The 72089-nt window shown below is 31.8% G+C and overlaps 2 protein-coding genes and 1 long non-coding RNA gene across 4 annotated transcripts in view; 1 reads left to right on the forward strand and 2 right to left on the reverse strand.

Moving 5' to 3' along the window:
• Nucleotides 1–2284: 2284 nt before the first annotated feature.
• On the forward strand, nt 2285–34513 carry LOC143047678 (TPR repeat-containing protein DDB_G0287407-like). 2 transcript variants are annotated; one of them, XM_076220881.1, is made up of 23 exons: nt 2285–2403; nt 8078–8280; nt 9240–9308; nt 10238–10347; nt 11222–11355; nt 11867–11997; nt 13305–13400; nt 15865–16020; nt 16350–16480; nt 16968–17079; nt 17701–17808; nt 18271–18444; nt 20728–20915; nt 21382–21551; nt 22233–22404; nt 23756–23876; nt 24411–24539; nt 25691–25809; nt 26522–26654; nt 27045–27161; nt 28223–28366; nt 29061–29141; nt 29433–34513. In XM_076220881.1, exons 2-23 carry the CDS (start codon nt 8128–8130, stop codon nt 30228–30230), a joined length of 3546 nt encoding a protein of 1181 aa, XP_076076996.1. In that variant the 5' UTR covers nt 2285–2403; nt 8078–8127; the 3' UTR covers nt 30231–34513. The 2 variants fall into 2 exon arrangements, with proteins under 2 accessions (XP_076076996.1, XP_076077005.1); XM_076220890.1 differs by having other exon boundaries at nt 2397–2534.
• A 4151-nt stretch (nt 34514–38664) lies between these two features.
• Nucleotides 38665–58380, reverse strand: LOC143047690 (uncharacterized). The gene is made up of 7 exons (XM_076220899.1): nt 57801–58380; nt 56943–57049; nt 50496–51755; nt 46858–46891; nt 42774–43057; nt 40718–40760; nt 38665–39177 (listed from the first exon to the last, which is right to left on the reverse strand). The coding sequence occupies exons 1-7, from the start codon at nt 58018–58020 to the stop codon at nt 38891–38893; spliced, it is 2235 nt and encodes a 744-aa protein (XP_076077014.1). The 5' UTR covers nt 58021–58380; the 3' UTR covers nt 38665–38890.
• Nucleotides 58381–64963: 6583 nt separating this feature from the next.
• Nucleotides 64964–72089, reverse strand: part of LOC143052082 (uncharacterized) — a 17206-nt gene continuing 10080 nt past the window's right edge. The window contains exon 4 of the long non-coding RNA XR_012970985.1: nt 64964–65059. This is a non-coding gene — a long non-coding RNA (uncharacterized LOC143052082). The remainder of the gene's footprint in view (nt 65060–72089) is intronic.

Raw genomic sequence — 72089 nt, forward strand, 5'->3', positions numbered from 1 at the left:
CAGCTATACCTCATCACAGTGTCCCATATAATGGACAACCTAGATGAACGGAATATTTGACATGACAATGGTTTTTAGAGAGATCCTGTGAAATTTAGTTTCTCGTAACAACACAAAACAAAGCAAACAACTAAACCAAGAAGAAAACAAGTTGGTAATGGAATATTAGACTTCTCGAATGTGTTTGTTGAGTCCCTCACATCAGATTATCTAAATTGATCATACTATTTATTCGGCATAGAGTAAAAAAGCTGTCCAAATAACTCAACCATAACAATTAAGACAAGTGGACCAAATCAACTCACTCCACAAATACTGAAGGATCTTCCTCGTAAAATACATCGTGTTGATCATGTTAGTACAAACCCGGTAATAGATCGTAGGTAGGTCACATACGGGGGAAAAGAAGATAGTAACTTCTTAATATGGTTTTCATCCAAAAAAACGCAAGTAAAACCATAACAAAATTCAAGCAACTGCAAAAGGTGAAAACACATTAAAACAAGAATGTGTCCATAGTACACGCATTATCATTTTCTAAGTTTAGTGGACCGATACATAGGCTCAAAACTCTTATTTGGCATGAAAATTAGAAAGATCTTATCATAGGGAACAAGTGTACTAAGTTTGAAGTTGATTGGACTTCAATTCAATCAAAAACCACCTTGTCTAAAAACTTTAACCTGAAGCGGGACATACGAACAAACGAACGGACAGACCGAAAGAATGTATGCCCGGGCATTAAATATAGTCTTAAACCTAAACGGAATATGACACATTGTGAGGATGAGGTGAATCCTCTTGGTGTAACCATAGTTTTTAAACTAAATTCGAATACACATATCTCTAACATTTGTAAAAAGAGCAGCACGACAACTAAACGTATAAAAAAAGTTAGTTCTCATCTAACCCTAGATCATATGAGAATGAAAAGAGGGAATGTGTCAAAGAGACATATAACAACGAAGGCCTTCAATGGGTAATATTCAACACATATTCAGCGAGTTGACCCCATACTCCAGATGACCCCTACATCTTTAGTTACCCATTGGATGGTGGCCTGGGGTTATTTGTCACTCTTTGGTCGGGTTGTTGTCTCTTTGGGGGTTCCGATCCCGGATCCCGCTTATTGTTTTGTCAGATTCCCGTATCTTGCTTACACTATGTACGTAAGTAATTCTCATTTTTTTTTTGCATTTCCCGGGTCCCGCTAGACCTCATTTCCCGTTTTCACGACACAATAGTTTGACTTTCACGTACGTGTCACGATTACAAAAAATCGGCAATCCCGCTTCACGCTTAGACCCCAATGAGACCAACTCTTTGGCACAGTCCCAGTTTCCATCGCATTTGATTCACCTGACCTTGACCTCATTTTATGTATCAGTGATCAAGGTTAATTTTGCGTTGTCAAGTCGGACAACTACCTCATTTTCATGGTTCATTGAATAATGTTAAGTGTTTGTAGTTTGGTCTATTTCTCAGATACTATAAGCAAACTTTAAAGGGCCACTATATTTTGTGTAGAAAATTAATGAATGGTTAGTGACTCTAGTAGGTTTCATATGACAATGGTTCATTGCAAGGTCAATGATGATTTTTCAAGGTTTTGTCAGTTTATCAGATATAGGCTATTAAAGTTAGATTTGGTGTATGGGATGAATGTAAGATTGTAAGATTGTACGGTGTCTATAGATATAAAAACTGAAGATGTGCAATCTCATTAAAATCCGATGTTCTGATACGCTACACCACTCCGTTCAGAACATCGGATTTTAAAGAGATTGGAAAATGTGTCATTTATCTTTGTAAATGTTGTATGAATGAATGTATTAAAGGTGTTTAATGGCCCATGTATAGTGGGCAGGGCTCATATGACCATGACTTCATTTACTCATATTCATTTGGTCAATGTTAAGCTTTTTGAAGTTAAGTCTGATGTCCAGGTACTACAAAACAAAATGACCACTATAGTTAAAGATATATCTACATATATGTGTAAATATCTTTGATTTAATGCAGTCAGTGGCGGTGGGTTCGTCGTAAAGGACTTGTAAGGAGTGGACGTGGCTCATCTGACCTTAAACTCATTTTCATGGATCATTCAAAGATTGTTGATTCTTATGTGATACTTTAAAGCTTATTTGAGCTTTAGAAACCATATCAATAAGAGACTTTCAACATAAATTCCAGCACAAGTAAAATTGCTTGTTTAAATTTACCGCTTTAAAAACTTTTAATTATACCCAAAGGGAGGTAAGTCTAATGTTGATGGAATTCTCTAGTCAAGAAGGCTAGAATCCTAAAAAATCTGATTTGGTCGCCCGACAAATATAACTTGCTTATTTGCTTGAGAATTATTTATGTAAATCATGCTTGATGTTGTGAATTTCTTTAGTAATAGTAAGTTAAGTCATTAGTCCTTATAGCATCATGGTATCATGCGAACATTTTGACGACAGGAAAGGTACATTGTAAGCCCAACTGCCGATCTGGTTTGTTCTTGAACTGTACAAGGGACATGTGTGTTCAAAGTGAGTGATAAGATCGACATGCTATTTACATCACTGGATCGATGCCACTGCTGGTGGACGTTTCGTCCCCGAGGGTATCACCAGCCCAGTAATCAGCACTTCGGTCTTGACATGAATATCAATTATGTGGTCATTTTTATAAATTTTCTGTTACAAAATTTTGAATTTTTCGAAAAACTAAGGATTTTCTTATCCCAGGAATAGATTACCTTAGCCGTATATTGCACAACCTTTTGGAATTTCGGGTCCTCAATGCTCTTCAACTTTGTACTTGTTTTGCTTTTATACAACTATTTTGATCTGAGCGTCACTGATGAGTCTTATGTAGACGAAACACACGTCTGGCGTATTAAGTTATAATCCTGCTACCTTTGATAACTATTAACTATCTTAATATGAAAACAAGGAAAAGAAATATCTTGAGAATCTTTTTTATTAGTGAATCATTGTACAATTATCGACAATTAGCCTTTAGATCTATGTCATTAGACTTGCTACAATTCCCTTTCTATTATTTCTCTCTTACTAATTTATATGTATACTGATAAAAACCAGCCTACTGATTGCCCTTGGGGCTCTTGCAGATGTCAGTATAATTGTAATCTCCTAGTTATAGCAGTAAAATTATTAAAGGGGCAAAAAATAATAATAATTAGGAAGGGACATGTAGCAAGTCTACTATGTCATGTACAATATTTATACATATTACAGTAATGGTATACAGAAAATTAAGTTAAATTAATAAAATTAAGCATTTTCCTATCTTAATACACGTTATCGCTATTTGGAAATATGTCCTGCTTGACCAGAGAATGGGTCTCGCTTGAAATTTTACTCATACATAGTGTTTTATCTAAAGCAATTTAGCATGCACTATGCCATGCCCTTTTTCTTCTGCAAAATTTGAGCTTTCGAGACGCGACAGCCATACTTCCATGACGGCCATAGGATGTGCAGGCCTCGACAATAACGCTTGTCCGATTGTCCGGTACCAGAGGGAAAAAAGGTCGGACAAGTAAAAGCTGAATCAAGCTTGTCCGTTGGGACAAGTGCATTATTCTGCAGAAAATAAATTTAATCCAATTTTGTTGAACAAAGTAATTATAAACAAAATACAAGAAAACAAGTATTAATTTGACATGTTTATGTATTCTGTTTATTCAAGTGCAAAACCTTTTTCTTCGACATGTTTAATTGCAATCGATAATTCTTAACCGGTTCTTTGTCAAGTACTTTTTAACAGGTAAAAGGTATACTATTCTCGGAAACCAGTCTTACTAATCCGAATCAATGATGCGCTTTGTAGATAAGGTAATTTTACAGGACAGTAAGTTCGTCACCTCGAAAGATTCAGCTCCAAGTTTAATAGACAGTTTGGCACCGTAGGAGACATATTTAGTAGACATGATTGATAGACAGTTTGACAAGGCAGGAGACATTTCGGGACCAAGACAAATCAGTACCTCATTTTGCTACCTTATTCTGTTCCTTATAATAAATACCATACCTGTAATTTTTTCACAAAAATATTTATTTTTAATAGAAATTTTTTGGACAAGTAACAATTTCATTCGGACAAGTAACTTTGGGTATGTACTTGTCCTACAGGACAAGTTGAAAAAAAAGTTATTGTAGAGGCCTGATGTGTCGGCCATACCACAACATCGTCCACGGGACATATCGACCACACATTGTGAGACGTATCGTCCACACTTTAATTATTTTTTTTTATTGAGATTATAACATAAGATATAAAATGTAATAATAAAATAAGTATTTATTCATATTAATAACTTAAATATGATATTTTAGTATTTTTTTCTGCACAAGAGATCTACTGTGCACCTTTATTTATTCTTGTAAGAGTTATCTTTGCTTGATCATCATCACTCGTATTTACATCTTGTTTGGGCCATATTACATGTATGTAAGTATATTATTGGTTTCTTTATTATCAGTTATAAACAATTTCTGAAGAATAATTTTTATCGTAATGTGATATAAAGGCATCTTATTTTATATGAAGTTTAATATTTAGGAATGTTGACTGTCGCTGTCGATGAAGATATATAAAAAAAAACATGGACAATACGTCTTTCAAAGTATGGCCGTTTCATCTTTTCAGGGTATGGCCGTTTCATCGTTTCGGGGGTATGGCCGTTTCATCATATGGACGTCATGGCAGTATGGCCGTTACGTCCTGCATCACTCTTTGACGCCATGTGACCTGTAACATTATATAGATCGAGAGAGGGTCAAGGTGCTGTGTTTTTTGCTGATATAAGGGCGGGAAGCATTGACTAAAGTTGGTTGCATGTCATTTTAATCACTACATCGAGAATGGAAAGGGAACATCAGATCATTCTATCTTATTGGCAAAATAAGTTTGCGATACTTTAGAAAGATGCCTGAAGAAAATTTGTAATCCATTTTTGCATTAAAATGGTCATATAATTTCCAAATTACGACCTAAACATCTTTTATTTTCGTAAATTTTCTTCATCTTGGGAAACGGACCAGCTATGAATGAATTCCGAATTCTTACAATAATGACTGGACGCATGACTGGCACAACTTTTAATTTATTTATTAGAATAGAACAACCATGGGACTCTTATTCTTATGTTTTATTATTATGTCCCAGCTTAACTTTGTTTAATTTATATATAATATCTTTTTAATGAGAAACACTGAATTTCATAAACATTTTAACAGAGAAGGGCATAGATGTGATTAAATTAAACAACTTTGAATTTGAATTGTTACTTTAATTGTTTACCAAGTATGAATTGAACAATATATAAAAAAAAAGATACATGTACACCAATGTACATATAGCCGTTTTTATTATGTAAAAACTCAACATTGTAGGGCCTCGGGCAAATGAGCACTTCTCTTTCAAATCTCACCTCCCCTCCCTATGAGTTTCAAAAAGAGAAGTCAGTAGTGTGAGCCCTGAATATGTAAACAACTATTTTATTTATGTGCCCTTTATTATATAGTGGACTCTCAAAGTGCCTTTTTAAAAAAAAATGACCATGCCCTTATTCAGTTCTAGATAAAACAATTTACAACCCTCACTTTTCCATTGTGGCATCAGATATTCTTTTATGACGTCAAAATTCTATGATGTCCATTAATGGGGGACAAATAGCGATAAGGTGTATTGCATTAATTAAGCAAAACAAATTTTTACAACTACAGAAAACATTTGTAAGAAGATATCAGCGGTCTATTGTAAATTAATATATCATGCAATGTTTCTGTCGTTGAATAAAATGGCAAACGAAGTAACAGGTAACTGATGGTAACTGGTCGTGAAGATGTCCTACCTCCTGACTAACCCTTTTATATAGGTCAATTTACAGTAAATGGTATCTATAACAGATTTTTAACCGGACTTTTGTGACAAAAATGTCGGTTATTGATTTGGGGATGTACGGCAGTGGGCCGGGCAGGCGGGCGGCAACCAAATGTTGTCTGTGCATTAACTCATGAACCGTTTAACCAAAGCTTTTAAAATTTTAATATGTTGTTACTGACAACAAAATGGAGGTCAAGTTCAATAATGACCATTTTGACTTTTACGGTTCTGGAGTTATGGTTCTTGAAAGATTGAAAAATGGCGTTTCCACTCCTGTCCGTGCATTAACTCATGAACCGTTCAACCAAAGCTTTTAAAAATTTTTTAATATGTTGTTACTGACAACAAAATGGAGGTCAAGTTCAATAATGACCATTTTGACTTTTACGGTTCTGGAGTTATGGTTCTTGAAAGATTGAAAAATGGCGTTTTCAGTCCTGTCCGTGCATTAACTCATGAACCGTTCAACCAAAGCTATGATACAATGATTTGGAGTTTCCTTATTTACAAAGTTTTTCGTTAAAACTTACATTGAAAGGTTTACAGAGATTAAATCCTTATTTACCAAGGAAAGCGCTTCCTATAACTCCTTTTATTTTAAAACAAATTTATGAGTTTATGGATTTAAATGACACCCAGGATAAGACTTTCTGGAGTTTGTTTTTGTTAGCCTTTTTTATGATGAGTAGAAAATCTAATCTTGTTCCAAATTCAGAAAAAGAATTTGATGAAAATAAGCAATTATGTAGAGGGGATATTATTATTGAGAATGATGTTTTAATAATTATTTTGAAATGGTCTAAAACAATTCAGTTTGGACAAAGAAAGTTGAGAATTCCCATTTCTAGTATTCGGGGAGTATTTTATGTCCGGTTAATGCATACAAGAATATGATCAAAGCTATTCCTGCGGTTAAAAAGGATCCTGCATTTTGTAAAGTTAAAAGGGGGCGCATTCTACCCATTACTTATAAAGAGTATCAAAATAAGCTTCGATATTTAATACAAAAAACAGGTCGTAACTCTTTATTTTACTTTACTCATAGTTTTAGAAGAGGGGGTGCAACATTAGCTTTTGATGCTGAGGTTTCTACGGAATTAATTCAACTTCGATAATGACCATTTTGACTTTTTACGGTTCTGGAGTTTATGGTTTTTGAAAAATGGCATTTCCAGTCCTGCCCGTGCATTAACTCATGAACCGTTCAACCAAAGCTTTTAAAATTGTTACTGACAACAAAATGGAGGTCAAGTTTAAAAATGACCATTTTGACTTTTACGGTTCTGGAGTTATGGTTCTTGAAAGATTGAAAAATTGTGTTACCAGTCATGTTGTTGCATTTACTCATGAACCGTTCAACCAAAGCTTTTCAAATTTTAATATGTTGTTACTGATGACAAAGTGGAGGTCAAGTTTGATATTGATGATTTTCACTTTAACCGTGCATCATTTATGGTTCTTGTAATATTGAAAAATGCCAGGACACGGATAAATATTAATAAATCCGGTTTGCTGTCGCTCTGACAGCCTCTTGTTAATAAATTAGAATTATGCATACAACTTACATGACTTAGGCTTGATGAACTGTAATGGTATTCATGGTCTTTAAAAATCTCTTATTTCTTAAATATAGATGAATTAATTTTCTTTAAATAGATAAACATTTGTATAGTTGGGTGAAAAAACTATCTTACTGTCATTTCATGGCTGTATTTTTTCATAGAAATAGCTGTGCTACATTTGTAAATTTGAAATATTTTATTTTAGTCTCAGCCAAAATTGTACCTTCTCTTTGGAATGAAAAATTCTAGGTAACCACTCTAAATAAAACGTGTATCAGAGATTTAAGTTATAATTGTGGCAGCTTAAATTTTGGAAGTCAATATACAAGAAAAAGAGAAATTTAGTAGTCCACATCATGAGGGGCCATTTACAAGTGAGACCCTACTAATTTTAAACCCTGTTTATAATAGATGAGATACATGATCAAAAAGACATTTCTCCTTTTTGACAACAATGGACAAAATACACCTACTTCAGGCATGTAAATAAATACTTTTGATCTTTAATGGGAATATTCTTAGCACATCCATACATGCATTCTTGTTTCTCAATAGTTAACATTTATAAATGTTTTTATTTTTATTTTAAAATTATGCAACATTAATTGCTTTTCTAGATGTTAGAATTGATGCAAATGTGAATAAACAGCAGTAAGGAGCCATTACTATGGCAACTGGAGGCATTCCAGCTCCTGGACGTTCAAAGAAATTACCTGAAGTCCCAGTTAGAAAAGGAGGAAAACAAAAGAAACCTGTTAAAGTTTTCATCACAACATACTCTGATGAATTTTATACTGAGAGAGACATAGTAAGAAAAGAGGTATGCAAGTTTATTACAAACACAAGATATTATATTAGACACAACTACATTTTAACAAGCAACTTCATTTTGTGTAAGACAAGAGGTTTCGTTATGTATACCTTTATCAGTTTAAAATTATTTACCTGAATATGCAAAAATTATTAGACAGAAGTAAAACAAATGTATAATGTCTTCTTCTGTTAACAATTTGAAGCAGTACAATATTTATAAAGCATGCATACCAATACAATACATTCATGAATATACTGTACATCTATATTAAATTATGACATGATTTGAAAAAAATGATTTGTGATGATGTAACATAGAACAATATAGAATGCTTTTTATTACATAAATAATCTATCACACTTGGGTCCCTGTTGATTAAGATATTTATCTACTGGAGATGGTTGGAATTTGAAATTTAACTATGAGAATGGATACATATTATTATCAATGTGGTAAAAAGGTACAATCAGTTACCCTGATGATTTGTTGAAAAATGCCAAGTGCAATGGTCTAACTAAATATTGACAGGATTTAAAATGCAACAAATTTGATAAATGTGTAGTGAATTTAAAATATCAAACAGGTCAAAACTAGTTTAAAATAAGACATGTGAAAATAGTTTACACAAAATTTAATGGAAAGTTATCTAGTGACCAGATGAGAAGGGGAATCAGACCTTTATCAGGACTCTGGGATCGGGTGTTTTTAAGCTCAGGATTTCGGGATTGACCCTTTCAGGATACAGGAATTCTTTTTTCAAATTTCAGGTTGTCGGGATTTAGATTTATTTAAATTCGGGAACTCAGGATTTCGTGTTTTTAAGCCCGGGATTTTGGGATCAGGACCCCTCCTACCCCCCTCAGATGATATTAGAGATAATTAATTAGTTTATTTCTAAAAGCATTAACAGTTCATTAAAAAAACCACCATGCTTAGAATAATAATAACATATATATTACTTCTAGGTGCTGCCTGAATTAAAGTCATGGTGTGAATCAAAACATCTAACAGTTGAGGAACAGTTTGTGAAATGGGTATGGATAATAAATACGGTGAAACTAAAAAGGGAAGGAAATTAAAAGAGTATTGTTGTATTAATTTTGAAAATGAAAATGTTTAATCATAAAGTTATCATGCACATAAACATGTGGAGGATTGAACTAGTTTTAAAGTATTCAAAATTTCAGACATCAAATACACAGTTTAAAACCTGTACAAGTAAAGCAATAACACTTGAAGTTGTTACAGAATACTAACTGATAGCAATCTTAGAGCACTTATTTGATATTGTAGACATCATGCTTACACTCTATGATTGGCCATAGTATTTCAAAGTAGATGGCAAAAAAGCGTCATGAACACAATAAAAAACCAACTTGAATTCTGACATGAAACATTTAAGTCATTTTAGAACTATTATTTTGACACCTTTTATTCAGTATTTGAATACTTACATTTTGGCAATTGTTTAAGACCGTATCTTTCTACAAGTAAAACTTATATCAGGCTAGGTAATGTAATGAAAACTATTTCATCCATGTTAATATGAAAGTAAGAAGATGAGGTATTATTGCCAATAAGACAACTCTCCAACAGAAACCAAATGACATAGAATTAAACAACTACAGGTCACAGCATGGTCTTCAACAGTGATCAAAACCCATAGAATTTAACAACTACAGGTCACAGCATGGTCTTCAACAGTGATCAAAACCCATATATCACATAGACAGTAGGCTATATAAAGTCCTGAAATGACAAATATAAAACAATTCAAAGGACGAAAATAATGGTTTGATTTATGTACAAAACAATGAACGAAAAACAATTATGATAATTAGCACTGAACAACAACCATGTGCACTGAACTTGGTACAGGCATATACATAATGTTGCTAAGTGAAACAAGCTCTGTGAAGCGAAACCCTGAGCATGTTTATATTTGTAAAAGTTTTCTTTTTAGGGATCTAAACATCCAGACAGACGAGATGTTACTGAATTAGAGAAAATCCAGACTTGTATAGAAACATGTTACTTCCAAGATGTAATGCCTATTTTTATCAATATAACAAGGTAAGCAAACTAAAGCAATTATAATAACTAATTTTTGTAGCTTAATATTTACATAAAATGAGAGATTGTTTCAGGTTTTGTTAGTTTTTGTTACATCATTTTGTTTTACCTAAATATTAGTATATATCTTGGATATTGTAATGAAAAGGTTTCATCAATATTGGAGCAGATATTTTTATGCCCCACCTACGATAGTAGAGAGGCATTATGTTTTCTGCTCTGTGCCTCTGTTTCGTCCCTCCGTCCGTGCGTCCATTCGCTTCAGGTTAAAGTTTTTGGTCAAGGTATTTTTTGATAAAGTTGAAGTCCAATCAATTTGAAACTAAGTACACATGTTCCCCATGATATGATCTTTCTAATTTTAATGCCAAATTATAGTTTTGACCCCAATTTCATGGTCCACTGAACATAGAAAATGATAGTGCGAAGTTCAGGTTAAAGTTTTTGGTCAAGGTAGTTTTTGATGAAGTTAAAGTTACATCAACTTGAAACTTAGTACACACGTTCCCTATGATATGATCTTTCTAATTTTAATTCCAAATTAAAGTTTTGACCGCAATTTCACGGTCCACTGAACATAGAAAATGATAGTACGAGTGGGCAATCCGTGTACTATGGACACATTCTTGTTTCTTAATATTTTAAGTAGCATCTAATTATTAAATATTAATGAATTGATAGCAGACACATTTATTTTATTATTTCTTGTCTTGTCTTTGCATTATATAATGTATATATCAATCCAAAATTGATTTATATTGAATGAACATTATCTTTATCAACATGATATTGCTGTTGAGTGTTGAATCGTTAAACAATGTATACATGTATTACTGATTTGATATTATGTTTTTATTTTGTTTTTAAATATCAGTGAGTCAGTTGGATGGGTGCCAATGTGGGATGAATGCCCTGATGAAGTTGTAGAAAATTACATTGAAGCCTATGGATTAGTTGTAGAAGATTTAGAAGTTATGAATGGTGCCTTTAGGCAAGACAATCAGAACTGTAAGTTTTTGATAGCTTAAGTTTTTTTTTTTATTCTGTGTGTTATTCATGTGAACCATGATGTTACTATATAATTAGTGTAGGTCACAGTAGAGACAGTACACTTACATCTCTGAAATATTAAAAATTACACAGTATGAATAAAAACATATTTTATAGAGTATTTCAATGAAAAGATGAATCTATGACATGTATACATAGATATTTTTTCTGTCAATCATAATACATGTAAATAAACTAGTTCCATGTCAGATTGTCCAATTAGATACATATATGCACACAATTGCTTGATCTGTGATATTGTCTTTTCAAATGGCACTTGATGTGTCAATGACATTTTGTATAGTTAGAATATTGTAGAAATAAAACCAATTACTGTTAAAATTAAAAAAATCAATTATTGTTTTATTGAGAGCATACAATTTATTTCTTTCCTAACATGAATGATAAATAAAGAATAATGTTTATGTAAAGCTTAAATTATTCCATTTTTTATTTTATTCACAAATAGCTTTGTTTATGATGAGAAATGATGACTTTCTGAAAAACCTTCCTATAGATGACCAAAAATATTTTCTAAAGAAAACTCCAGCAAGTGAAACGGTCATCAAAATTGGAGATAAAATTTCACAAAAGTTTCCTGTAAGTAATAACTATATCATTTATGTAAGAGAACTAAAAAAATCTTAGTGCTTTTAAGCACTGAAGGGTAAAGATTGATTTGATTTTTGATTGGGAAGTAAAATTAAATATTTACATTGTATAAAGCATTGGTTGTAGTTGATTCAATAACAATTATGAGCAATTTTAAAGATTACTTAAACAATGACATCATTCATATTTTTTTAGAACAGAGGTCTTAGATTCCTACACCAAACATAAGTTATGTGATTTTCTTCACAAGTATATAAATCATTTTGTGACTTGAATATCTGGGCATATATTACATTGATAAATTTCTGGAAATGTTCATGGCTAAGATGTTTAGGGTGATATGATTAATGAACTATACCGTGTGTATCTCAAAAGTGGTGACAAACCTTGGAGGATTTTAATAGATACATGTATCAAGTCAGTATTGTAGGGTTTCATACAATTTTAACCCCAAAATTTTTTCAACACTGAAAACTTGAATGAGTGGTGGCTTAACATTAATTGGCAAATATTTCGTTTTTATTTTATTCATGAGTATGTTATATTTTTATTGCATAGTTAAAAGAAGAATTGTGAACGGAATCTTAATTATTAATTTAATGACTTTTGCATTGAAACAAAAAATGGTTGGTTGGTACCTTTTTAAGTCCCCATCCTCCCCCAAACAGTCAACACGCTTTTGTGATTTTGCATACATTAAATGCACATACCCATCATTAATCCATGCTTTCAATCTTTTCTGTGACTATGGTAATAAAATTGAGAATGGAAATGGGGAATGTGCCAAAGAGACAACAACCCGACCATAGAAAAAAACAACAGGAGAAGGTCACAAACAGGTCTTCAATGTAGCGAGAAATTCCCGCACCCGGAGGCGTCCTTCAACTGGCCCCTAAACAAATATATACTAGTTCAGTGATAATGAACGCCATACTAATTTCCAAATTGTACACAAGAAACTAAAATTAAAATAATACAAGACTAACAAAGGCCAGAGGCTCCTGACTTGGGACAGGCGCAAAAATGCTTAAATACATATATGTAATTTTGAAGAATTAATTGGAATATGAATAACAAATGAGTGTTGATTTCTACATAGGGTTACTAAGCCAGAAAGGACTTTTCTGTTTAGCCATTTCAATTTAGATAAGACATGCCATAATGGATATGTTTATTTCCTGATAACTTTGAAATCCCTCGTGTGTTTATTATTCAGCTTCTTAATTGTTTATTTGTTATTTGTTCTTGTTACTTGTTTGATGCCCTCTCAGATTTTTATTATTATGTATTTTCAGATAAACAGAGTAGTAAAATATAACTGTGAGGAATACAAAGGTTTAAGTTCAAAGAATAAACCCAAATTAAAACTAAGTGATTCTTTCAAACAAAAGGTAACAGATTTGTGCATTTAGTATATGGAATGTATTTTTTTGTGTCAATTTGTTATGTTTTTTCGTCATTATTAAAATGGTTAAAAGAAATGTTATGTCAATGTCAGTGAGTAGTCATTTACACAGGGTTCTGGAAAGGGCAGGGGACCTTTTAATGAAAGCTGGTTATTTAATGACAGAGGGCATACATATAGTATTAATATATAGGACAGGTATTAAACAGCTTAAGACAATTAAAACTATCTTCTAAAATGAAGATTTATTACTTATGGCACTAGTTCAACCAAAACATAGCCATTTGATTACAGTGATTAGCAAGATCCCATGTTAGGATTGATTGATTTTTAAAATTTTACACCACTTTAATCACACAAAGCAATCACATAGCAGCCAGATTTTATTGACAGAGGATGTTTATCCATAGCTTATCAACTTCTTGAATTCCTGTTACTTGCAGGGAGCATATTTTTTTAAGAAAAGCTCAAAGTTCAATTTGCGGATTTAAGATGATTCCTTTTTATAGGATAATTGATTTTTATGCCTTACCTAGGGGCATTATGTTTTTTAGGTCTGTGCTTCCATTTGTTTATTTGTCTGTCCATACGTCCATCCATTTGTCTGTCTGTTGTTTCATCTGTCCTGCTTCAGGTTAAAGTTCATGGACAAGGTAGTTTTTGATGAAGTTGTAGTTCAATCAACTTGAGACTTAGTACAAATGTTCCCTATGATATGATCTTTCTAATTATAATGCCAAATTAGGGTTTTGACCCAAATTTCGCAGTCCACTGAACATAGAAAACGATAGTGCAGGTTGGGGATCCCTGTACTATGGATTAATTCTGTTTAAGAATTGTTCTATACAAGTTTATATTTTTAGCTCACCTGGCCTAAAAGGCCAAGTGAGCTTTTCTCATCACTTGGCGTCCTTCGTCTGTCGTCGTCGTTAACTTTTACTAAAATCTTCTCCTATGAAACTCCTGGGCCAAATTTAATCAAACTTAGCCACAATCATCATTGGGGTATCTAGTTTAAAAAATGTGTGGCGTGACCCCGCCAACCAAGATGGCCGCCATGGCTAAAAATAGAACATAGGGGTAAAATGTAGATTTTGGCTTATAATACTGAAACCGAAGCATTTAGAGCAAATCTGACATGGGTTAATTTGTTTATCAAGTCAAGATCTAGCTGCCATGAAATTTTCAGACAAATTGGACAATCGGTTGTTGGGTTGCTGTCCCTGAATTGGCAATTTTAAAGATTTGCAGTTTTTGGTTAATATCTTGAATATTATTATAGATAGAGATAAACTGTAAACAGCAATAATGATCAGCAAAGTAAGATCTACAAATAAGTCAAACATGACCGAAATGGTCAGTTGACCTCTTAAGGAGTTATTGCCCTTTATAGTCATTTTTTACCAATTTTTCGTAAATTTTTGTAATCTTTTACAAAAATCTTCTCCTCTGATACTACTGGGCCAAATTTAACCATACTTGGCCACAATCATCATTGATGTATTTAGTTTAAAAAATGTGTGGCGTGACCCGGCCAACCAACCAAGATGGCTGCCATGGCTAAAAATAGAACATAGGGGTAAAATGTAGATTTTGGCTGATAACTCTGAAACCGAAGCATTTAGAGCAAATCTGACAGAGGTTAATTGTTTATGAAGTTAAGATCTATCTGACCTGAAATTTTTGACGAATCAGACAACGGGTTGTTGATTTGCTGCCCCTGAATTGGTAATTTTTAAAGAAATTTTGCTGTTTTTGGTTATTATCTTGAATATTATTGTAGATAGAGATAAACTGTAAAAGCAATAATGTTCAGCAAAGTAAGATCTACAAATAAATCAATATGACAAAAATGTAAGGAGTTAAAGCCCTCTACAGTCAATTTTTAATAATTTTCATAAATTTTGTAAATTTTTGTAAATTTTTAACAAAATATTTTCCTCTGTAACTAATGGGCCAAGTTCATTAAAGATGAAGATAATTGTAAGTAGCAAGATTGTTCAGTAAAGTAAGATCTACAAACACATCACCATCACCAGAACACAATTTTATCATTAATCCATCTGTGTCTTTTGTTGAATATTCACATAGACCCAAGGTGAGCGACACAGGCTCTTAACCCTTTCCTCCATAATGACGCTTTTTGACACCACCCCCTTTACTCCATAATGACGCCTTTCGACGCCTGTGTAGTACCTAAGTTGATACGCTTCGACTTCAAAATGTCTGCATCAAACTTAAAAAAAATTGTATCCAATATGAAAAGGATATTCATGAGAATATCTGATTTGAATTTCATTGATGAAATAATTGTTTTCACAATGCATTAATACTTTAAACCTGATGATTATTTTTGCATTGTAAAAATCTTATGCGAATCAAGTATTTAAAAATCCATGGAGGAAAGGGTTTAGTTTGTGGTTGAACGGACATTTTTTTGTTTGTTTCAGATTTTAGAATTTTGTAAACAAAGAATTGGATGTGATTACTGTGGTGATCAGGTGACATCTTACAGTCCTGTTGACAATACAGTATCTCAGGAACATCTGACATACATGAAGAATAAAAGTTCCACGGTCATAGGAAGAGATGATATTATTAAAGTGGTCAGTATTATTTTTCCCTGATAACTGTTAGTATATAGTTCAAAATAGACCAACTAAAGAAAGTATTATTCTTATACATCCCAGGTGAATTTGAAAAAAAAGATCAATGACAATGTACTAATTGGAAAAATAGCAGTCTGAATTTGATGTAATATAGTAATTCAAAATCATTCTTAGGTAGACCTTATGGGTAAAACAGAACCAATATGAAATCAAATTCCCAATTTCATAATGAAAAAACATGACAAACCAAAATACTTATGAATATTTTAAGTGTAAATAGGTATAAACATATGTAAATCTCTGTAACTGTGGTCTATCTTTTTTAGATTGAAGATTACATATTCAAAGAAGAAAAGGATGTTCCATTATTTGTTATAGGGGAGGCAGGTATAGGAAAGTCTTCTGTGATGTGTAAAGCAGCTTATACTATTTACAAAAATCTTGGACATATACCCTGGTAATTGATTCTTGTAATACATACTGTAATCCAACTTGTTTTCATGGAAATTTTATTTCGTGTTCAGTCTTTTTTATACAACTTTGCAGCTGATTAATTTCAGGATGTCCAAATTTACTTGATGTATTTGAATAAGATTAGATCCAAGTTTTTACAAGTTCACAACAATTTATATTCACAATATTTTTCTATATGCAAAAGTCACAAAAAATTTTCAACTCCTTTAACCTGGATAGATGTTTTATACCACCAATATAGTATTACATGTTCTAAACATATATATCGTGTGCATGAGACAGTAAAATGTGTCATTCTATGTTTATTTATAAGTGTCCTTATTTACTATACTTTTTCCACAAATCTAATTTTGAATCTATACTATATCATAGAAAAAAGCCATTGAAAATAAGTATTGGGACTACTTGTGTAAAATAATTTTCTCATTGTCAAGCACAGCCCTTTATCTTGTTTTATGTCATATTTTCAGCCCTGGAGGTAAATCTTGGACTTTGTTTTTCCATTTTGTTGGTGCTATTCCTGGTTCTTGTTGTTTAGAGACTATGTTAAAGAGACTGTTAAAAGAAGCAGACTTAGTTAACGTAAGCATTTATTTTTTAAAATTGAGAAAGGAAATGGGAAATGTGTCAAAGCGACAACAACCCGACCATAGAGCAGACAACAGCCGAAGTCCACCAATGGGTCATCAATGAAGCGAGAAACTCCCGCACCCGTATGTGTCCTTCAGCTGGCCCCTTAAAAAATATGTATACTAGTACAGTGATAATGGACGTCATACTTAACTCCAAATTATAAACAAGAAACTAAAATTAAAAATCATACAAGACTGACAAAGGCCAGAGACTCCTGACTTAGGACAGGCGCAAAATTGTGGCAGGGTTAAACATGTTTATGAGATCTCAACCCTCCTCCATACATCTAGCCAATGTAGAAAAGTAAATGCATAACAATACGCACATTAAAATTCAGTTCAAGAGAAGTCAGATTTAACTCTTTTTTGTTTATATACAATTTTTATAATGGAATAGGTAGCTTTAAGACATATTACCATTGTTTATGTTCAATAGTGATTCTTTTTAACTACATGTATCAGTCTGTTAATCTTTGTTATTTTCATTTCATTTTAATTACCTGAAATATCTTGTATGCAGTTCATTGTTTGAGTGACCAGTTTCATCAATTATTTCTTTTTTTTGTTTCAGGACTCCAGCATTCCAAGAGGTGTGGAGGCAACTGCCCAGTCTTGTTGTAGTATGTTAGCTAACCCCAGTATTAAGCCTATTATTATATTTATAGACGGTTTGAATCAGGTGAGATATTTTTAAACATCAAGTGTATTTTCTCACAGGAATGTTTATATGTTGGACATTTTCACAGACTTTATGCTCTTAAATTTCTTTTGTTTTTCAATTACATGTAAATACCAGGTAAAATGATAAGCAGGGCCTAATAACCAAGGCTGCTTAATTTTGAACTATCCCTTAAATTATAGCTGAAAATTTCATAGTCCTGATGTTAATCATTCATATTGTGGCAGATTGCTGAAAAACAGGTCACACTTACTTGACTTTCCCAAGATATTTTTATGTTACGTGGATCATTGATAATGTATATTTATTGTGATACTAAGGTTAAACCTTTATCATAAATACTTTCAACATAATTTGTAATAATTTCAAGACATGTCAGCAGGTGCCCTCTTGTTTAGATAAAACATGTCAGCAGGTGCCCTCTTGTTAAGATAAAACATTCCATTTTCTCTTTTGATATAGTTTTCTGATGATCAAGCTTCAAAAGTAATGAGTTGGTTACCAAGGAAACTAGCTCCACATGTTAGATGTATATTTTCCTCTGTTACGGACTCACATCAGTACAAAACAGTGATTAGTAGAGAATCAAAGCCTATAGAGTTACCGTTAGAACCTCTAGACAGACAGTCTCGTAGTGTAAGTAATATATTCATCAATTGTTTACGGTTAGAACCCCTTGACAGACAGTCTGGCAGTGTAAGGTAAGCTTAAGTTTACAAAAGGGTAAAATATCAGCTTAAAGGGCCAACTCATGGTAAAATCAATATAAATTCAACCCTATATGAAGTTATTCTATTCTAAAAGAACAAAGAAAAAAATTTGTTTGGATTGAAGTGCTCTATGTGAAGAGAAATATTTGGTGTTCCTGTAATTGCACACAATATTAATATTGATGTTAACAGCAAAGAAAATTGAATAGAAACATTTTTTAAAACTATATAGAATGACATGATAAGACTGATTTGGATAAATGTAATGTAATTACTGATCTTAGTTTCATTCAAGAAGATATGGACATTATACAAATTCTACAATTCTTAGTTTGTTTTCATGTTTTGACTACTTTCTGTTTCCAATTCTTGTATTTGACCAATATTCTTACATTCTTACGTCATTGTTCAATGACATCATTTACACCATCTGACGTGAAGTAAATCATTCATCAAAAGTACTCGACATGGGAGTAGAATTGGAACAACCCAAACAAATCATGATGTTGGTTGTTTACCAGCTGATATACATATATATTTGTATTTTACCACAGACTCAGAGTGTCTGAAGAACGTCATATTAGAATGAGGCTTATTAGGGCCCCGCCTTTAGGCGGGTCGCCCTATAGTGATCAGTCCGTAACACTTTAACTTTGTGTCCGCTCCATATCTAGAGAACCATTATGATTTCATACTTTATACTTTACATGTTTATTAACCACCACCAGAGGGCGTGTCATGATGTATGTACAACTACCTAGGTCAAAGGTCAAGGTAAAAAAACTTTGGTTTCAGTTGACAACCCTGTGTCCTGTGGTGAAGATCGTGTCCGCTCTATATCTTGAGAACCGTTATGATTTCAAAGTTTATACTTGACATGTATATGAACCAACACCAAAGGGTGTGTCATAATTTATGTGCAACTTCCTAGGTTAAAGGTCAAGGTCAAAAACTTTGGTTTCAGTTGACAACCCCATGTCCTCTGGTAAAGATCGTGTCCGCTCTATATCTTGAGAACCGTTATCATTTCAAAGTTTATACTTGACATGTTTATAAACCAACACCAAAGGGTGTGTCATAATTTATTTACAACTTCCTAGGTCAAAGGTCAAGGTCAAAAACTTTGATTTCAGTTGACAAACCCATGTCCTATGGTAAAGATATAATTTTTTAATGCACATTATTCACAGCGGGGCCCACAGAGATGTCTCCCATCTCAATGATATCTAGTTTTTTTATGAAATTGGTGACCCAAGTCAAATGTATCTGCATAACTACTCATGAAACACTCTTTACAGCCTTCAGAGTTCTGTATTAAAGATTGTTATTATTTTGAAAACTTTTTAATCACTAAAAATAGAAATAAGAAGGGTAGACTACAGGGAAAAATTCTTATCTTGTAAATCATAAAAGATGAAGAAATCTGACATGATCTTTCAGTATTTCAAGATTACTTACTTAAGTTACTATCTATTTGTACCAAAATTATCAGACAAATGGAATGTGTTGCTCTGAAATATAGCATTGCAAATTAGCTTTAGTTTTCACATTAATACATTTAGCATAAAACATAGAGTGGGGTGCTCATTTTCGCCACATCTTTCCATGTTTTCTACAGTTTATGTTCAGGTCTAAATGTTTTTGAAGTATACTGATATTTCTATATGAAGATAACTTCAAATGCAAAATATACTTAAGCTTGAAAACCGGTTTGTTTTAAGAAAATCATCTGAAAAGTTAGATTAAAGGGTGTTTGAAATTGCCGGATGTTTTGTCAATGGGGGACACATATTCGCCGTTTTTACACATCTATTTAAAACCAAATAACCGCAGCTTTTAACAATTTTTATCAAATCAATTGCATTATAGATGAATAGCAGACATTTCAAAGGTATAAAGAATTCAAAATTAGGGCATTCAGTCAAATATTTACTTAGAAATACTTCTTTGAAATCGTATTTTTTATTCAGGAAATTGTCCGAAAATCGTTGTCCGTTTTTCGGTCATTTTCGGTAGGAGTCGCAATTTTGTCTCAGTTTAAAAAAATATTATATTTGTTATACGGGTACATTTCTTCCATTTCAGCCATCCTTTGAAGTTTTTACACCTCAAAATCCTTAAACGGCGAAATTGTGTCCCCGGCGAAAATGAGCACCCCACTCTACAGGTTAGGTCAGTAAATTTATTATGATAACTGTTTCTCTTTCAGATTTTAGCAAAAGGTTGGTGCAAGAAATTTGACCAAGAATTAACGGGTACACAGTTGGATGCATTACTGTCAAAATCCTCCTCAGAAAACCTTTTGTGGTTGTCATTAGCTTGTGAAGAGATCAAATTGGTCTGTGACCTGGACCAAATCGATAAAAAAATTAATGACCTGCCAGAAGGTTTACCAAAGTAAGTAAACAAAACTATTGAATGATTTTAATTAAAGAAATCGATAGATAGTAAGAGAGAAAAAAATGATGAACTAGGTCATTACAGAGAGACAAGGAAAAAAGGAAGATGATAATTTAGAAACTGACAACAAAGAAATCACACTATTGGGTTACTTGAACTACTATATTATGTGTAGATGACCTCTGATGTTCCAGGAGAGTGAGATGTACCATTCCTACATGTAGTTACTTTTGTTTAAAATCAAGATATAGAACTTGAAAATGAAAATTATTCAATATTGCAAGATACTGAATATTTCTTTGACCATCTGTGATACAAATACAATAAAGTGCAAAAGATGCAAAATTTATATTTATCAATTAGATTTTTAGCAATTAGATTTTTAGCAATTTTTCAGAGTAAATCATTTCAAAGAACCAGTTAATGCAGTATCTGATGTAGACTTTTCTCCTTATAATTTCAGTTTATTTGAATACATGTTAATGAGACTGGAGAATGAATCAGGTAGTAACCTTGTCATAGGTACTCTATGTCTTTTGGAAGCTTCATTTGCTGGATTATATGAGCTTGAATTGAGACAGATATTAGGTCATGAAAACACATTGATGCCTCCATCACCATTTGATGAAAAAGGTATAGAAGATTTAATAACATCCATAAGTACTAATGTATTTAGTTATATCCAAAACATGTAGATGAAACATGATATTCATGCTTTTTTTTGTCATTTTGAGAATTGTTTAATTGTTATGGCCTTATAACAATGAAAGGGGTATCCATGCCTTTCAGCATTTGCCAGTCAAATGTTACAGCAATAAACTAGTCATGTGTTATAGCCTAAACCAGTCATACATTACACTCTAGACTATTCATAATTTACCAGTCATATGTTACAGCAATAAACTAGTCATGTGTTATAGCCTAAACCAGTCATACATTACACTCAAGACTATTCATAATTTACCAGTCATATGTTACAGCAATAAACTATTCATGTGTTATAGCCTAAACCAGTCATACATTACACTCTAGACTATTCATGTGTTATAGCCTAAACCAGTCATACATTACACTCTAGACTATTCATAATTTACAACATAAGCCATGAAATCAGATGGAATTGAATTAAGGCTCGAAAATAGTTTGATCTACAATAAAATTGTTATCCACAATTGTTCTTCACTAGAGAACTGAATAACCATTTCAAATTTTACTTAATTATATACATAATAGGATGAAAAGAATTAAAACTAATTGAAGTAATTTTAAGCTGACTACCAACTTAGATTGCTATTCTACTGATTGGTATTTTAGATGAAAAAGAATCATCTGAGAAAGAAGTTATTAAAGTTATGGATCCGGTTTCTTCAAGAAAATGGAATGCTATTATGAAAACATTACAGCCTTACTTACGCTATAATGGTGAAAGTAAAGAGGGCAGATTGGATTTCTATCATAGAGCACTCAGTAAAGCTGTTCGGAGAAGGTAACCTAAATATATTGTCATGCTAGTATTGATTGACTTTGGAAAATTATTATAGAATTCTTAACAGTGTGGACACCTGGTTTATAAATGTTATCTTGTCTGTCACAAAAATACAATATGTCAAGGGCCTTTTAATACTTCTTTACTAACATAAACTTTGTGATGTTACTGAATTGTTTTAAAATTGCTATTGAAATTATAACATAGGACCACAAGATTTGCAGGTTATTTTTAAGTTTTTGAGGTTTGAACAGATTTTGATAAAAGTTATCTATATTATTTCAGGCTTTCTCCTCTTCTGTGAGAAATCCAATATAATTTGCTATCTTATAATATATTCTTACTCTAAATGCTAACTAATGAATTTGTAGGAAATATTTGAGCGACTTCTACTAAGGCTTTGGTGTAGATAGTTGTGAGTGATCTATGCATATTGATTTTTGTTGATGACTAAGTGATCATTTCATTATATTTTTACATCTCTAATATTCTTTGTGATTGTTGTAATATACAATTGTTTCTGTAGGTATTTTGTGATTGTTGTTATACACAATTGTTTCTGTAGGTATTTTGTGATTGTTGTTATACACAATTGTTTCTGTAGGTATTTTGTGATTGTTGTTATACACAATTGTTTCTGTAGGTATTTTGTGATTGTTGTAATACACAATTGTTTCTGTAGGTATTTTGTGATTGTTGTAATACACAATTGTTTCTGTAGGTATTTTGTGATTGTTGTAATACACAATTGTTTCTGTAGGTATTTTGTGATTGTTATTATACACAATTGTTTCTGTAGGTATTTTGTGATTGTTGTTATACACAATTGTTTCTGTAGGTATTTTGTGATTGTTGTAATATACAATTGTTTCTGTAGGTTTTTTGTGATTGTTGTGATATACAATTGTTTCTGTAGGTATTTTGTGATTGTTGTAATATACAATTGTTTCTGTAGGTATTTTGTGATTGTTGTAATATACAATTGTTTCTGTAGGTATTTTGTGATTGTTGTAATGTTGTAATATACAATTGTTTCTGTAGGTATTTTGTGATTGTTGTAATATACAATTGTTTCTGTAGGTATTTTGTGATTGTTGTAATATACAATTGTTTCTGTAGGTATTTTGTGATTGTTGTAATATACAATTGTTTCTGTAGGTAATTTGTGATTGTTGTAATATACAATTGTTTCTGTAGGTATTGTGATTGTTGTAATATACAATTGTTTCTGTAGGTATTTTGTGATTGTTGTAATATACAATTGTTTCTGTAGGTATTTTGTGATTATTGTAATATACAATTGTTTCTGTAGGTATTTTGTGATTGTTGTAATATACAATTGTTTCTGTAGGTATTTTGTGAAGTCTGAAGATAAAGGAGCAGCAGAAGAGCATTCAGAGGAATACTATTGGTGGCATAAAAAGTTGGCCGAATCATTTGAACATTCACAAAATGATGAAAGATTTGTTGAGGTATGTGACTTTTTAAATTAATCTTAAAGAGCTTAATCAAGAGCAGTTATAAACTATTGACTCAAATGTTAAAATACATTTTGAATTTAAAAAGCAAGAAAGAAAAAACCTGGCAACTTTTAACATACATCAGTTGCTATAGTAATAACCCATACACTTTATCGCTATTTGATTACAATTACTAGACATCACACAGGTTCCTGTAAAATTTTGATGTCATAATACAAAATATCTGACACCACATGAGAAAAATGATTGTTGTATGATGTCAATATTTCAAGCAGGAAAGATTCTCAGATCAGCCAGGAATATCAATAAGGTTTATTGTAGGAGGAATTTACAACCAAAAATCTTGTTTTTCATCTACATATAAATCAGCCTTGAATACCCCAGGCAACTTCATTACCTGTTTTACGATGGCATTCAGCCTTCGTTAAATCATCTTCCGCCAGTCATAAGTTATCATGTTCAATTTCTGTAGTACTTTTTCTTTACCTTATTTACTTTAAAGTGATTGGCCTTTGATAATTTCAGGAATACTTGTACCAATTAGTGTGTACAGATGATACTTACAGACTGACTGAATGTCTATGTGATTGGAGAGTATTTGATAAACTTTACCATGAAGAGTATAGCTCTAAACTGCTGGAATATTGGAGAAAGGTAGGGAATAACCTACACTGTAATTTGTATACTGTTAAGTTTTTAGAATATTGTTGAAAGTTGGATACAAAATTTTGCCATTGAAACAGTTTATCTATTGACAAATATTAGGTTGATGCTTTACTGATTGTTCAATGAATTTTACAAATAAAGATATTAGGTCTAAATTGTTACAATATTGGAGAAAAATAGATGGTTCTTAGTTTTCTTTACAATAAACAATACAGTTCAAGTTTCATTGAATATTTTTTTGATAGACATAGGGATATGTCTTACCAATAAGAAGATAGCACCATCTGTTTAAATATATGTAGTAATTGTTTCAATATTTATAGATTATCGTTGATCATCTCAATGAGATTGATTTTTTTGCTTGAGCCGGTACGGCAAACGAGTTGAGATGACCAATGATAATCTGTTTATCGCTATTTTACCTATGACAACATTGTCAATTTCATGTCAAGTTCATTAGCAACGCTAGTAGTTTCTAGCCATAATTTTCCATCTCAAACAAGTAGTATGATATGAAAAATTATCACAAACATAGATCGACGGAAAAGTGCTCAAAATAGGGATAAATAATTATATGTGGTGAACCAACACCTGATTTGGTAGTTATCAAGTAGGATTAAAATCTGCTGGATACATTAAGGTATTCACAATAATCTTTCTTCAATTTAATAGACTATTTAACATTGAATTAATGTGTTATATCATTCTATGTATTTGGCCCAAAAACTTTACTCTTGTTGGCAAAATAATTTTACCTTAAAAAACAAATAAGTTTGCAGAAATAAAGAAAACAGTTAATTATGCAAGAAAAGTTTAGGAACATTTTTCACCTAAATTGCTCCAGTATTTAACAAACATCATTTGTGAATTTTTTTCCAGTAGTAAATGGTTCTCCAAGTTTTTCTCATTTCACCAGATGCTATTTTCCAGTTTGTGAATTCAAATTTGTAAGATTAATTTCAAATCTCAGTATTTTATGAACTGATAGAGTCTTAGATAAATAATGATGTTAATAAAAAAATAAGTGCTAGCACTTAACCATGCAACAGTAAAGTTTCTATTATTACTATATTAATAGCCAAATGCTTATATTACTAATGTTTTGCAAAAGTTAGTAAAGTAAATATTTATGTTTATAGGTAGGAAGTACTCATGTTATGATAAATAAATATGGTGAAGCATTACACGGACTAGAAGCCCATTCAGCACATAAAGAGGAAGCTGTATCTATACGCTATGAAAAAGTCTGCAGGGTCATGTATGTTACTTTATCTAGTTTGAAAGTCTTTTGGATTAACTGTACTTTTAAAGAAAACTATTTGAAAATCCCAACAGCAACCAAACAAATTGAAATGATAATGAGAGATACCTATAATGTCAAATGATGTACTTTGAAAATCCTAAGGATTAAAAATATTGCACTTTTCCTGTTTTTGTGTTTTAAAAGGTAATTTTATACTCAACAATAGACAAAGTATGGTTTACCATTAATGTTTGAAGAGGTTTTCTGGTACTTTGCATTGCAAATGGCAGTATGTTCAGCACAACAGCATGTGTTACTTCTTGTTTAATAATGATGTTAAATATATGATGTGATATATTTTATCTAGGCTAAGCATAATTTTATTGAATAAAAACTAATTTATTGTGAGAAATTAACTAGATTATTACGCAGCCAGCAATATATCAATACTGCCAGAAATGAATACTGCAATTAAACATTTAAAACAACTTGTAAGTATGATATTGAAGCAGCAGTTCCTCAGTGAAACCAAGGGCAGAAGGATTCTACAGGAATGTACATGACTTGGTATATTCTCTTTAATATACGAATACACTAAAAAAGTAAGAAAAAAATCTCAAAAATAAATTCTACAAAATGGACTAGAAAGGACTAATGTCACAAAACTAATATTTGTAAAACAAGCTGGTTAACAGTAACTAGATCTTTATTTGTGTATTACCAATAGAGTGCAGTGTGGGAAATACCATGATGCATTAGACCTGTTAAAAACAGCCATGAAGATTGAAGAGAAGGAACTTGGAGCTCGTCCACATAGAATGGTGGAGCTTTATGCCCTAATGGCTGAAATTTATGATGAGGTAATTTGCAAACGTTTATCACCAGAATCCTAAGACTGATGTTAGTCAGATATGAAATGGGTTTCTGTCATGATTATTTACTAACATTGTTATTTTAAAATGGTTTTAATCATTTCTGTCTGAATGTTCTGGTGTCAATGAAAAAAAAAACCATCTGCAGAAAACTTCTCCATTGTACATATGGGAAAATGGAATTTTCTTTACATATACAAATCTGACATGTTCTGTAGTTTCACCTGTAATGATTTATTCACCTTTTATTGTTCTTTTAGTTAATATGGAATGCAGAATCAAAAACTCATATGTATTGTTATGTTCATTGATGATCAACACACAAATATTTAATGTGATAACGAATGGTTAGTCTATGTGATAATTTTTATTTTGCAGAAATTAAAGTTAAATGATTTTGTATCTCCAAGCCAGTTACCAGACCTAAGGAAGACTATTCACTATGGAAAGAAATCAATAGCCATAAGGAAAACTCTACCTGGCACTTACCATAAAGTAAGAAATAAACAGATTTTGATATTAAAAGAAGGAAATGTGGTTTGATAACCAATGATTCAACTTTTCCTTAAAAGGTCACTAGTTATGAGATATAAAGAAAATCTAAAGTTTGATTTTTTTGGTTCAATCATTAATGAAAGTAAAATAATGAAATAATTATTTGCTTTTAGCAGCCATTATGGTTCAATTTTCTCAAATTAAGCTAAGAAACATTGATGATGAATTATTTACTTGCAAGTTATTAATTCAACCTCATTGAATCCATAATCATGTGAACTTCCATATTAGCTTAGCTAGAGATGGATAACGCATGAATTGTCAGTGTAAAGTTATGAATAGGAAAGGAATATCAACATTAAAATATAAATCATTTGATTGACTGATTTGATCCACAAAAAATCATTCTTTTACAGGTAAAAACGATAATTAACGTATATTTTTAATCTAAAATATGAAATTAAATGTACCTAGAAAAATCCAGTTGCACAAGTTCAATTTCTATATCACCTTATATGACCATTAGAGGTCTTTAGAGGTCAACTCGATAGTTAATTAGATGTTCTCAAGACTAAAATACACACGAAACAAAGCTACATTTTATCAAGCCCATGCCCTGTAAATTGTTTATCTTAGTCTTTTTATAATTTGGATAAATGAATTCCATGGTGTAAATCAAATATTAGAATTTGAGTCAGATCGGTGAACATGAATTTGACAGCAAGTGCCTTTTTAAAACCAAAAGCTACAAATAAGAAGTTGGTGCATTTTTTTAATCCGGGCAGTTCCAGAACATATGCGTGGCTTGTGCAGCACTATTTCAAGACCTTGACCATTCATAAGATAAAAAGTTTTATTAACAAATGATTATTTTTTTTAAATTCTAAGGAAAATACAACCACCAATATTCAATTAATTTGAATGCCTCTCATTCCGTCAAAAGGATACATTTTGGAACAGCCCTCACAAGATTATTTAGTAAAGGACTTTAATTTTCAAAAGCCTTTCTTATAATATGCAATCTAGCATTAACTTATAAAGTTGGATAACTTCTGTTTCAGTTTAAGCTTGGGATGAGTTTAATGAAGCTAGCATTTAACTTAGAAAGTTGGGAAGCATGTGGTGGAGGACCAGAACTGACTGGAACCTCAGCTTTAGAGGAAGGCAATAGATATATAGACAAAGCACTCAAAATATTTCAGGAGGTATGACTATAAGATTTTTGCTTTGCTTACAATTGGCGAGATTGGTGTAAACAATATTTTACTACCGGTATGAAATTAAATACATCTTGTACAATATAAACTTACATACACCTTTATGATTCAGAAACAAGCAACACATGCTTATATTAATCTTTCTGTTAAACTTTCAAACATGCCAGGCTGATAATTAAAAAATCCAGACATGTCAAACAATTTATGAATAGGTATATGTTTTTTTTCTTACAAACTGGGTCAATAACCAATTTAATTTTCAAATTTCTCTGTTTTGATTTTTAGTTCACCACAACAAAGTAATAGGGACCTTGATAATAGTTTTGTATCCTTTTCATGCTGAAGTTTGAATTCCCTTTAGTGAAAGTGATAAAGTGTCTGAATACACATGAAATATTTGTCACTAGAAATAATGAATATGTAATCAGCAATCAAAAGATCATTCTCATAATTTTTTTATCAATTTTCTGGGTAAAACGTTTATAAGACAAGACTAGATTACCTATGGTTTAAATCATGTTTTAAAAAGACTTTAATATGATACTAGTGTTTAACATATCTCTCAAATTGACAATGAAAAACTGAATAAATAAGTTGTTGGATTTTTGGAAAGTGAAGGTAACTCTGACTGTAGAAACAGATTCACTTAATAATGAAATAAGAAAGTGTATATATTTTTCAGTTAAACGACATGGGACATTACGCAGAAGCTTTAATGACTAAAGGTGTTCTTGCTAAGAGAGGAAGTATGGAACAGTTAAAGGTAAACCTCTATAGAATAGAGCAATTATTTTTATACAACTCAATTTCTAGGCAGAATTTTACCATTTTTACATTCTTATCTTTTAACTACATGAATTTATATAAAAATAGATAAATCTCAGTAGTGATTTCTGAATAGTTAGCTCAGTGTGCAAGTATATGCAACTTGTCTTTGCTTGTATTTTTTACTTTTATACATAGAAATTTTAATTTTAGCCACTTTTCTATTTGTATCTAAGAAACAAACAATGAATTAATTACCTTTGGCAGTTCTTATTTTCCTCTTTTTCAGTTGTATAATGAAGCAATGGACTTGTGTATGCAAATGTATGGAGAATATCATATTCTGATGTCAAGACTTTATATAAACATAGGTATTGTTTATGAGGATAACTGTGATTATAAAAAAGCTTATGAATATTTCAAGAAATGGGCTAGAATAAGTGAGGAAATTCTAGGACCTGATCATCCAAAGACAAAGCGTGCTAGAGGTGTGCTCAGAGAAAGTAGATACCAAAATATTGCAAGGAATTTAGATGAATGGGAAAGAACTGGCCATGATTCCTCACCTGGGGAAGAAAATGTTGATGAAACAGAAAGACGAGATTTAGAAAACTTTTACGATGATTCTTCTGACCAGAATGATATCAATTTAGTGGTCAGTGACTGTAACCAGAATCTGGTTTCGGTTGGCAATTTGCCAAATAATGAACAAGATGCATTAAATAGTGAAGAGGAAGTGTCGAATGGTTATTTTGAGGAAGCATCTTCACATGATGGGAGTAGCAGTAGTAGTGACAATGAAAGTGAGAATTCCGATCATGAAAATTTGTATGATGATTGTTTAGATGAGTATGCTGAACAGTATGCAATGATTAACCCAATAGATGACAATTTAATGAATGAATTAAATATAAATATAGATGATAATGACGATGTAGATGATGAAATTGAACAAATTACTTCACGTGAAAATTATGATAATGAAGCAGAGACAGACAATAGATATGCAATTTATGCTGGAGATAACAATAGTGAAAATGAATCTGATAATTGTTCTAATACCAGACAGAGAGTAAACCAGTTATGATTATTAGTTTGTCTTAATAAAATTAAGGTGGACTATTTTAGTATCATCTGTATTTATTCCTATTTTCTCAACATACACATCCAAACACATGTAACAGGGTCATTTAATTTTGCATGTAAATGTGACTTGTACTTAATTTATTTTTACATTTAAATCCAATCAAAACCAAATTTTTCTTAAAATTTTGATTAAATGAGGTGAAGTTTTACATCAAAGTCTAAATGTGTTTTGTGTATATAGATGCACCAGGTAGGGATGTCAACATGCATATACAATTTATAAGTAAAATAGTCCCCTGGTTACTTTGTTTACTAGTAAATGTTACCTTCAAAGCATTAAGAGTCCTAAATCATTGAAAATTTAATCTTCATCAACCATAAAAAGTAGTAAGATGTATTTTGAAATAATGAGAATATTACAGGTTTCTCTGACCTATTTTTATAAACATCCCTGATTCTAATTATAATGTTGTTTATTTCTCAGGTATTGTAAAATGTTGGATTATTTTCTTTTGCATTGAAATATATTAACTACCCTGGCATCAATAAGTGCTATATGTGATAGTAGTGCTACATATTTAGAATATTCTATATTAATAATTTAAATTATTAATGATGACATCATGACTATGTAAACTTTTGTTAATGTTTGTGTCATTTTGGTCTTTTGTGGATAGTTGTCTCATTGGCAATCATACCACATCTTCTTTTTTATATTTGTAAATTTTAGATGATCTATCATGCTTTTAGTTTACATTGTTGTAGGCATATAGGGTTAAATCAGTGTCATTCTAAATGGCTGAACTAGAAAAATCTTGCCAGTGTTTAAATATGTAACAACATAAGGCTCCAGTTACAAAGGTTTTGTTAGGCAGGACCCTTTCAAACTTCTTCATAACAAAATTTAACAGAAAAGGAATTAAGATCAAATTCAAATACTTTCTTACTAATAAATCCTTCAATTTTCATGTATATTAACTGAACATTCTACGTATATTCCCCTTTAGAACATACACTGGGGTTAATTTCTCATGGCCTTTTTAAACTCATTGTTCTGTTAATATGATTCTTTTATGCACATTCTGACAACAATATGACATTACATTTGAGCATATCATTATATTTTCGATTGTGAAGTAAAAGTCTTATATGGTATGGTATTATTTGTTATGATTGTATGGTCAACTAGTATTGAATGGAAGTTAGAAAGAACCATGAGATGAATCACAACTTTGACATCTTTCTTATAAATAATTGTATGGTCCCTGCAGGTGCTTGATATTTATGGACTTTTCCTATGTATTTTCTGAGTTTTGTTTCCATACTTTGCCTCAATTTTTTTATTTTTTATAAATCTTTACATTACTATCACAATGATTATATATAATAAGTTGATTACCAAGGAAGCTTGAATAAATATGAAATATACAAATATAGCCAAAATAATGTGAAATTGTTGATATTTCTTCTTTAATTTTTGCAAAATTCCCCAATTTGAAAAGAAAGAAAATGAATATTTATGAATAACCTTGTCCTGCTGAATACAGTCCTTCCAGAATTTAATAATAAAAGTAAACTTCAGAAATATCATGGTTAAATGACTGATTTATTTGTTAACTTGTTGGGATTTCTAATATCAGTTTTATATGTGAACACTATATGTGAACACCTTTCTCTGCTTGGAATAACTTACTGTCTTTACCCATTCTATTTTTGATTCTTGGTATCTTAATATGGGACTTTGGCAGATAGCAGTCTTGTATATTTTTTAATCATAATTATTTATTGGAGTATTTATTAAAAATGTTGAGCCTTGGTAATGTTGGTATTAATATAAGTGTATTTTTATGGAAATCTCCACAAGCTAGTCAATTTTAAAAACCTGCATGATCTCGTGTTGACTTGTAATTATGTTTTATCTACTCTAAACAAAGTTGTATGTATTTGTATAATCCTATAAAAAATTACACCTCCCCTTTGATTTGATCTCACAGAAGTTAGGTATACTTCCCTCCTTTAAGAGTAGACTAGTCCAACAGATGAAAAATCTATCTGTCTGTAGGACTACTTTGAAAGGAGGGTAGTATACCTAACCTAATAATGACTTCACGGTTCAGCTAGCAAGCAAGGTAACCAAGCATAATTCCTTTACCTGCACACTCAATGCATTTTGCTGTAATATTATAGATCAGGGATGTTTTCAGATTTTTATACGACCCCAAAAAAATTTTGGGTTCGTATAATGATATGATGTCGTAGTCTGCGTCGTCGTCCGAAGACACTTTGGTTTCTGGATAATATCTTTAGTTTAAGTAAATAGATCTTAATGAAATTTTTTTCAGAAGGTTCAATACCACAAAAGGAAGGTTGGGATTTATTTTGGGGATGATGGTCCAAACCGTTTAGGAATTAGGGGCCCAAAAGGGGCCAAAACAAGCATTTTTCTAGTTTCAGGATAATAACTTGTTAACCAGTATTTGAATTGCTCTGAAAGTATACTGCAATGTTTAAAATCACAAGTAGGAGGTTTGGATTCATTTAAGGGGTTATGGGGCCAAAGTTTAGGAATTAAGGGCCAAAAAGGGGCCAAAACAAGCATTTTTCTAGTTTCCAGACAATACCTTGTGTGTAATTGCATGGATCTCTCTGAAATTGTACCACAATGTACCATATAACAAAGGGGAGGCTGGGAATAAGTTTTGGGTTAATTGCCCAAAATATGTAGGAATTAAGGGCCAAAAAGGGCCAAAAAGAAGCATGTTTCTAGTTTCCAAACAATCATGACAATGACTTGTGTTTAAGTGTATGGATCTCTCTGAAATCGTACTACAAGGTTCAATATTACAAAGGAAAGCATTGGATTGAGTTTAAGGGTTATTGCTCCAAGGGGGGTTTCAATAAATTGGGGGGATCTCAGTTTACCATTTTTTTAAGGGATAATTTTTTTTTTTCAACATTTTTCAAATTTCAAATTTTGAAAAGTTTCATTAAGAAATATTCAATTGCACAATAGTGTGCAATAGATGTGTTAGATCTTGAACCACATTAATTTTGTGGCAAAAACCTATATTATGTCAAAAATTTGATCACAATCAAAATTCAGACAGTATCAAGCTTGAATATTGTGACCAAATTTGCCCCAACTGTTCAGGGTTCGACCACTGGGGTCATATAAAGCTGCGCCCTGCAGAGCACCTGGTTGTTATGGTCAAAGGAATATAAAAGAAGACATAAAGATGGCAAGAGAAAAAAATCATTAAATGGAATATTATATGAAACTAATTTGATGTTCTATAAACTAGAACCAAATCTTTACATGATGCTAGGTAGTGGTGCTGTTGTCCTTTGTGTCTATTCTTCTGTGTTACATGTATATCAACAAACAAAATGAACTAATTTTATTGAAATTGATCATACCATTTAAAAGTGTAAAATAAGATATCACTAAATCGACAAGTAGGCAAGTTAGCATGAATTAATTCACCATGTACGTCAAAAAGGTCAGGCATTCACTCTAATAATAACAGGTATTATAAGTATCAATTCAACATGTATCCAAATTTCCTTTAAATATCCATTTTAATCACAATATATTTTGAAATCATACAAACTTTTAGTTTTATAAGTTATTCTTTTCATTATGAAGTGCCAAAGAATGTAAACTAATGTACCCAGTATTCCGTACTGATGTTAGTTATGTTATCCAATATATGTATTCTAGTAGAAGGACCTTCCTTGTGTTTATGCTTTAAGTCACATCCAGTCTTCTTTAAATATTACCATAAAGTTTTTTGCTCAATTTTGGATTGTTTTTGCAAGTTCAATTGCCATGGTCAAGGGGTTTATCTAAATATTTCATTTGTGCGGTTCCTATATAACAATAAGCAGTAAAAGTTTACAATAAAGACAACAAGAATTGATTTAAGCATTAGTATTCAATTGTCTGATAAAACTCTTTGTTTTTCAATTATTGAGTACTTTAAGTGCAAGTTTAATTGACATAACCATTCAAAGGCAATTGGTTGTTTCAAAATTTGGATTGTGTAAGGTTTTTTTTACATTATCAAAATTTCTTAAACAATTGGTCATAAAGCTGTAATTTTTATACAAAATGTTACCCATTGTTGCCATTACACTATTAGAGAAGTAGGATTATATTTGATGAGATAAAACCCTTGATTCCAATTTTTTTTTGTCCCTCTATGATACTAATACATTTATAAAACTGAAAGTGCTGAATGATGTATTACATGTATTTGTTTTTATTAAATGCTTATAAAGATAGATTGAAGTTTATTATAAATCTGGTGAACCAATGTTTAGTTTGTGTTGATGGAAGATACTTGGTAATTTATTTTATGGTAGGAGAGTAATAATCGATAACCAGTAAATTCAAAAAATAAAATAGGGGACATACCGATCACGATGCTATCAAATCTCTAGGCTTTTCAGGTGCTTCTTCAAATCAAAATATTCTCCTCTGTATTTGATGACTGGAGGGGTATAGTTTCTGGATGGAATCTGCTGCTATGCTAAGTAAACTCGCTACTATATAGTTCATCATTCCCAAACATACAAAGGATCATGCATGACCAGTTGGATGAATGGTTACATTAACTGTCTTTTAAAGTTTGATGCTACTGCTAGTGGATTTTTTATTCCCCGAGAGGATCAACAGCCGAGTAGTCAGCACTTCTGTGTTGACATGAATTATTATTGATATGGTCATACCGGAGCACATGAGATCCCTTCTGTTTTGGTCGGATTCGTGTTTCTTAATTTTTGGTTGTCTATGTTGTGTCTTGTGTACTATTACATGTCTGTTTGTCTTTTGTTTTAGCCATGGCGTTTTCAGTTTATTTGATCTATGAGTTTGAATGTACCGCTGGTATCATTTCCTCTTTCATAATTATAAATTAACGGTAAAAACAAGTCTTTTCTACCTCAGGAGTATATTACCTTTGCTGTATTTGGCAAAACATTTAGGAATTTTTGGTCCTCAATGCCGTCTACAACTTCGTACTTTATTTGACCCTTTTTAACTTTTGTTTTTATTCGAGCGTCACTGATGAGGCTTTTGTTAACGAAATGTGCGTCTGTCGTAAATACAAAATTTCAATCCTGGTTTCTACGAAGAGTGTATTAAATGAATTTTCCGAATTTTCCGATATTGTTTAAACAAAGCATTTCCTAGGCAAGAACGAGAAAAAAGAAGATATAAGGATAATATCTACCAAACCTATTATCAACTTGTCTTAACCTATTTAAGATATATACCCAGACAAGTATATATACAAACCAGCATCATCTTAGAGTAGTAAATATCTGTTTTGGACATGTTTCATGGTCCCTGCTTACAGTGTATAAATTTGCTTTGCCTGTGTCGGAGGTGACTTAATATAAATGAACATTAAATTTAACGAGATTCGTGCCTTTTGCTTTTCTTGTTTTGCCTTCTTTAGGAACTGGGTTGGAATTTGATTCTCAGTTTCTTATATTTTATTCATCATGACAGAATTGTATATTCTATGTGCAATTGGTAATATATTAAGTCGGGAGTTTTCCTTACACAATTTACTAAAACTTTACTTTATTCTTTATTAGATCAAATATTCTTATTAAGAATTTTGCCTGAATCTATAGAATTCAGTAAAACGGGGTATTACATCTTAATTTAAACGATGCTGTAAAGTATTATGTTGTATATGAATCCCGATCCTCTAAGTTGAGTTTTTATAACGTATTGACACTAAATCCGATGAATATGTTATGATTGATACTCTATTTAGAGTGGTAATTATTTATTTATCAATTCTTTGACTTTAAACACGGTTTCAGTAACAAGTAGTTCTCAAATTTCGATTGTATGTTTTTCTTTTTTCAAGTTAGGTGGGGTCTTTTTCTTTGTATCAATGTATAGAGTTAAACCATTTCCATATCATTTTCAGTTTGTTCTTGTGTTGTGGTGGTATTACATTCTCTGAAATTAGTTCTTACAAATCTTTCGATTTTTTTACCGTTCCATTGTTAAATTGAAATGGTGACATACGCTATAGAGATATTACTTTGGGATACCATACGGCATATTGTGTTTATAGGGAACAAAAAGATAAAACATGCTACACCGAGGAACAAGTGACCTGTTTGCTGGAGTTTCTTATTTATAATATATTTGTTGACTGGGGGTAGTTTTTTCAACAAATTCTCGGAATGCTTTTGGGAACAAACTAAGCCTCTCCTTGCCGATCTCTTTTTTTCATGTGAGTTCCTTCATCCACGTGTCAAAAACAAAAAGATCAAACAAAGCCTGTTCATTTAATGGTACATTCATATATATATTGATGATATTCTTTCCATTAACAGTTGATACTTTTCTGATTGGGTTCCATAAATATATCTTCCAGAACTATGACAAACGAGATTATTTCCCCCACCTTAGTAGCTATATGCAAACTTCACTTGCATATGGGATATATATTTCCTAACTGATTCGGTATTCCAGAGCTTGCAGCTGCTACTCAGACTTTGTAAAACGTCACCAGTGTCTGAGCAGAAGTTGACGAACCAGGGGTCTGTCAAAGAACGTCTTTTCCTTTTTCAAAAAAAAAAAATCTTCGAAAGGTACAAAGACCTTGTTGATAAATATTCCACACCTTCCGATATAATACACGATGGTCTTGAAATAGACAATAAAAGTCTATTAACTTGACATATCAACGATATAAGGATGAGACTATGCCGAGCTTTTTCCCGGCTACGGGCCGAATCCTAATACTGTTGATATGTCAAGTCAATACACTATTATTGTCTTTATACTACAATCTAGAAAAAAAAAACATTTATAGTTGTTGTTGATTGTGTTATTGTTATTTATTTATTTAAATATTGGTGAAAAATCCCCCTTTAAAAAGGCCTCATATTTCTCATTATTGCGCTATGGTAAATTATTGAATTTTGTCTTTCATTTTTGCTTATGTACTTGCCTATATGCCTTTTTTGTTTCTCTGTTGAATTATTTGGTTTTTGTTTTACAGTGATTAAGATTGTAACACGATGTCTACTGCTGTACCCCTATTTTTGACATTTTTACCTATTATGTCTACTTTTTTTGTTCACACATCGTTGTCAATATAAATGAATTTTATGTGACTGTCATACAATCGAGAGATTTAGCTAGTTATAAAACCAGGTTTAATCAACCATTTTCTAATTAAGAAAATGTCTGTACCATGTCAGGAATATAACGATTGTTATCCATTTGTTTGATGTGTTTGGGCTTTTGATTTTGTTATTTTCTTTATTCCAACAGATGTTCGATGCGACTTGTTATTCCTCTCATAACTTTGTTATACCGAACAAAAAAAAAATCAAAAAAAAATATGCATATACTAGTATATATAAGATGTATCAGAAGATATTTATTTCTAAATATTTGATCTTTAACAATAAAAAAATCCAGAGATCCGTTTCCAACAAATGTCCTACTTACTTAAAAAATATACCGTCAACCAAAGTACCCACGAATTCGGGGAAAACCACCTATACCATATATGTATTATGTTGACAAGTAGTTTTCTAAATACTAGTATATAATTTTTCATGTAGAATTTGAAAATTATTAATTGGTTATCAAAGGTATCAGGATTATAATTTAGTACGCCAGACGCGCGTTTCGTCTACATAAGACTCATCAGTGACGCTCATATCAAAATATTTATAAAGCCAATCTTAAACTATTGAAAACAGACTAGTCTTATAATAGTACTTTGATGCGGTTTTCTTGAAGAAGTACACTGATTCAAAAAAATATATAAAGGTTGACATCGTCAAAATGCTGACCTTATTAAGTTTTGACTGATTGATATTCCAAGAGACAGTCGGTGTATCAAATACAAATTACGCGCCCGTACTGACCGACTTATTTATGAAGCAGAGTTTATTCAAAACCTTCGGAAAGAAAAAAAACCCAACAGGTTATTAGACAAACGTGTTTATTTTACTTTCAGATATAAAAATATTGCCCTGTCACTAAATAAGCTACATTTAAGCGAAACAAGCATCTCATATATCAATGAGTGCCTGGGATTTAGGATACTACCGCAACTAAAAGGTCTCCTTCATATATTGATTGTATGCTCGATGTTGACACAGATGGAAGACCTTATACTGGGCGAGGTAATTTATAGGAAGATTGCACACAAGAAGAATTAGTTTTTATAGAAAATGGCCCTTTCTAACAAGATCATTTAAACTTTGATTCAGGTTCCCAATACGTTTAAGTTATGTTCGGTAACATTTTGTAAAAAATATTTTTATAATCAATAAATGACTTGATCGTGGGTAACGACTATTGCCTACAATTTTTATTTCTATAATTCAATCGTTTCGTATTTCGTTTTACCTTACAATTCGATAAAGTCCAAGCAACATAATAGTCAAACAAATCACTTTTATAGCATGAAAAATGTTCGAAGGTATGCTTTTAAAATATTTGCCGGGGTAATAATCTTTCAAACAATTGATTGGCAACTAGTTCATGTTTTCATGTAAATATTCTGACATATCATCAAGTGGACATTGTCTCACTGTAAACATGGATACACATTAATGTATTCAAAGTTCATAGAGAAGATAACTGTTCTTTGTGTCGTTTTCTATTCCTTAGAATGATATGTTCTTCAGGCAACCTATTTTCCCAATTCTATGTAAAGCCTTGATGAGGTCTTTTACTGTTGGTTTAGGAAATTTTGTTTGACTCCAAACTTGCAGTATGACTTTGTTCTGTTGCACTAATTTTCCTTTGTGTTCGTATTGAATTCCCTGGATCACAGTGCTGTCCAATCCGAGTTCTATACCAAGTTGCATACCACTATTTCCAATATAATGGTTAGACAATTTCTGCAATGTATAGTTCGATGGTACTGTGTTCGTCTTATTTTCTTGAATACCTAGAGAAGTAAGAATAAGCTGCAAAATTAACTTCACACAGATTTTTAAAAAATACGTTTGAATTGTAATATTTAACAAACAATCTGGTAGTCGCCCTGAGTTATAATTTCTACATTTTCTACGCAATATTTTTTAATTTTTAGGTTCCTTTACAATGAGGATTAATATGCTATGTTTTATTTAACTGTTCCGATTAAGCTCAATGTTTTTTTTTCCAAGTTTCAATCATTGGTTCTAATTTTTGGATTAAAACTGGATTAAAGATGCTACAAAGACGAGGAGACCTACCGCGTACTAGTATGTCTATGTTTGCAAATCATAGATTTCAGATTATTTATAATCAATTTCCCATTCTACAGTAGTCAAATGTCATAGCTTTAAACCTGGAATGTAAATGTTGCTTCGAATAGATAGAACTGGTCAAATATAGGCTATGTCATTGACAAATAAATACTGTTCACCCAAAGACTACTTGTTTTTTACTGGTTCCAACGTTTGCTCATCAATAAACTTGTTCTTTACGTTTGTTGATACTCTAATGCAATTTGCTATTTTCTTAAGTATAAAAATAGGATTGAAAATGATTAAAGTCACAAGGGTTTGTAACGCAAAACGACCAGGTGGTTCAACAGGAAATCAAAACAACAGTATGTCAGCATGTCTTGTTCACAACTTTGATGTCATACCTGGGCTAAAAGTGCTGATTTGGGTTTTATCAATTCTGATTTTTCCTGATAAAAGGGGAAGTAAAAATCAAATCAAAAGTTAATTTCTTCCTGTTACCACGGAAAGATGATATCAAATAGGGGGTAAGTGAGAATTGTATTTAAGATTTTCAAAGTTTCTACTAAATAAGTCTTTTAACGATTAGTCATTACTTACAGTCTGACCGACTTCTTATTCAGCATAATCTTTGCTCACTGTTCACTGACATTTGCCATTTCCTATGATGTTATGTACATCGTTTTTGGGATCATGTTTAAAAAACGTCATGAGGTCACTTTTTAGCAAATTGACGGGCTTATGTTTAACATTAAAATTGTACTAAAGGTCACAATTTCTTTAAAATGTGTGAATCTTTGGTTGGCATATTCAGCATAGTTTTATTGAAAGTGTTTCAAAGAAAAAAAATAGGCAGGTAGGTAAAATATGAATATAATCTAATAGGCAGGTGTCAAGCAATATTTCTTTCAAATTCATATTTTTTTTAATTAATATAATATACCTTTATTTACCTTTCTCAGAAATATAAATTCACTAATATATACAGTTGTCTTCACTATTTTTATCATTAATTGGTAAAACATTGTCAACCAGACCTGCGGAGACTAGGCAGAACACATTTTCAATGATAGAGACAGTGATGCTGCAATCTCTATGCCTCCATCAGCGTTCTCTAAAAAAAATCCTGTCAGATACATGTAGTATGAGCGCACACATTCAGTGTGATATGACGGTCATTTTGAAGATCTTATTATGACATTACATCTCTGAATGGACATGTCAAGGCATATTATGAAAATTACAATTTTTACTTACTAAACCTTTTAAGTATGTCGTCAACATCTACATCCCTACATATCTGAAATTGTAAATAAGCAATTATAGTTTTAGTTCCTGTTTGGTCGTGTAGCCCAGAACGAAAAGTATCGTGTTCATGGGTATATTCAATAAGTTAAATCCATAAAAACTGATAAAATGAAACGTTATTAATCAATGGAACAAGTAAAAACAACAGTCATATTCCTAACTTGGTACATGCATAGTCCGACGATGAATTAATCTAAAAATGATGCCAACGACAAAAAAGGTTTTAGTGGATATTAAATTTGACAAAGACACCAACTAACACACAAATCTTAAAAAAAAATGTTCGTTTATAAATTTATCAAATGATTAATGAAGTAATTATATCATCGAATGAAAGTCAAAGTAATACACATCTTTACATCTAACAAAATACCGCGAGTTACTGTTAGTAACAGAAACAATTGACCAACTACTAATTTCTGCCAAATAACACTACTAGAATCTAAAAAATTAAACATAGTATATGATTCGTTAAAATAATCATACAAAATTTCAATGAACTTCAAAATTTGTCATTTTTGAAGAAATACGGGTGTGTTTACAGGGTACGCGTCTCTTGTTATTCATACAGGATAGATCAGGATAAATTAACTTAATCGCGACAATTGAATACATGTATTATAATGCTGATACACCTTTATGTCTTGGTTATAGTTCAGGAATAAATGTTAATAAATATATCAAATATTGAGACCTGGTAAGTGTATGTAATTGTTATTAACTCGAAGCCATAAAACAAGATTCAACCAACTATGTATCTGAAAATGTCCTGTACCAAGTCAGGAATCTATTAGTTGTTATCAAAAAGTCCGTTTCTACGTATGATGTGGTTTGTTTTCGTTGCAGTTCAGTGTGTATGTTCCGGACCATATGCATATTTTGACCATACGCGTATGGTCATGACCATATGCGTATACTCATATGGTCCGACCATACCCGTATGGTCCGACCGTACGCGTGTGGTTGGACCATATGAGTATAATACTCGTTTTGTTATTAACGGGCCGGACCATATGAGTATTTAGACCATTTAGGTATTTTTTTTCAAATTACATTATAAGCGTTTCAATAATACAAAAACTTTATCTAAAAAAGCAATGATCGATGACAGTTTGTTAATTTTATATTTCAAAAATTACGTAAAAATTAAATATTGATGCCATAGTTAGTTTTCATCGCTAGTTACATTCATGCATAAAGACTTGGGGTGTCATTTACTAACACACGGTATCATGTTTTTTTTTTTGCATTTGCGAGTCTTGGTAGTGCACGATCCATCTAGTTACACCTTTTGTTTGCGAGTGAAAAGCTAGCCTTTTTGCAGCTACGTACAGTGAAACCGAGGTCTTTGGCCATTCTGATCTCTACGGTGTTTTTAAGAAGCTCTTACTAGATCTCGAATATCGCAAAATGACTGCAATACCCAATATTCACAAGACATTTAAAATAAACTATGTTACTTTCCAGTAACTTGTCGACATATTGTTATTCATCCGTAATAAAAAAATCGGCAATGGTCATCGGTAATGACCATCGGTATAAGATGTGTTTATTATAGTTTTTACAAGTAAGTAAAATAAACTTTGTGAAACTTCTAATTTTTATTTAGCTAATCTTTTTATCATAATATAATTAAAATAACCTATATGATAGCGTCTTTTTTAATGAACGGTCATACAATGTGAAGAGTTTAGAAGTATTAAAAGTAAGCTTTAATAGAATGTTAATTACCCCGACCATACGCGTACGGTCGGACCATACGAGTATGGTCGGACCATATGAGTATATACCAATATGGTCATGACCATACGCGTATAGTTCAAATACTCATATGGTCCGGAACATGTACATGTTGTTTCCCTCTTATAATTGATGTGTTTCCCTCAGTTTTAGTTTGTAACACAGATTTCTTTTGTCTTTATTGATTTATGACCATTGATCAGCGGTATTCAACAGTTGCCTTAATTAATTAAGCCTATTATCTAATTAATATATAGCGATATACCTCACAAAGTAAATGCTTGTCAAGGTTAATCGCAGCAAACGCATCTTCGATTATCCTGAAAGACGAATCTATTGTTCGCTGCTTCCATTTCAACATAACTGTAAATTTGAAATCGTTTTCGTGAAAAGCGGGTGAATTGAACTGCGCCTCTACTTCCTCCCAGTCTCTTACTTCTAATCCAAGCATAACTAATAATTGTCGACAACTTTCAGTTCCGATATTTGATGCTAGTCTTCTAATTTGTTTGTCAGATGGGGATTGCTCCATTTCTAATCTGTTAAGTCCTGTTATATTAAAGTAATTATACACATTATCAACAATTTGTTTGTCAAGATTGTATAAATAATGTGCCTTTTAAGAATACTTTACAGTGTAATAAAAATGGACAGTAACATATATTACTGTATGCATATCTAAACGTATAAAATGTGTAATATAAAAGCAAACAAGTAATTTAATTATTATTAATTATACTTTTTTTTGTAATTTTCGTATTTTTCAATAACCATGAATCAAAATCGGCGAAGATTTCCTCAAACAATAAAAAGTGTGACAAAAATACCGTACTTCAAGGAAAATTCAAACGGATAGTCCCCAATCAAATTACAAAATCACAATCTCAAACACATCAAACGAATCGCTAAAAACTGTCATAGTTATGACTTGGCACAGGTTTTTTCTGATGTAGAAAATTGTTGATTAAATCTCGTTTTATAGCTAGCTTAACCGTTCATTTGTATGACAGTCGCATAAAATACCATTATATTGACAATGGTGTGTGAAAACAATAAACAGACAAAAAGGGGGAACATTACAAAAATAGGGATACAGCAGTCACCATTGTGTTATTATCTTATTCAATATAAAAACAAAAAAATATATTAACAAAGAAACACAAAAGGAATATTTACAAAGCACATAAGCAAAAATGAAAGTCAAGAAGCGTCACCGTCGTTACAGTAATAATGTTAAACTGACTGAAAATGTTAACCTAGAAATCAATGAATGTCCGTGAGAAAATTTTAAGTAATAAGATTTATTCCTATGAAGAATAAATCCGGTTATCGGAGGAAAGTGGGCTTAAGTTTTGGGAGTTGTCCCGCTTTGTACAAAGCAGAGACAAGACGTAGAAAATTAGGTTCCGTATAAACTAACAAATGTTGTTTCAAAAGATACCCACCCACCCACCACTAAAATGTAATTAATATGACTTTTGTATATATGTTATATCATGATGTTCGATGTTCTGCTGTTTTTGTTCTATTTTCAGGTTGAAAAGATTGATAGTTTATTTCGATTATAATCCCAGTCCTTCGTCGCGGCTTCAGACAAAGACTTCCAGACTTCCACCATTTGGCGAAAATAGCGACACAACATCTACAAATATATTATGCTTCTTATAATGGAATTATGTATCCGCTGAGCATCTGTTTCCCAGGGCCAGCATCCGATATATTTTGGAAGCAATAATGTTAATAAGGATATTATGTTGATATATAAGGAAATTACATGATAAGGAATAACAATAAGGTGGAAATATAGGCAATAATAAGGAATGGACAATAATGTGCAAATAAGGAAAAAGGAATGGACAATAAGGTTTAATTATATTATATACATGTACTAGGGACTTGCCAATTATGTTTCTCGGCAGTCTCATTCTTTGTCAAGCCGTGGCCGTACAATTTTGTACTTTTGCCAAATAAAATATTTCTTACTTTATATTTGTATGTCATTTGGCCCAACGTTGTCTCAGATAATTACGTTTTTGCATGAATAATTGTTCAGGTCATTTGATCCAAAGCGGCCCCTATTTATTGTCTTTTCTTAATAAATCATCGAAACCAATTACTCGATTCATTCAGTTTGATTTCATTTATAATACAAGTAATTATCGGATATATTTTTTCATTTTCAAATTTGAAGGTTTTGTCAAATTATTTAAAAAAACATAAAAAGTATGTGACCAAGTTTTCTATTTAGCTACCGCGTGACGGTTTGTGCAAAAAAACATTCTTCATAAGAATAAGACTTTACCGTAAAAGAAATTGTACGTCAAGATAGTTCATTTTCACAATTTGCCAAACAATACCAAAAACGGATTCGCACTACTCGTTTTTCTTCTTTTAAGCAATTAGAGGCTGTCAGAGCGACAACAGACCGTTATGAGAAACAGTACAGACAGCACTGGAAACACCATTTTTCAAACCTCTGCAGATCCTTGATATTCGGTGTTTTTAATTTTTCAGAATGGAGGCAAAGTAGATATCGACTAGTCTACTATTGATGATTGTATATTGACCTGTTGTCATAGTGTTTGCTTCGTTTGACTGTCCACATATCCTCTTATTTCAATCTATCAAATATTTTGCTTTTGAAACAAAATACTTTTAATTCTTTTTAAATGAATTTTTAAAGTAATTACATAAGTTGCATTTCAGATTCTTGTTCAACTTATTTATCTATGTTGAATGAAACTATTTAATTGAAACCCAAATACGTCCCCCTTTTTCATCTCCAACCAAGAAAATAATGAAATTTTACGAATATCATCCTTTATTCTGACATTTGTTACTGGGGGATATGGAACATTTTATATTTGTAAAATGAAATGTTCAATGTTTTTCACGGAAAGCATGAATATACTAATCATTCGATAAACACAAAATTAAAATGCATCTATGTATGCATGTAAAAAATAATAAAAACCTTTCGGAATTCATCGTAGTGAGATTAAGATAAAAGAGTACGATGTAATTTTACAACTACTAAATATATTAAACCAAGAGTTCCATGTGATGATGTTATAAGTTTCCTTGATGCCGTCACGAATTGACTGACTTTTATAGTCGAAATTCAGTTTCATAGATGACAACAGATATTTTCCATTGTCGTAGCCACAATTCCGTCCTCTTCTTCGTTTTTTATCTACCGTATTAGATTTATCAATGGGTTTAACGGTTGTTTGTGGTGTTTTTTATTGCTCAGTCTTTAGTTTCTATGTTGTGTTTTGTTAACTATTAATTATAGTTTTACTTTTTTTTCATTGGAATTGCTGTAATATTTTCTACTTCTGAGTTTAAATATCCCCTTTGTGTTTTTTGTATATGTAATACCCCTTGGTACATATAATATTGTCAATTATAAGTGATTGTTAAGTTAAATAAATAAATGATCGTTGATAATAACTATAAACATACGAAATATTATTGAAATCATCAGAAATTAAATTATTCGTTAGCTAATTTTCAGTGAAACCCATTGTTTCAACTGAATTTATCAAGGTACCGCCACAGTTACTTTGTACTTACATTTGTTAGGCCTTCACTTATTTTAAGGCCTTACAACTTACTACTTAACTTCTAACGGAATGACAAATTAATATCTTACTAAAGAAATGATTAGTGTAAGATATTTTACTTAAGAGATAACTGTATTGTATTTGAAGCTTTAAGGACGTCCATCGGTAGTTTTACTGTCGCAAATTTAGTTTACCTGGCGACGCGGAGCGGAGACAGTTTAACGGGTATTTGCGACAGTAAAACTACCGATGGACGTCCGCAAAGCTTCAAATACAATACAGTTATCTCTATTCTAATGCAAAACAAGTTTATAATTAAATTTCAATCATTATTTCAGTGTAAAATGTTCATTAAAGAAAATTCCGCGAAAAGATGTTATGTTCTATGGTCCCTACACTAGGTGACGTCATAGGTATGCTTCCGGCGTCAAACATAAACACCGGCCGTTTTCTGGCTTCTGTGCCGCTTCAGAATGTAATAAAATTTGATAAAAAGAAGATTTTTAGGCGCAACAAGTGAGTTTTTTGTTTATTATTGTAGAAATAACATGTAAATACATTCCGAAATTTAAAATGTCGGCTTCCTTAGTTACAGACAAGGAGATAGAGAATTTTACGCTTGCTGTTATCCAATCAGAACAATTGTTACAAAATAATTGCATTAGAATTAAGTGTATACGACGGAATTTCCTTAACTAAAGTGTTTTATAAGGAAAAGCTTCACTTTCATTGCTTTCTATTTACGGGCCTACATCATTAAAGTCCTTGTCTATGATTTCATACCTCTGCAAGAAACCGCACATTGATCACGAGCAGCCTACAATAAGAAAATGAATAGAGATAATATTACTAGATTGACTGATTGTTGATGAAAGTTCATTGGCAAATATTTAATGCATATTCAGGATGAGAATAACATAGTAGTTAACACGAAAGGTATTTTCTACGAAGAAAAGCTGGAACTTTAAACTGTCAATGGAAAAGTTTGCCCTTAAATCAATTCACTTACAGACCCTAAAAAATACCTTTGCAAGGGTTCTGCATCTTTCACTGAGCGTGCCACTTACCCTTCCGATTGGACTTGGTTTGTATAGGTACACCCATGGTAAAGCTAGTATAACCGTGTCGGTATGACTATTGTTAATCAATGTATAACCAGACAAACAGGAATTAAGTTTCATATGATATTTGTTTAAAGCTGCCTATTTTGGTATGATATCTTAGTGCAAATTAACAATTCGTACGTTGTGAATTGTAATGAAGAATTAACTGTCACATTTGCTGAAGTGACGGATAATGTTACATTGTGCATGGTGCGTTGTTTTCTCACAGAATGATACAAGTCAGTACGACAGAAGATGCACTAAGCATCATTGCAAACATAGTTTAGGAAGGCCGAGAACTCGAGTACGGATTCTCGTTTGTTTTTTTTATAATTTTTGAGATATTTCTACTCACATTCTCCTCACTTTAGCCCCTCCTTTTGAATTATCCCCCCTTCGTAATACTAATTTATATCTATTAATAATTTAAATATGTTTATCTATATTTGCAAAACGTGTGTTAGCAGTACAAGCAACGTCCGTTGCTTCCGAGTGGATTTGTTTCATGTGCAGGACTTGTTGTTATGTTGTGGATCAGATCATATTTATACAAAAAGAAAACAATTAAAGTGTCCTGAAATGAACCCTACGCAACTGATAAGAGACATCTTTGACGGTGTTTGTATTCGGATCAAGACTTTCATGGATTAATAACACACAAGTCGTAAACTTACTTTTGATAGTTTATCAATACAATTGAGAATGGAAATGGGAATATGTCAAAAGGACCACAACCCGACCAATGAAAACACTACTTATTGATAATAAACTCATCATATATACCAGGATTGAAATTTAGATTATGATCATTACCGAACTGAACAAAGAAATAACACGACGGGTGCCGTATACGGTGCAGGAAATGCTTACCCTTCCGGAGCACCTGATTTAACTCCCGGTTTTTAGTGGAGTTCGTGTTGTTTCTTAATTATTATTTATAATTGTTGATGTAAAAGTCCTTTGGTTTTGTGAGTCTTTGTTTACTCCTTGGTTTTGATTGTTATTGTCTTAGTATTTGCTCCAGACACGTTTCGTCTACAAAAGACTCATCAGTGATATGAGAGGTATATTTAATGTAATATATGTTTTTTTAAATACTCTGTTAGGCAACACCAATTTAATTTCTTGTTCTACGGATTTTTAGACTCCAAAATTTGGGGCGAGCGAGCGATTTGAAAATTTTAATAAAAAAATATTTAATTTGCAAATTTTTGAGGCGAAGCTTGAAAAGTAAAGTCGAGCGATTATAATTTTTTTTTTGTAAACATAAAATAATAGGTTTTGACAATATTAAAACTTGATTTATCACTTGTACTTTGACATTTCTTTAATTTCTGGAGTATTTTTTCCCTGTTCACCAAGAAATAATTAAATCTGGTCTATGTATGTGTGACTGACAATGAGACAATTCTCCATCCAAATCATAATCAGTTTAGGGCAACCCCTTAATGTTATAAATATCCCTTTTACATGTTTTATGAGGGATCAATATAAGTCATAATATATTTGTTTGTACAAAAGGGCTCATATTTTCTCATAGAACTATATATCTATCTGGTATTAAATGGTCAAAACATGTCCAAGAATTTAGTAATATTCCTGGACTTTAACCATGTTAACACATTTACTTTAACAGTTTAATATTATTCAAAATAAGTGGACCCCTCTTTTAGAAAAAATTGTTTAAAATATGATGTAACTCTCCTCTTTTTGAGTACAAAATTCTTTTTTAAGTGTTCAAAGGTTTTGTATAGAAGAACTATACAAATCCTTGGTATTTCTATTTTCTTTTCTACATCATGTACATCAGTAAAATGACCCCTTGTCTGAGGGAGGGTTGTTCTCAACCTGATAATAACAAACACAGGTCAAAGTAAGGCCTTTTACACAGGGCTTTGATACAGACCAAACAGCAAGCTATAAAGGACCCCAAAATTATTATCGTACACAATTCGAACAGGAAAACCAACGATCTAATTTATATATCCAAACGGGAAAATACCAATGAACACCATCAACAAACGATAACTGCTGAACGACATGCTCCTGAATCAATCAGGACAGGTGCATAAACATGCAGCGGCTATGGATAGTTTTGTTTCGCCAGCATACAATATAATTGCAGTTGAAGGCAAATCCTTCAGAAGTTCTTTGTACTTTATTCTAACAACGAACATTTTTTAAAAGGGAATATAAGTAAGGGGGAAAGAAACCAATGTTTTGTTCTTCACGGAAATACCCGCTGTTATAACTTTTTATCGGAGCACTCCAGGTTTCATGCTGAAACAAATATTCTCACAGATATTTACACAGTGTGATGGGGTGCTTTTATGTTTAAAATAGTTATATACAGGTTAGACTGTGATTTAACAAATGTTGATATCTTTTTATAATATTTACAACAAAAAAAAACGGTGCGGGAAATGGACATGATTACAATTCCGGATGCGGGAAGCGGGAATATAAAAAAATAAAAAAATTCTGTTTTGAAAAAAATAGGTGCGGGCGGGTCCGTCGAACAAGGGATCAAATTGGTGTGGCCTTATTGTTTAATATATAATAAAATCATCATAGATCCTAGAATTTAAATTTGTATTTGTACCAGATGCACGTTTCGTCTCAAATTTGACTCATCAGTGACGCTCGAATCCTAAACGTTAATACCAAAATAAAGTACGAAGTTGAAGATCATAGAGAACCAAAAATTCCTAAAAGTTTTGCCAAATACAAGGTTATCTATTCCTAATGTTTTGTAAACAATATATTGCTAATAAATTATAGGACAAGTCGTAATATAAAAATATACTGATTCCACAGAAACAGATGATACAGATTGTCTATCAAGTCGGACCTTCTTAGATATTGATGGTTTAATTGCTAAGCATGTTTCTGGTTTGTTTCATAAACACACCAGCAGTAATTACTATAGTAATAGTTTTTTTAGAAACGGTGGTCAGTTATTCATTATTCAATAGGCACAAGTAAGGAGAAGCGATGAACACATAACCGAGGATCAAGTTATATTTTGTAGTAAAACAGTTTGAACTTTAAATTAAACGTATGTATTGCGTTAAAATGCCAAGCGTTGTCATCAATCATAATTTTGTTGATGGAAGGTAATGCAAAAAACATATCGCAATACTTTTAACCAGACGTTTAAGATGTATCCAAATACTTGAGTACTTGCGCGTATCATGACTCAATTATTAAATTTGAGATCCTTTGACATGCCTACTTTAACTATTAAATATATGTGTTTTAATGAAAATGCGTGAAACAAAATAAAAACCAATGCGTCATAAAAAATTAAAAACCAACCTTGTCTGCGAGCCACAATTTTAGACAGCTGACATCGTGACATTTCTTGTGCGTATCGCATCGCCATTGATGACATGGTATTCTATCATGAAGGAAGAAACATAATGTTTTATTGCAATGAACTCCAAACTCAATTTTAAATGGCATCACCATATGAGATTCGGCTTTTTGTTCTTTGGCGTTCATTTCCGCCGATAGTGTGGAGTAAAATTCAGAAATTCTGTGAACTGCTGCAGTCAAACATTCCTGGACGGAAGTTGCAAGTGTTGGTAAAATGTTTTCTTTTTTCTCTGTATGAATAAGTGACACTACAACTCTATTTTCGATAACCTGGACTGCTACATCATGTTTGCTGTCTACTTCTACAACTGCGAGATCGCTGAAGAGCATATGCGTTTTGCTTTTGTAATTTTTTACATCCCACATGTCGACAAAGGAAGCAAGAAACCTATATTGAAATGCAGGTGGTATCACTTTTTCTATAAACCTATATGACAGTAAAATAGCATTTTTAGAAGTACAAAATTTGTTAAGGTATTTTGTATTGTTTGGACTGGTAATCATAAATGGAACCAGAAATTGTGAAACGCTTTGCAATGGAGTACTCAGGTCATCTTCGAATGTTCTTGAAGCAACTAGTATATCAAGGTGAACCAAAATTTCAATTATGAAATCTTTGTATGGTAGAATATGCTTAAATGTGGCTTGATTCCAAATAAAGTAAATATTGTCACGACTGATTGCTCCTGTCTGCTGCATGGTTTGAAGAATTTGTTGAAATCGTTTTCCTTTTGGCCAAAACTGCTTCTCTGTAACAATTGATCTCAAAACCTCCACCAAGTATGATGGTGTAATTATTACAAAGTCACGAAGATTTGCTATGTCAAAGTAGAGTAATTTACCTAAAGAATGTTGTGCTTTCAAAAACGTTTCCAGTTGCTTATCTGTTAATACCATCGTTTCATTTTGAGTATTTAGCTTTCTTATCTGTTCTTTCAGCATGATGTTAACACCTTTCTCTGCTTGCTGGGACAGTTGTAATTCTAACGGGACCCAGGCTGTGGGCATAAGTTCACCCCATCGTGGATGCTCTGTTGCTCTATCCATCAAGCGTTGTCGTAATGCTTGGATCTCTGGATCAGCTGTATCCATAGCATTTACAAAAACTAGCGGATTGAATTCAAGATGTGTGAGCCCTGCGTGAGATTGAAACAGATCTTGCAGTTCTTTCATTAGTTTCTGTTTGTGTTTATCAATATTCTGAAAAAAAATCAAATGTTATTGCAAGAATAAACCGTTAAATAGTTCGATATGTCATTCACGATAAGCCATTTCACAACATGCACAAGTGAAAAATAAAATATTAAAAATACCAAACTCCGAGTTAAATCAAATTAAAAATTTTCCTTAGCAAATGTTCAAATCAAAGACATCAAACAAATGGATTTGGTACAGACACTTCCTTATGTTGAAAATGGTGGATTAAACCTTGTTTTTAGCTAACAAAGACTCTCACTTGTATGACAGTCGCATATTATTATATTATATTGACAACAATGTGTAAGCTAACAAACAAGATATAATATGTAAAAGTGTCAAAAATAGGGACACATGCACAGCAGTCAACATTGTGTTATAATCTATTTTATTTATAGCATTAAGAAACAGGGAATACAATCTAATCATCAACGAAATATATCATTGATTTATACAAGTTGCGTACTTTATATGTCAATGATAAATTTGATTTCGAACATCGAACATCGAAAGGAAGAAGTTCATAGAAGATTGAAATGAACAGTTTTGAAGTACACAATAATGCAAGTCTATGATTGCAATTGAAATATCTTAAAGAAGCTCCTATAAAACAAAACGGAAAAAAAATCATGTAAGTCTAATACAATTAAAATCTAAATTGTAAGTGCTCTCTGACTATGAAATAATCAAGGTAGTACATTGTTAATAGTTAATATTCTAATTATTTACGTATTAAAGTCTGTTAATAAGTCTAAAATAAAATTCAAATTTCAGATCTAAATGTTTTATTGCTTTTTTCCATCATAGACAAGTCAACAGTTTAGATGTATCTATCCTCCATAACTACTAAAGTATATGTACATGTAAAATCTAAATTTATTCAATCAGGAACAGAAGAGTGAGGAACAAAACCAAAAGAACATCAGTTCACAAAAGTGGATGACAAACTGACAACCTCATTTCTAAAAAACTAAAAACGACCAAAAGACAAACAGTATGCTAAAAACAACGTAGAAAACTAAATATTGGGTAAAACCCAACCAAAAATCAGGGATGATCCAGAATGGTAAGCAGATAGATATTGCTCCACATGTGAAACATGTAGTGTTACTCGTGTAAGTATAATCTAAGTTATAAGCAACGTCATATACAAGGAAAAGAGAACGGGTTTAATATCTATTTGTGACCTTCTATAAGGTATTAGACAAGTAATATCATAGCAGATTTGAATAAAACTCTGACAACTGTCGGACTAGTCCTGAAGTTTGTCGGAATAAGATAAGACATCTAACAATAAGTTGCTTTTTTTCTTGTGATGTATATAAAACGTTGTGCACGATGTTCCTTCAATACGACGTTACACCAAAAATGCGGGGTCAAAGTTTTTTTTTACTTCGATTAATTTTTACAAGTTTTATTCATTTTTTTTTATTTGTTGTTGGTTGAATCTGGTTCTGTTATTTTTGTGATGTACTCAAGTTGTGGAAATCGATTTAATAATATTTACCCTTTACGTTCTTTCACCTAAAAATGCAGTACTGTCGCAAGTAATGTAGGAAGGAAAAATGGGACGGAAGTACATGTATACGGTTTTGCATAAATAAATATTCTTTTTTTAGATGTACAAATTTTTTATCATAGTATGTTTAACTTTCATGGTGCATATTATCTTTCAAATTAAAATTTCTATATTTTAATTTAACCCCAATACATAAATATCTGACACTGAAAGTAAATCGAAACATGTTTAACCTCGGTTAATTTGAATAGAATTGTATTTTCCCTGCACATAATTTTTCGAAATACACCCCTTCAATTACTTGAACCTTGGCTTTCTCAAGTCATCTAAAGTTGCTTGCTTAAATTGTTTAACTTCTTATATACATTTTAAAATATAGTAAACTACTCCTGGATCGCCCTTAAAAACGTCTAATATAATTCAATGAAACGGTTTTCGTCGCTGTTTGGGATTAGTCTTTCAATTACCTCCACTTCATGCTCAAGTTTATATTGACGAAAAGTTCCGGCTTCACTAGTACAGGAATTACTTTCATCACGACAGTTATAACATGAATAGCAGGACAAATCGAAGTAAAACACTCCGTGGACTTGTATTAAGTCTTTTAATATTGGTGAATGCACCTTACTAAAGTGACGACTTTAAATGATCTATTTCGGAGTACTTCCGCAACATAAATTAAAATTCGCATTTTACATTTAGATGACTGTCTTGGTGTTTCCAATTTGTCTTTGCAAAAGTTGAACGAAGTTCATGTCATGAGATTTTCCCCCCATTTTACCATCCTTAAAATAAATCGTTGACAGCTATAAACGATTAATAAAAATAGCAAAATTCAACCTGTGTCGATTCTATGTCCCCGGCCGGAGTCTATAGCAATATGCACTATTCCTTTTTTTTTGGCAGCCATCAACATTCTTTCCAAATTTCATCACACGATTTGTTTAAATTATCATGACCATTAAATTGACACTTTAGCACATGTAACGTCGAAAATTAGCGTTTTTTTAATTTTTCGATGTTTTCAGACGTTTGGACTTATTGGCTACCGTTTTGTAATGTGTTGAAGCATTTTATTCCTTTAAGACCCAAATATTTAGTTAACAAGAAAATCTTTGTGTATCTAACTTTTGTTTTGATCAATTATAAATACCTTATTGAAATATCAGTTAAAAAATACGCGTCAACTGCTTTGAAAAATGAAATATCAACTTAGAGAAAGTGGCTACCGCTTGAAAAACGACTGTGTAGAGAAGATTTTATAGAGTCTGCAATATTTTAACTCACGAACAATGAAGCAAATAATTGTACGTATGGTAGATTTTATTATCGTCTTACTCTTTTTTTTCATTTTCTGCTATATCTACTTATAAAATTCACTTTCAGTCGTTGAATTAACGAAAAACGTCGTTGGACATTTTTCTTATTCCAGCTTAATATGCAGCCACCGATTCAAATGAAATTTTGCAAAATGATGGCTTTAACGCAAAAAAAAAAAAAAAAAAAACACCGACACATGTCCTTGTTCCTCTCAAGTTTCAGGAAGAGCAGAGAATAAGAAATAGGATCACTATACGTAAAAGTTAAAAAAAAGTTTTTTATAAATGTAACGTTGGACATCCATTTTTTTTCACATATATCTGTTATTTTAAAACTCAAATATACTAGATAGTACTTATTATATGATCAAGAGTAATAAAAACATAATTTAAAACAGATATTATTGGATTTGTTTTAATAGTGGTTCGTGTTTGCTGACATTTTTATTTTGTTTTGCGGCGGAAATTTCGAAGATTCTGTTTTAAATCCTAGGGTTGTAGGAACAGCGTGCGTAACGTTTAATTTTTATGACTGAGAGTTAAATAATTCTGTTCTGTTGATATAATTTCTAATGGCATTTAAAAACACAACCTACACATTTTGTCGTTGTAATCGTAAGGGGTAGCTATTTTCAATTATCGAAACAACATTATTGGTTCACAACGGATCAATATTGGCACTAATATTCCATGAAACTAACGTTATTAATGTAAATATTTGGTTAAAGAATATGTACACATTTCTAGCAAAAAGATTTTTTAAACTCAACACTAAGAACGTCTCATTCTATAAACAAACAGATAAAGTATCTAGTTTATATTGTGTTGGATTTTGTCGGGTTATGTAATGTGTCCGGTTGTTTTCTGTAATTAGTTAATACTTCAGTTTTATCATGTATATCTTTTATATAGTCATTTTATAATATTTACTGTTTGCAAAAGTATAAATTATTCTAAATAATAGGGATGTTCTGGTACCTAACAGAAAACCCTGGACGTTTTTGGCACAACTTTTTTTAACTTTTAGTCTTCGATGCTGTTCAACTTTGTACTTGTTTTGGCTTTCAAACTTTTGTATCTGGGCGTCATTAGTAAGTCTTGTGTGGACAAAACGCACTTCTGGCGTATTAAATTTTAAACCTGGTGCCTTTTGTTCGTGTGTTTCTTTGTCAATTGTGTTCTCCTATTGATTTGTATTGTAGTCCTGTAATGTTGTGTTGTCATTTTAATGTTATATTTAACATGGCCATAAAAGAGGGAGGTTTGGCATGCCACAAAACCATTTTCAACCCACCATATTTATCTTTAAAAAATGTCCTGTACCAAGTCAGGAATATGGTCATTGTTATATTATAGTTCGTTTCTTGTGTGTGTTACATTTTCACGTTGTGTTTCTTTTGTGTCATTTGATTCCTCTTATATTTGAGTGTGAATTCACATGATTATAAGACGTGTCACGGTACTTTTATATTCAAAATTCATGTATTTAGTTTTGATGTTATATTTGTTAAACTCATCGGATTTTGTCTAATGCTTAGTTCGTTTCTGTGTGTGTTACATTGCAATGTTGTGTCGTCATTCTCTTATATTTAAAGCGTTTCCCTCGGTTTTGGTTTGTGACCCGGATTTGATTTTTTTCTATCGATTTATGAGTTTTGAACATCGGTATACTACTGTTGCCTTTATTTATAGCAGATATTAATACAAGTCTTTAGATAGAATATTACAAAGTCCGATCTTCATGCATACTTTTGCCTTCATTTGCCAGCTTCTTTACGTTAGCCTCTAATTTATACATTTTTAATGATTCAGAATGTTATTGACAGGTCACTGAAAAATATTTTTTGTCCTGGACGGGGCAAGAAGTTTAAAAATAATATAATGTTGCGATTATTTGGCATGTATAAAAAATATATAGACAAAGCCTTGGATAACAAAAACTTTCCTGCAATAAAAGCAACGGCAGATTTAAATTACTCTTAATTGCAAAGACGAATTTAGGGTACACGAATTCCTGCAACCTATTGGGAAGTAAAATAATTCTCCAGTCTGGTTGAAAATTATATCATGTGTCCACACCCAGTTTTTTAATCTTAGTATCTTTGATTGATTTTATTTCCAATGATCTTACAACGTCCCTTTCTATTTTCTATTCTGAAGATCTTTCAGAATCTTCTAGTTTTGTTGTTATCAAATCCAATATAAAAAATGTCGAAATTTCTTTGGCTCATGTCATAAATATCAGAATAAAAAATCGAAAGGAGTATTGTCAGTAAAATCACTTAATTTAGGACCAAAATAAGCAACCGTTTTTTTCATGTTGCGTAATTTTGATAATACTGGAAACAATACCTTTCTGATCTTGTCTTTATGAGTTGCAACAAAAACAATTCTTGGAAATCCATCCTCTGAACGTTTGCAGTATGTTAAAATAGAGTTCACCCAATGAAGCAGGTAAACTAAAACGGAAATTTATAAGCTAGAAAATAATTAAACAGATGAAAACATGTTCAGGTGCAAACTGTTCTGATTAGGTATGTTGATTATTCTCAAGAATCAGAAATCTTAACTGTCACTTTTTCACACTACAACAAGTGACCCTGAATTCATGGTTTAACATTTTAGCACTGACTCGAAATTTATACCTGGGGTTTTAACACTTTAATAAAGACGGTGAATTTTAAATATGAATAGAAAGAAGTAGGATAACAACAAACTAACACCACAAAAACAAATCAACATACGGTCTTAGACAAAAGGCATATGCAAGATGTCTTATCGGCGATTAAGTTTTCTTCAAGGTTAGACCTGTTTACTTGTAAACTCGCAGACATACATTTAGCAATTACAATCGTTTTATATCTTATTGGTAGAATTATTTATACACACCAACATATGAAGTTAGCACTATATATGCGTTCTTATATACTTGCAGATCTAGCAGAAACAAGTTGTAAATTTAAATTATTTAATATGATTAATAGATACATATTCAAATATATTTCAAAATGTAAATAAGTTTAAAACTGTATCTCTACAAATTGGTTGTTCTTGACTTGCATCTCATTGTAAATTTAGTTATTAATGAATACTATATTGATGTTGTTTTTGTTATAAAGAAATATGCTAATATAGTGTTATATCCTACTAGTTAATTTCAAGTATTTTGTTTTATTCATAGTAAAAAGACATCTTGAAATATTATCTCACCTGCAATATTTGATTTGCCAAAATGACCTGGTAAAAATGATAAATCAGGCAAATGTTTATGGAGATCAATGCTACCATTAAACACTAGAACAAATATCCCCCTGCTTGTGATAAAGAGTTGATGAGTCATGTAGTAATCCTTTTGTCCACCAAAGTCCCAGACATCAATAGGGATTATGTTTTGTTTGTACTTTCCTTCCCTTAAGGATTTGAATACCATTTCGTGCAGTTTGTCACGGGACAATTCATTTTCTACTTCTTTCAGTAAGTTTTCTTTGTATTTTTCTCGCACAGGTTTAGCTGCACTTGTTTCGTGTTGTTTTGAAGATGTGGTAGGACGTGTTTTAGACGGTAGACTGAAGTCAGAAGAGTCACTCGATGTATGAGACACTATTAAATTTTGCTCTGAAGTAGGAGTATCCGTTATCCTGGTTCTTGCTGGAGTGACTTTAAACGCATTTGACGCATTGATTGCTGTGGAATAACCTTTCGAATGCTCTGATTCTGATTCGACTATATTTGAAGTTGTATTTCGTTTTGCAGAAAATAGTCCATGCGTACTGGCTTCTGTGACATCAACATCAAATGCATCATCTAAAAGAATTTACAAAAAATGTGGTATTTCTAACCCTGGTGTTTTTATGTGGTATCATTTTAAATCCACGACTGTTCAGGTATTGTCTATCAAATCATTATGTTGTAAGCATTACATTACATTACATTACCTGTAGACCGTTGTTGTTCGATTATTTCTTTCTTGTGGTTGAAGGAATTAAGATTACTCACTTATTTTTCAAATTGAAACAAGACGTATTTCTGTATCATTTGGTCTCTTGTAGAGAGTTGTCTCATGGGCAGTCATACCATACCCTTTTTCTATCATTTAAAACTATTTCTATCCTTTTTCGGTACTAAAATTTATTATATTTAGGTAGTGCATAACAAAGTATCATGTCTCCCTGGTTTGTGTTGTGTTATGTATCAAATCTTCTCCCCTAAAAAGTCACGAATATTAAGATTTACGACTGCAAAATTTCAATTCATCAGGTTGTGAAGTTTGTGCATGAATTCAATATTAGCAAGTTCCTTCTGTATGGTATTGGTCTATTTTGTGTATATTGGTTGCCTCTTATATATCAGCACTATGGATTTAATCGCCTTTTTTTTATTTAACTTAATAAATTTAGCAAAAAAATGGGATCTTTATGTGCAACAACCTGGTATGTTTTAAGGATTATGGACGTCATTCCCTTTTTTCATCTTTAAACTGTCTTCAAAACAAATTTATAATACCTTGTTTTCCTGAAAATTCTATTGATTCATATAAGCTTGTTTGCTTGTTTTCTGTATGCAAAGACTCCGATTTGGACAAAGTCATCATCATACTCATAAGTATCTCTTTTACAGCATCACCTGTAAATTACAAATTAAATACTATAAACATGTATACATAACGTCATAAATAATCTGGCAATAAAACACTTTATGTATTGAAGCTGTTCGTATGAATTGACAGAACCAAATGTTTAAAACCTCTTTTCGATACATGTGTCACTCTATACAGTGATCACGAATAACAATATGAAAAAAATTCAGCTCTCCATTTCCTAATTTAAATATCGATACAAGCATGTGGCATGACCTTTGGAAATCAGATAGATAAACAGCTTACCTTCAATCACTGTTAAACAAAAAGGTACTAAGTTAAAATCATTATACGCACCTAAACTAATTGCATTGCTTTAAACGCACGTAATTGACAAAGAGTTTTCTTTTCGAAAAAGGAATTATTTTCAATATATTAAAATTATTACGCTAAACGTTTTATTCGAGTGTAATAATTCCAAATGAAATAATTTGGGAATTTGTAGCGTCAACATTTTTGTAACTTTCACAAATAGATACATGTCTACACAGCGTTATTTTAAGAGTTGAAAAAATAATGATTGTATTCTAAACAAAAACCTGATGTGGTATGATGATACCGTAGCTATTTAAGATATAAACAATTCAGGGAAGAAAACCAATGCCCTGATATTTCCTAAAAGTAAAATGAAGAAAGCAACCCCCAAAAAAGACCCATACCCAGACCGAAACCATACTTAACTCACTTTATTAAAAACTACTGACTCTAGAGAGTCTTAAGATAGAGAATATTGTGGCAGGTTATTCGCTTTTGCATTAAATGTAGTTCAGAATATAATATAAACTGTGATATTTTATATTTTTAAGCACTATTTACACCTCTTAGATTCATAAAACCATATTGCAGAACGCTTACTTGTGCTTTTTTTTTCACTTAAAAAATAACATCAAAATGTGTGGCTATAATTCTAAAAGTAACATTGCAGGATTTTGTTTTGTCATTTTTGAGTGTAAATACATATTTTGTCACACTATACGCCGTTTAGGTATACCATTAATAATAATTGTAAAAGATTATGAATTCATTGAAATTGAAATACGATTCTGGTATTCTTGCCTTCAAAACTGTTTTGTAAATTTGGTTTTGTGAAACAACACAGTACATCAGTACGTGACAGAAATCTAAAAAACAAAATTTTTGACCAGTCCATCGCCTCATATTTCACGGATTGCGCGCGATGAATATAAAGGAGGCACTTCCATAGTAAAAATAATCCAGGACCTCTCCTTTCGAAGTTTTTGCTATTGCCTCAGATTATTATCTTGGGTGGTACATTCCAAATAAATATAAATGTACTAGTGTTGTACATAGCTAATCCTCGGTATTCTACTATTAAAGATACGCAAAGAATGTGTCCTTCATTTTGGTGTCACTTTTTAAACGTTTGTTGATTTTTTGGTGATCAATTCATATCGATTATAAAATAAGCAAAGCCTATGAAAGTACAAACATTATGTGTCGAATGTTTCAATAAATCGTTTTCATATCCTATCCTAGCATCCCAACTTCATAGTTTACCGGGTGTTTCGAACATCATTATAAACCAACTAGATTAAGCATGGCCATCTACTGATGTGTATATATTCCACTCTTCTATAGTGACTTTTTATATAAAATAAAGGTACAGATATAGTTTTTGGATGTATTTGTACTGTAAAGTCCAATATTCAGAGAAATAGGTTTCGCATTATATAAAGAAATATAATATTATCAGGATTTATAGAGGTCCTCATACCATCTACCTCTACTTTCAATGAATGTCAAAAAGGAAAACATGTTTTAAAAGATTTTCTAACGATCAAGTAGCTTTGTTTAAACAATAAGAGCTATTTAGAGAACACCCAATTAAAAAAGAGATGAAGAAAATGATTTTTTTTTATGAAGAATGTGACAGCAAAACAAAGATTGTAGAACCCCAATCATTGATACAGACACGTTCCTTCTTCGGTGTTTTCAAGACATACAGCACATCTCAAGAACAATGTTTACGCCACTAGAATATATTCAAAGATGACGAAGAGTAAAAAAATATATGTAATAAAAGACATTTTTCGCATGTCACAGGCTCTCAAACTTAAACGACAAAGAGACCTCTTCAACTCCTGTAAAGTAATACAAAATATTATATAATTAATTTTTTTTCTGTTAGCACAATACCCTTTATCGAATGTATTTGTTAAAAATGTCATTAAATCTGATTTTATATATACATATTTTCATAATGTAACAGCAATAGCTTGTGGACTTTGTACAATAGTTTATATGGTAAAAACCTATAGATTTGGTGTAAAAGCATTAATAAAGGACTACAAATTCCTATAAACAAACAATATCTTCAAATGGTCTGAAAACTAAATCTTAAATATGCAAAATTACATCATTATTGCTAAAAGTTAAAAATAAATACATATCCAAAAAATGGCGAAAACCTTAACCTTGTTACTAATAATTTATAAAACAAAATACCTTTAGATATAAAGATCCATTCTCTTTTGTCAAGATTCATGCCGGCTCTTCCCATGTATATCCATATTCCATCGGTTGATTCCCGTCCTTGTGGGAGTGGATCACCGACCAGAAGTTTTGCTAGACAACTCTTACCAGAAAAATAAGGCCCAACAATATATACCCTGTTCCAGAAGCATTTATATTGTCCAAGTTGTAAGATTTCCAGAAGATCACCAGTTGTTTCCAGACCGATATGACCTCTAAGTTCTGATATCATAGCTAATATAAAAAGAAAATTGCACATTATTTAAGAAGATATATATCGTCCATCAAAATTGTAGTGAATTGCTAACTATAAAAGATGATTTTTTAAAGTTAATATGAGGCAGGCATTACCTGTGAATGGGGACGAAGTTTGTTTAAATTAATTTTTTTGTAACTTGAATATTTGTTAAAAAAAAGAAACGGAAATACCGTAACGTTTCCGATTTTGGTTCTGTTGTTAGGGATTTTATTTGTGACGTTATTCAAGTTATGACGTCATGTTCAATGTAAACAAAGAAACGCAATGCATCAGGTAACGTTTATTCATACCAAAGACAAAGAATGATTAAAAATGAAATATTGGTATTGTGTTCCTTGAGTTCCTATATTTTACTAGACTTATCAAAGTCTCACGACAACAAGACCGGAAGAAGGAACTAGAGTTATGTGTTCTGCGCAGATCCGGAAATTAAAAACGCGAAAAAAAAATTGAACGATTTTGAGTTCATTAGTACAATGAAAAATTCTGGAAATTTTCCCGATTTTTTTTTTTTTTTTAATTGAATTTTCTACTGTAATAGGGGACTTCGTCCCCATATTATCAGTTCAGTAGTCGAGAACTGACTACTGAACTGATAATACCCTCGGATACTGAGAGAACACCAGCATCGGATCGACTCGGAGCTGTAAAAAAATCAAATCACGTTATAACTTTAACGCGTCACAAATGGGTCCACTTGTATTTTTGTCTATCTGATGAGTGAAGCCTTTTTCAACTTATTTTTATAGTTCGTTCTTATGTTGTACAGTTATACCACTGTCCCAGGTTAGGGGGAGGGTTGGAATCCCGCTAACATGTTTAACCCCGCCACATTATTTATGTATGTGCCTGTCCCAAGTCAGGAGCCTGTAATTCAGTGGTTGTCGTTTGTTTATGTGTTACATATTTGCTTTTCGTTCATATTTTTACATAAATAAGGCCGTTAGTTTTCTCGTTTGAATTGTTTTACATTGTCTTATCGGGGCCTTTTAAAGCTGACTATGCGGTATTGGCTTTGCTCATTGTTGAAGGCCGTACGGTGACCTATAGTTGTTAATGTCTGTGTCATTTTGGTCTTTTGTGGATAGTTGTCTCATTGGCAATCATACCACATCTTCTTTTTTATATTTAACTAGCTCCTAGAAATTTCAGTTGGTATTTCTGATATACGCAGATCTGATGAGTGAGGCCTTTTTTAACTATCTTAAAGTATAAAGATGAGCGTAAAGCATGATTGCTTATGAGACAACTCTCAACCAAAGACCAAATGACTTAATCCAAATATATAGGTTGAAAACTTACATTTTTCGTCTCTCTGAAAAAAGTTGTATATATAAAAAACCAAATTACATATTACATCATTAGACTGAAAGAATAACAACAACATGGTCAATTCAGACAGACATATACATCATACAATTGCCACATATACGAATCATTGCTGACTAGTTGCTATTAGTATTTGGAAAACCAACATGAATACAAACACCTAACACTGATCAGTGAACCATGAATATGAGGTCAAGGTCAGCTGATACCGGCTTGACCAACCTGTATACCTTAAATTCATTCCATACACCAAATATAGTTGACCTATTACTTAAAGTACCCGAAAAACATACCAAAACCCTAAAATTCAACATTGACCAATGAACCATTAAAACGACCCAAAGATTATAATATCTGAGAAACAGACCTTATCAGGGAACGATAACCTTGATACTGATAAGATGAACCTTGTCTGATGGACATGTCGGCATTGCAAGGAACCCATATACCAAATATTGTTAGTGACTACTTATGATAAGTGAGAAATTCTCATCACAAAAAAAACTGTATTTTTTTCAACCAGTCGCTGAACCATGTAAATGAGGTCACGGACAATGGACAGATGACAGATGGAAACTTCGCAACATGGGTATCTGCATACAAGATAAGAAGCATCCAAGTATACTACCATCTGAAATATACAGTTTTACATAGACGTCACCGCCACCGGGTATTAATTCCTACGTCTCGATATCGCAACTTTCGACACAGGCGAGACAATAAAATGGACAGCGACAAAGCCTAGTCGAAGTCATCTCAGTAAAAATTATGGCAATTTTTTTTCATATTCAGAGAGTTTTCATTTTCTAGCACGATTCCTTTGATAAAAGGTTGATACTTATAAGAAAGCTAATGGACCAAGGGTTCCAAGTAGGAAAATTAAGGTCGTCCCTTCCAAAATTTTGCGGACGCCATTTGGAGTTGGATGATCATTTAGAAACATCTGTGAGACATACAAACGTCATGATTTAAAAAGAGTAACGACAACCTGTCCTCTTGTCTTCGATCATAACATCACCGAATGATACTTGTGGTCTAATCCATAAATACCATTAGCAATCAGAGATTTGTCATATTAGATTATTAGCATATTATGAAAGAAATAGTATAATGGAAATCGTGGTTACATTCCAGCTTAAGTGGATGCATATTTTTATTACCTAAGCTGTATTTGGCAAAACTTTTAGGAATTTTGGTCCTCAATGCTCTTCAACTTCGTACTTTATTTGGCCTTTTTAACCTTTTTTGGATTCAAGTGTCACTGATGAGTCTTTTGTAGACGAAACGCGCGTCTGGCGTATATGCTAAATTTGGTCCTGGTATCTGTGATGAGTTTATTTACACACATAAACATGACAAAGACATATATCGACATCAACTTGCAATTATAATGTATGATAAAATCCTCGTACAAGGAATGTTGTCTTCATATGAAATCAGAAACACGATGACCTATTGCTATAATTGCAAACATAATAAAAAATATACATTCTGATTTGACATTTATAGGTAATGTTTGTGGTATGTCTTTTTGTTTAAAGTAAGCATCTCATTTCTCCTTTATTTAGTTTTAAAAAATTTATCCTACCACATCATAAAATAAACCAAAATACTGCAATTATATGTTCAGCAGGTATAAAGAGAAAATATTCTTACCTGTTGTAATAAGTTTTTTGTTACTCTTTTTTCTGCTTTTTTTTCTTCCGAATCCCAACTATATTCTTTGACAGTTTCATACGGTGTTTCGTTAATCTGAAAATGTGACAGGTAAAAGTGTTCAGTAAATTTATAATTCGTAATATGTATATTCTTTACCGGGTACAAAATGAGACTAAATTGCTTTGATACCCTTATGTTTTAAAATGCTGGTAGACTGGTATTTAATGTAAATTCATTGGAAACTGAAAAACAATGGTTTTAAATCACAGGTAAGTTATAGGTTGCATTTCTGTAAATATTGACAATGCAATTTCCCATAGGAACTCCTTTTACGGCTAAAACTGTACCACTTTTACTATGAAGTTTTGAATAAAATCTTATCCTAGAACTGAAAGTTTATATGCACTAAAAATAAATTCAAAGGTCAAAATATAGGGATGTGCGGTATATTTTCAACGTTTATATGCTCTGAACTTCTCACAGTTTAAACTAACACTAATTCTCTTATTTACCCCTACCTTGAATAAAAGGTTACCACAGATTTCAATATAAACAAATTGCACATGTATATTAACTGGTAACATTGCCAAAGTATGTCTCTATGAGATGGAACACAGAGATCATAACTGGGAACCAGTATGTAAACAAAATTAATTTTCTATGAATTTTCTAAATTTTCCGAAAATAGGCGTGGTTTGAGAAACAGCTGTATTTACAAAGTGCAACCTATAGATACAAAATTGTACAGTTAACAATTAGTGTGCTTATTCAAATAGTGGAAAATAGAAGAAAAAACCCAATCATTTACTGGTGTTTTTTTTGATCAAATCACATATAATTGTCTAGTGAAGGCTAACTGGTAAGTTAAAATGCTGAATCTATTGTGAAAACGGATGAGATAATAAATAAAATCATTGACAAATGCTCAAGACAAAATAAACCAAATCTTCGACAACATTGAAGGGACTGCATATCTATTCAATGTTTGTGCACTGATAATTTGTCATATACATTGCGAGATGAATGTAAACTGACAAAAAAGTGCGTAATATAATATATTCATATAATAAGAAAATGTAATTATGTTTTGTATTCCCGAATGGCATAGTTTTACTATAAAACGTGTACAGTCTTTCGTACGACGAAAAGATCCTTTATTACATCAAAACCTTAATAAATGTATGGAAGGTCACAGCTGCCTTATGATAACAATAACCATATCATTACGGGTAAAGATATATCATGAAGCAAATGTTCTATACTATAACGACATTTGACTATATCACAAAGATACATTTATATACTATAAAGACACTTTGATACAACATGAAACTACCTTTTCATACTATTCTGTCATTTCACTTTGTTATGAAGATCATACTATGAAGACATCTTGATATAACATGGAGCTACATTTTCATACTGATTTGTCATTTAACTAAACTATTATGTGATATTGCTATGTCATAAAGATACATTTTATAATATAAAGATATCTTAATATAACATGAAGCAACTTGTTCATACTATTTTGTCACCACAATATTATAACGATAAATTTGTATACTATATAATCATCTCGATAAAACATGGAACAATTTTGTCATACTATTATGGATATAAAGTACTAAATGGTGGCCCCATTGCCGACAATGTTATTTTTAGCAATTATCTCCTTAAAAGGCACTTTTAATAAACTAATTATGGAAAAACTGCTGTTGTCTAATTGAAGCTCGATATCTATTTGCGATTTTACCGCACTCAAATATATATGGTCCCATGGCTTTTCTTGGTGAATTTTGGGGTTTTTCACGATACCTGACGATTTCGCAGAAAAATTTCCCTAATTTTGAGCAACATAAAAAAAAAATATTTCCGGCCCTTCATACTATACATTTAAGGACAAATTTGTGCTTGCATGAAACTTCATTCATAATGCTTTCCAGAAGAAAAATATATAAAAGATATAACAACCAATCACAGAGAGCCATCTATTTTTATCTCTATGTCATGTTCCCTTCATAAAATGGCTGCGCCCATGTAATTTTATTTGGTACATTGGTACCTATAGTCATATAACTATCTTATAAAGACATACTTTAATATCAAGCTAACAGTTCTTATATCACGAGGTTACACTATAAGACCATTTCGTCATACCATAATCATTTCACTAAATCATAAGACCATTTCATCATACTATAAGACAAATCTATAAATAGCGGCGAAATTTCCTACGAAATTCATCCGCAACATCGATTGTAATTGAAAAAAGTCCATGAAGGAAATCTTTTTTGCGAGCATTAGGGAATTGCTTTCAAGATGAATGAATTTATCGACAAAAGGGGTGCCGACGGGGTTCTTGTGCGCTATCCTTTTCGTATATGAATGAATGAATATTTCAATATTTAAGTGCAACCTGAATTATAACAAACAATGACATTTATATATACAAGTAATTTTCAGCCAGCAAAATAGGCTTATTTTGCACTGCATTGTGTATCATTATTGAAAATAAAATAAATTATAAATAAATAAATATATATAGTTCGTATAATTAAGATTTTTAAAATGTATATCATATAAAAAATTGCGTATGTGAAAGTGTAACTTTTTTCCATTTTGGTTTGGTTTCATCTGGTGTGTTAAAAAATTGACTACAAAAGTGTCGAAGAGGAAACATTTGTGGCTAGAAACACAGCTATGAACAACAAGACTTTCGGCTGTGAAAAAAAAATAAACCGGGCTCTTTATTTAACAAGGAATGGGAACAATTTTGTATCATATCATATATTTCTGATATAATCTACTACCTATTCACATATTCAGCATGTATTTCTTGTATAAAAGATGCTAATATTCAAACCACGATAACTCACTCCTGTTCCAATATGAATGCAATATGTGTTACTGGACGATAAACACTTGTTTTTCACTTTTATCCATCTTTTATACGTCCGCCAAAATTTTGACGGGACGTATTATGGTATACAAATTTCCGCCGTCCGTCCGTCTGTGTATCTGTCCGGCGTCCACATGTCTCACCGTAGCTTGAAAACCGCTTATCCAAATTTCACTTAACATAGTTGTTTCTTATGATGGTCAAACAATCTGTATACGTTTTGGTGAAAATAGGATTTAAACTTTTTGAGTCTCGGGACTTTATAACTATAACAGGGGTGTGTTTTTCATATGTCGCGCTGTATCTCAAAAACGATTTATGATTATTGCTTAAAACTTAACACACTTCTTAGTTATATTAATCTAAAGATCTGTATAATTTTTGGTGATGATTCAAAATGTTTTTTTAAAGTTATTGAGCTTTTGGAAAAAAAGGGAGGGGCACATGTCGCACCGTATCTAAAAACCCTTAATGATTATTGCTTTAAACTTTACAACTGTGCACACTTCTTAGTTATATTAATCTAAAGATCTGTATAGTTTTTGTGATGATTCAAAATCAAAATTTTATTTTTGTAAACAAAAATTGTTTTCTCATGTCGCGCCGTATCTTATAAACTATTTATGATTATTGCATAAAGCTTCAAACACTTTCAAACACATCATGCGCTCGTGGGGCAGCTGTTTATTTTCAATCGTGAACAATCCAGCCTAAGACTTGAAATTCAACGGGATATTGTATATATATTTCGCATCGATGTTATTATATTTTTGATTAATTTTCATTTTGTTTCGTTTATTTCTGTTTATTCATTCGTTTCTATGTCGTATCGCACTTTATTGTCACACAATAGTATCGTTCCTGTCTGATGTTTGTACGGGGATTACCGTTCGGTTTGAGTACGGAAATCAGAGATGAACATTTCTTTTTTGAACACCTTCAAATAATGTTATATCAAAACATAAAATTGAGAATGGATATGGGGAATGTGTCCAAGAGACAACAACCCGACCATAGAACAGACAACAGCAGAAGGTCACCAATAGGTCTTCAATGCAGCGAGAAATTCCCGCACGCGGAGGGGTCCTTTAGCTGGCCCCTTAACAAATATATATACTAGTACAGTGATAATGAACGCCATACAAAAACGCGGCGGGGTTAAACATGTTTATGAGATCTTAACCCTCCCCTATACCTCTAGCGAATGTAGAAAAGTAAATGTTTTCAGCATATTGTTATCTCAACTTAGACTTCCTATATATTAGGATACTAGGTTATAGCAAGGATTTGTATAGTTACTATACAAATCCTTGGTTATAGGACGTGCGGCTGGAATATGTCACATTTTTCTGCCAATTGTTATATGAATAGGTAGGAGAAAATATCAGAAATATATGATAAGTTAAAAAAAAATCCCATTACTTAAATAAATAAAAAGCTCAGTATTTTTTTTTCACAGCCACACGTTTGGATGTTCATTGCTGTGTTTCTGTCCACAAATGTACCTTCTTCGTCTCGTTTGTAGTAAATTTTTCAACACACCCCATGAAACCAAATCAAAATGGAAAAAAGTCACACTTTAACATACGCAACAATAGAGTCAATAAATTCATTCATCTGGAAAGCGATTCCTTATATATATATAGCTAAGGCCCGCAAAAGGATTTCCTTCACGGCTTTTTTCTCTCTCATTTCAATCGATCTTGCGGATGAATTTCCTGGGGAATTTTCACCGTTATTTATATTGTCCTATGATATGATGAAATGATCTTGTGATATGGTGAAATGGTATTATGATATGATAAAATGGTCTGATGATATGCATGGTGAAATGGTATTTTGGTATGATGAAATGGTCTTATGATATGGTGAAATGGTATTATGGTATGACGAAATGGTCTTATAATGTAATCAAATAGTCTACTGGTATATATATGACACCTCGTGATATAAGAACTGTTAGCTTGATATTAAAGTATGTCTTTATAAGATAGTTATATGACATAATAGTAATACAAAATTGTTCCATGCTGTATCGAGATGATTGTATAGTATACAAATTTATCGTTATAATATACTGTGGTGACAAAATAGTATGAACAAGTTGCTTCATGTTGTATTAAGATATCTTTATAGTATAAAATGTATCTTTATGACATGGAAATATCACATAATAGTTTAGTTAAATGACAAATCAGTATGAAAATGTAGCTCCGTGTTATATCAAGATGTTTTCATAGTATGAAATATTATCTTCATAACAAAGTAAAATAGTATGAAAAGGTAGTTTCATGTTGTTTCAAAGTGTCTTTATAGTATATAAATGTATCTAAGTGATATAGCAAATTGACAGAGTATCATAGTCAAATGTCGTCATAGTATAGAACATTTGCTTCATGGTATATCTTTACCCGTAATGATATGGTTATTGTTACCATAAGGCAGCTGTGGCGTTCCATATAAATGTACAGGTTTTCTGTACCATGACACGTTCGTTAGACAATCACACAGAGCAGGTTCAAGGGAAAATTTGGAATAAAATCGTGGTAAACAAACGTGGAAAGAAGATAATATTAATCTGAAATAACAATTTAAATACACAATAGATATAGGAAGATGTGGTGTGAGTGCCAATGAGACAACTCTCCATCCAAATAACAATTGATAAAAGTAAACCATTATAGGTCAACGTACAAACACATTTAACAACTGTTGCCAAAAAGATAAATTAACTAATAGGAAAAAACAATCAAATATGTTTCACTCAATCATTACATCTAATACTGCGAAAACATGTTGCTAGTGAGTTGAAACACAAACACAACATTCGTCCGGTGACCATACAACATATATACTTTCGAATGCAGTCTTTACTTAATTACCCTATTTGAGCTGTTTTATGGCATGTTTAAATCCCAGTTAATGACGTAAACCTCATTTTATGAAGTTATATAAATTGAAGGAGATGTATAAATAAATTACAGAAATAACTAAAAATACGTTTGGAGACAACATAACTTGAATTTTTTAAATACTAAACGTTTCTACCTCAAGAAAAGATTACCTTAGCTGTATTTGGAAAAACTTTTATGAGTTTTGGTCCTCAATGCTCTTCAACTTCCTATTTTATTTGGTCTTTTTAGCTTCTTACTTTTTTGGATTTGAGCGTCACTGATGAGTCTTTTGTAGACGAAGCGCGCGTCTGGCGTATATACAAATTTTAATCCTGATATCTATGATGAGTTTGTATACAATTTAAACGCAGGCGTTATAATACTATAAAATAAATACCAGATGGCAATACGAATGTGGAATTTTAAATGTATCGCATATGAGGTCACACGTATCCAAACTACACACGAAGGCAGCACAAAGATGTGAATTTTCATTACCATGTTTACCCACAGACCACACGACACGATGGCTTTACTATGTCGTATTGAGAATAAGATACGTTCGAAACTGATAACGAAGGCGACACTATACCTGTCGATGGTATTAAACCTTCGATCGACCGCAGGAAATTTAATTACATAATTTAGTTATCCTTCATCCTCACTATACAAGGTATTATATCAAAGAAATTTTCAATAAAAACTTTAAGAAACAAAATTTGTAAATGTTCATCATCATTATTGTCGATTAGTGTCTCGGGTAACTTCCAATTTGCCTTCCCTCCGGGGTTCTAGTGTTCCATGCCCTCTAGTAGTAAACATCTAGAAGTACTATGTCATTTCTTCGTGCCCTAGGGATGTCAATTACTAAGGGTGATCAACTTCTTACGAGCATTTAGCTCCTTTATGTTGTTGTTTACCTTTTAGAAGTGTAGTACATTTTATAGGTCTATGTTTTTCCTCAATGGAAACATGTTTAGATACCTGATATATTAAGTGTTACATATACCTAAGTTAGGCACAATTGGCATATCTAGTTATTAAACGAAACTCATACTAAAAATTAAATAACACAAAATACACAATAAACAACAGTATCCTGTTCATCTTGAATTATAACACGTTTCTAACGGATATCCTAGGTTTTGTATAATTTTTGAATATACCTACTTATTGATAAACTCTAAAAACAAAAATTGAACATATTTTTATATGAAATAGGGTCTTAAAATTTTCTAAGGAAGTAACGGGTCATGACAGTAATAGATAGTTAATGGCAATATTAAGTGTATATCGATGAGACAATTCTACTTTCTTTTGTTTTAGC

This window comes from Mytilus galloprovincialis, chromosome 1 (assembly GCF_965363235.1).
Source record: "Mytilus galloprovincialis chromosome 1, xbMytGall1.hap1.1, whole genome shotgun sequence".
Taxonomy (NCBI): Eukaryota; Metazoa; Mollusca; class Bivalvia; order Mytilida; family Mytilidae; genus Mytilus; species Mytilus galloprovincialis.

What these genes read in the sequence shown, in the direction of transcription:
- LOC143047690 (XM_076220899.1), bottom strand. Translation starts at nt 58,020, where the DNA reads ATGGTATTCAAATCCTTAAGGGAAGGAAAGTACAAACAAAACATAATC. An exon ending in TGGCAAATCAAATATTGCAG is followed by an intron (nt 57,050 to 57,800) that starts GTGAGATAATAT and finishes TTTCCGTTTTAG; the next exon opens with TTTACCTGCTTCATTGGGTG. An exon ending in ATGTGCGGTTTCTTGCAGAG is followed by an intron (nt 43,058 to 46,857) that starts GTATGAAATCAT and finishes TTAATATAACAG; the next exon opens with GACTTAACAGATTAGAAATG.
- LOC143047678 (XM_076220881.1), top strand. Translation starts at nt 8,128, where the DNA reads ATGGCAACTGGAGGCATTCCAGCTCCTGGACGTTCAAAGAAATTACCT. An exon ending in AATCTTGGACATATACCCTG is followed by an intron (nt 16,481 to 16,967) that starts GTAATTGATTCT and finishes TCATATTTTCAG; the next exon opens with CCCTGGAGGTAAATCTTGGA. An exon ending in GAAGTATGGAACAGTTAAAG is followed by an intron (nt 29,142 to 29,432) that starts GTAAACCTCTAT and finishes CCTCTTTTTCAG; the next exon opens with TTGTATAATGAAGCAATGGA.